This window comes from Camelina sativa, chromosome 11, assembly GCF_000633955.1.
Source record: "Camelina sativa cultivar DH55 chromosome 11, Cs, whole genome shotgun sequence".
NCBI lineage: Eukaryota > Viridiplantae > Streptophyta > Magnoliopsida > Brassicales > Brassicaceae > Camelina > Camelina sativa.
The window spans coordinates 31787184-31859272 of NC_025695.1; the positions used below are offsets into that span (position 1 = coordinate 31787184).

The 72089-nt window shown below is 34.9% G+C and overlaps 4 protein-coding genes, 1 long non-coding RNA gene and 1 pseudogene across 5 annotated transcripts; 3 read left to right on the forward strand and 3 right to left on the reverse strand.

The window, feature by feature from the left end:
* LOC104724888 lies at positions 3381 to 24188 on the forward strand (annotated as a pseudogene).
* Positions 29263 to 31116, forward strand: LOC104724889. The gene is made up of 4 exons (XM_010443454.2): positions 29263 to 29383; positions 29499 to 29772; positions 30174 to 30353; positions 30429 to 31116. Exons 2-4 carry the CDS (start codon positions 29509 to 29511, stop codon positions 31044 to 31046), a joined length of 1062 nt encoding a protein of 353 aa, XP_010441756.1. The 5' UTR covers positions 29263 to 29383; positions 29499 to 29508; the 3' UTR covers positions 31047 to 31116.
* Positions 36823 to 37269, reverse strand: LOC104724890. The gene is made up of 2 exons (XR_757793.1): positions 37118 to 37269; positions 36823 to 37036 (listed from the first exon to the last, which is right to left on the reverse strand). It is a non-coding gene; the product is annotated as an uncharacterized LOC104724890 (long non-coding RNA).
* Positions 39783 to 43042, reverse strand: LOC104724891 (beta-amylase 8-like). Its single transcript, XM_010443455.2, has 10 exons — positions 42541 to 43042; positions 42156 to 42383; positions 41978 to 42058; positions 41670 to 41873; positions 41384 to 41578; positions 41097 to 41261; positions 40740 to 41000; positions 40443 to 40655; positions 40136 to 40355; positions 39783 to 40037 (listed from the first exon to the last, which is right to left on the reverse strand). Exons 1-10 carry the CDS (start codon positions 43000 to 43002, stop codon positions 40021 to 40023), a joined length of 2046 nt encoding a protein of 681 aa, XP_010441757.1. The 5' UTR covers positions 43003 to 43042; the 3' UTR covers positions 39783 to 40020.
* LOC104724892 lies at positions 44118 to 46889 on the forward strand. The gene is made up of 6 exons (XM_010443457.2): positions 44118 to 44780; positions 44858 to 45772; positions 45855 to 46055; positions 46157 to 46305; positions 46410 to 46520; positions 46593 to 46889. The coding sequence occupies exons 1-6, from the start codon at positions 44574 to 44576 to the stop codon at positions 46651 to 46653; spliced, it is 1644 nt and encodes a 547-aa protein (XP_010441759.1). The 5' UTR covers positions 44118 to 44573; the 3' UTR covers positions 46654 to 46889.
* LOC104771742 (pectin acetylesterase 11) lies at positions 47065 to 50944 on the reverse strand. The gene is made up of 13 exons (XM_010443458.2): positions 50818 to 50944; positions 49532 to 49644; positions 49151 to 49233; positions 48920 to 49049; positions 48737 to 48816; positions 48571 to 48657; positions 48349 to 48473; positions 48188 to 48248; positions 48050 to 48103; positions 47895 to 47972; positions 47692 to 47797; positions 47415 to 47560; positions 47065 to 47311 (listed from the first exon to the last, which is right to left on the reverse strand). The coding sequence occupies exons 2-13, from the start codon at positions 49641 to 49643 to the stop codon at positions 47198 to 47200; spliced, it is 1176 nt and encodes a 391-aa protein (XP_010441760.1). The 5' UTR covers position 49644; positions 50818 to 50944; the 3' UTR covers positions 47065 to 47197.

Here is a 72089-nt window from a genome sequence, read left to right on the forward strand (position 1 = left end):
AGCATCAAATAAGTTGAGTTCCAGCGTGTGACAACATCTAATGGTAAACTACCTCTACATACCTTTCCTGTTTCACACCTAATTTCAAATGATCCTACTGAAGGATGACCTCACATAGTTGACTGCATTCCTTATGGAAACAATACTAGGATTTGCCTTCTTCAAACCGTCGCCGACAATTAGATACAGTATGTATGCACAACAACGCATGTGTAGAAATTCACCATCTCTTACAAGTGCTTCTCCTCCTCTCAGCCTTAACGCATCTCTGAAAATGTCCAAGGCCTTGTCATTATTCTTTTCATTATCAACAATCACTGTAAAAAGTTCAATCCCCAATTCTTCTATGCAATCCATCAATTGACCTGCGATGGTATCTCCTCTGTGATCAGTGACAACCTTAAAACTAAGGATCCTCTTCTGCATTTCCCATTGAGCATTAATCCAGTGTGTTGTGATCACCATATAGTTGGAGGAGGTTGTAGGAGAAGTCTATATATATGTAGTCAGAGAAACCCTTGTTTTCTCCACAACAAACAGATTCTTCAAAGCTGATTTCTCTTCCAAATAGAGTGCAACAATGTCTCTCGTACACGTCCTTCTTGAAATTGTCTTGTAAAGAGGTAAGACATTGAAACAGAAGCGTTTCCAACCCTCAGATTCCACAAATGAAAATGGCAATTCATAGACAACAACCATTTCATTAACTGCTCTCCTAAACATCAACAGATCAAACTTGATAACCTTCAGATTCCCATTACTATCACCACTTAGCACCTTCTGTTTTTCCTTCTCATCAAAATCCTTGTACTGCTTGCATCTAGCTAAGTAGCCTATCATCGGACTAGTCCCAGCTGTTTTTGAATCACAAACAATCTCTGTAGCACATTACTTATAGAAGCTCTTACCAGCAATATCATCTTTTTCCAGAAAATGCTGCCATATCGGTGCTCTTTAGCATACTTCTTTCGTGGTCTTGGTAGTTTAGCAGAAGCAGTGACAGGTGCTTTACGAGTCTTACCAGTTTGAACATCTTCAGCTTACTTAGGTTGAAGCGGCGGCTCCATGTCATTGTTCTCTTCAGTCATCTACAAAACATACACAAAATTCAGATTAACACAAGTACACACATATATAACACTCAGATTCTGCGGACTATAAACTAAGTACGAACAATAAACTGATTTGGAAGTTCAAACAAACACAACCCAAGGACCATAAACAAAGAACAAACTCCATAACAACAATCAACAACTTCTGGTTTTCAAGTCTAAACCCTAACCCTAAAATTCGAAATCAAAAATTATCCAAACAGAGGAAGGAAATAAAGAATGGTGAAGTGAAGTAGTGAATAAAGAGAAGAAGAAGAGCTTACTTTCAAAAATTCAAAAACCAAACCTTAACCCTTATATTTTACAATCGACAAACAAACACAACACAAGGACCATAAACAAAGGACAAACCCCATAACAAAAATCGACAACCTCTACTTTTGAAGTCTAAACCATAACTCTAAAATTTCCTCGATTTGGGAAATTTTAGGGTTAAGGTTTAGACTTCGAAATCAAAGATTATCCAAACAGAGGAAGGAAATAAAGAATGGTAGAGCAAAGTAGCGATTAAAGAGAAAGAAGAAGAGCTTACTTTCAGAAATTTATTAGCTTCTTTGGTTTCACAAGAGGAGACAAACTTCTTCGGTTTCGTAAGAAGAGGCAAATCCAAAGAAGAAAATAAATGAATAGGGTAAATGACTTATTAATTATTATATCCTTATATATGGTTGCAAAATCTTGGGTTAGACAAAAACCGATCGGTCCAATTACCGAACCGATCCGAACCGACATCCGAAATCTCTAAATAATATGGCCGATCGGTTTGTCTCTTTCTAATCTCTTGGTGCTGATAGCTGAAACATTCTGTTCTCTCAGGTCGGTTTAATCGGATTTCATTGTTTGCCTAGGACTAGAAATAATAATGATAATAATCAATAACTCCTATTCCATCATACTTGAAATGCGACAGTTGGTAAGATTTCATTTCTTCAGCTTATAAATGTTACAATTTATATCTAAATTTTAGGACATTTATACAAGAATAATGTCTTGGGAGTATTGGAAAATGTAAAAAGCAAGCAATTACGAAGCTTAATGTGAAAATATAATAAAATAAAATAACGGAGCATGTTTCATATAAATATAGTAGTATAGTAACTAGTAAGCTGTTTGACAAACAAAAAAGTAACTAGTGTTAAATTCGGGTTTGTTAAGGGCTTCCAACTGAAAACCAATTGGCAATGAGTGGAGAGGCTCTAACACTTTATATATTCAAGTCCCTTCACATCTATCAGATGTAGGATCTTTTTTCCACACGTCTCCTCGAGATGATGACTTTTCTAGCCATTAATCTCGACAGAATCCATCACGCCCTCTTGAGATAATGTTCTCTTTTTTAGCTATCTCGGCGGAATTGGACCTTCCTTTAGGGCATCAATTAAAAGGGTGATCGAGCCTCTATCCAGACCAGACTAATTAACGGGCCAACGTGTATAGGCTCTGATATCATGTTAAATTCGGGTTTATTATGGACTTACAACTCAAAACTAATTGGCAATGAGTAGAAAAACTCTAATACTTTATATATTCAAGTCCCTTCACATCTATCAAATGTGGGATCTTTTCTCCACAACTAGTAAGCTCTTTTGAAACTTGCACTTCCGCCAACGTTTCAATTGTGAACAACGTATCCAAAACAATTAGGCTCCACAAAACAATAAACGTGACTGTCGGCTCAGTAATAAACTTCCTGTACACTAAAACAGGTTCAACAAGATGTTAGTCTATACTTCTTTTTATTATTATTTTTCTTGATAAAAACATTATTGTGTACTTTTCAACAATCAGGAAACGGTCAACTACACAAATAGCGTTACGTAAATCCAAAACTTGTATTGTACTCAATCTTCCCCCACCCGTCTTATTATATATCTGAGAAGCTTTTGTACGCCTTAGGCCATCTGCAACGCAGCATTTTTTACATTAATCTTGGGTATAAAAAAATAAAAAAAACTCAAACAGTAAGAACAAGCGGATGAACGGTTTTGAGCAAGATCTGGTCTTGAGCATTAATCTTGACTTATATATATATTTTTCTCTCTTTCTCTCTTATCTCATTATAATATTATTACCTAATTATAATATCATTATAATTACTTTAAGATCAGAGCAATTGACCTCTAAAATATTCATTGTTGTGATAATTAATAGAATTGTTGCTTACCTTTATATATACTTAACTATTCTATGGGACCGTTCCATACAAAAGCGGGTGGCAAAATTTAAATCAACTTTTTATTCTCACCTTTTGATGTTCCAAACCAATATATGGACATTGAGAACAACAACAACGAGGAGGAGGAAGTTAAGCACACCGTTTATATTTGTTACGACAACAATGATTCATCAGTCTCCTCCTTCATCGACTACCTAAGAGCTAGTTTCAACCGCCATGGGATCTATGAGCTTGACGACGAGAGCGATATTTTCTCCGACCTAATTAGGGTTATTGTTGTGGTTTTTTCGAGGAATTACACGTTCTCTGTGCCGGAGAATCTCGTGAATCATCTTAACAACAAAGACCTTGTGGTAGTTTCGGTGCTCCATGGTGTCACGGTATCATCCGTGACACAGCAGATTGCGGTGGTCGAGCCGTGGTCTCGTGTTCTACTAGAATCAGCTGTGTTGCCAGGACACGTTCAAAATGACGATCAAAGGTAGGAACTACATTAATTGGGTTATATCTAAAACAAAGAAAAAGAAAAAAAAAGTTTAGCACATTATTTTCTCACACCGATATCAGCTTTACTAATCAATCTTTTGCGAGAAGCTATTTGCTAAATCAAAGATAAATTGCAGTTGGGGATTTGTTTCTCGTATTATTCTAGTAACTTTTAGAAAAATTTACTAGATGATGCTACATATATAAATTATAATGATACTTGCTGATCTGACCAAAATGTTATGTATCAACATGTTTAGAAACTATTTATCTATTTTGTATGTTTACGTATGGCGACAACTTTGGGAGAGATAGTTTCCTCGCAAGTCTTCCTCGCAATATGTTTTCTAATAGTGTCTGTCGTGTTTTTGTTTACCAACTTTTCTCTATCGTGTTTTAAAACATTGTTAATATTTAATCTATTATAATTGCGAAAGATCCAGAAAGCCTAAAATATATCTCCTAACCGGGACCTTTTTTTGTTTATAGACTATTTATATTAAGTTATATATTAGTATTAAAAAATCAAAAGTCAGAAATGAGATATAAGTATATAAGTAATAGTTTCTTCCTAAATAACTTTCTTTCTAATAACTAGAACACCAGAGCCATGCACATAAAATCATATTAATTAGTTTTCTATAGATTATCTTTTCCAGTAATCAAGTTCGTTTTTATAATAATTATATTTCATATATTTATTCAACATATGTATACATTTCTTTTGAAAGATTCCATGCACTATTACTTTTTACATAATTGACGAGGCTATGTGGAATCATTAGTTAATATCTTTTTTTTTTTTTTTTTTTTGTGAATCCCAATTTGTGGAAGAAATCGCGAGGGATGTCTTTGAGAAGCTTTATCCAACGGAAGAGCTTGGGATTCACAGGCGGCAAGTTGACATTGAAAACTTGCTATGCAAGCAGTCATGGGGCCTCCGCACTCTAGGCATTTTTGGTGAGTCTGGCATTGGAAAGACAACTCTAGCTAGAGCCGTGTTTCGAAAAATGTCCGGTGGCTATGATGCTTCTTGCTACATCAAAGATTTTCACAAAGAATATAGTGAAAAGAGACTTGGACCAGTTTTGTCTGAAGAATACTTGGGTGAGACTCCAGTGGAAAAGTTTGACCTAAATCCTTCTCCTTCAGAGCCAAGCCACCGTCGAAAAAGAGTTCTTATTTCTCTAGATGATGTGCGAAATGCTAAAGACGCCGAATCTTTTCTTGGTGGTGGATTTGGTCCAGGAAGCTTGATTATTATAATCTCAAGATATAAAGAAGTACTTGAGCAGTTCGGTGTTAATGAGATTTATGAGGTTCAAGGTCTAAACCAAGAAGATAGCATGAAGCTATATACAAGGTGTGCCTTTGGAAAAGATGTGACCGAGCAGAATCTTTTAGAGTTTTCAATGAAAGAGATTAAATGTGCTAATGGAAACCCATTAACTATTCGCGCACAGGCCTTAAAGAGAAAAACGGAACGTGCATCACTGAGCATTCACGATGTATGGTACTCATGCGACGACCTCGAGCATAATACATCAATGTGGACTATTCCCAACGAAGAAGACGATGAACCTCAAGAATGGTATCCATGTTATGAAACTGAGCTTCCGTCGCCTGAAAATGTTGTCTTGGTACATTTGATGATGAGAGATTTTAGACATTTTATCGAATCTACAAGACACTTCGTCAAGTTAGTTAAGACTAGAATCATTATAAATAGGAGTTACATCATGTGCATAGTGGTGTCTTTTATTTTTGGTTGGCTTTGGAACTTTTTTGGGAAATGGGAGAGTTTGGGGTTTCCAGGACAAACCTTGATTTACTTAGTTCTTGTTTACGGTTATCTCTCTGCTTTACTTAATCTTTGAATGTATATGTACGTTTCATTGATATAATGTAAATGAAACCGTTCATATTCTCAATCTTGTTTAAATTGAAACGTAAATGCTTGTTTCACTTTGCTTAGACTGTTTAAGTCAATCAATTAATACAATGCAAGAGCCTAGCTCACTAGGCTTTCCCTCTCTGTATCTCTGCAGTAACCGACGCCACTTTCGTATAGATGATATCAATTTATGTATTGTCTCTACTCATCAAAGATATGTATCCATCCTCCAAATGTATGAAATATAAGGATGAATATGACATCGCTATGAAGATAACTGAGATAACAATGTAAGGAAATGAGACAAATCAACAGGTCGTAGAAGCTAACTCCAATCTCATAGCACAATTTTGAAGAAAGAAATAAGTACTCTGTTTCTCAACACTATTCTTCACGTTTTCAATATTTGTTATTCATAAATGTTCAGCAATTGTGTATTAACCAGATATTGAATTTGACTTCTATAGTCATTTGTCATTGTTATCGCTTAAAGTTGGCAGCTTATGTTATTCACTCTCTAAGAAACGCTTGAGCATATGCTGATTGGATCTTTAAGTCTATTTAGGGTTGGAAAGAATTTACTCTTTCTTCTCAATATTCGGCTCTAAAGTTTCTTAAACACACTTAGTTTGTATAAAGAACAATCCTCTTTGTTATGTTAAGAAAATAATTCAAAACTAAACAACTCACAAACTCTTTTTGTGTTTCGATATCGTTTGATACAACCCATCAAACGTATTTATAGGGAACTTAACTTAGCTTTTTATTCCTATTTTGATAATGGAAAACTACTCTTTTCCTAATCCTAAATAGAACTTTTCCTTTTCTCTTAACCCAACTTGGTTAAGGAAATTTTTAGGCTGAACCTTCTAAAAGCTTATCCAACAATCACCCCCTTAAGCTTCGAGTCCTTCTTCGAGAGGTCTTGAACGCCGATCAAACTCCTCATTGTCTTGAACTGAATCCTTGCTAGGTCTTTTGTTAGTATGTCTGCACACTGATCTTCTCCTCGTACAAACTCCACTTCGATTTGCTCATTTTCAACACACTCTCTGATGAAGTGATAACGCTTGTTGATGTGTTTGCTTCTTCCCTGGAAAATAAGATTCTTAGATAGCTCTATGGCTGACTTGTTGTCAATGTATATGGTTGTCTTCTTACAATTCTGTCCCATAACTTCACTCACCAAGTCTTGTAGCCATATAGCTTATTTCGCTGCTTCTGTTGCGGCCATAAACTCGGCTTCGCAGCTAGACAATGCGACTGTTCTCAGCTTCTGTGAACACCATGTAATTGGTGTTTCTCCAAGATAGAACACATGGCCCGCCGTTCTCTTCCCATCATCAGGATCCGTGTTACGGCTGCTATCATTGTAGCCAACTATCGTTTGTGAACTTCCACGCTTGAATATGAGACCATATGATAGTGTTCCTTGCAAATATCTCAAAATTTGCTTCAATGCTGCCACATGTGACTCTCTTGGATCTTGCGAGATATGGTCTTGTGTGTAGGAGATACCTTAAGCAGCCGATCCTCCGACGATACATGGTAGCGTCTTCTACCGGTTCTCCTTGTGTCTTAGACAATTTTAACCCAAACTCCATTGGAATATGTGTCAGATTACATTGATCTAATCCTGCTTCCTTGAGGATCCTTCGTACATATGCTTCTTGTTTTAACTCGATGCCGCTTCAATGCCAAGGTAGTAGGTGAGTATTCCTAAGTCTGACATCTCGAACTTAGACTCCATACTAGCTTTGAACTCTTGAATTACTCCCAATGAGTTCCCTATGACAAAAAGATCGTCAACGTATACAAATACAAGAAGAAACTTATCCCTGTCTGCCTTTCGATACACGACACTCTCCTTGTAGCACTTTTTGAAGTTCAAACCTCTCAAGATTTGATCAACCTTTGTGTTCCAGGCTCGTGGAGCCTGTCTTAACCCATACAAAGCTTTGAAAAGTTTAAAAATCTTATGTTCTTCTCCCTTCTTTTCAGAGCCTTCTGGTTGAGACACATAGACGTCTTCGTTTAGCTCTCCGTGCAAAAACGCCGTCTTGACATCGAGGTAGTGGATTTCCCATCCGCGAGAAGCAGCAATTCCCATAAGTAGCCTTATTATCTCGACTCGAGCTACCGGTGCAAATACTTCGTCAAAATCAATCCCTGATTGTTGCACATAACCTTTTGCAACTAACCGTCCCTTATATTTGTTGATGGAACCATCTGCATTCCTCTTAATCTTAAAAATCCATTTAAGATCAATGACCTTGACACCTTGCGGTTTTTCAACTAAGAACCAAGTCTTGTTCTTGTTAATTGATTTTATTTCTTCCACACATGCGTTTGTCCACACCATCAGTTCCTTTGCTTCTTGATAGTTCACAGGCTCATCATTGAGTGAGAGAAGAAGCTTCTCACATTCTGTATTAGCAAGGAGAAGGTAATCATTAAGATAGTTTGGTCGGTTTACTTGACGAACCAATCGTCGAAGTTGAGGATAGCCGACTTCTTCTTGCTGGACTTGTGCATTATTCTCCTCGCCCAAGTCATTCTCATCTTCTTCTTGCTCAGAGTCACTCAATTCATTGCTTTCACTTTCTTCCTTTTCTGGTTCATGTACTACTTCCTGTCCTACATTGCCAATGACTGCAGGTCCTTCTCCGGTATCAACAATTTCACCCCATCGTAGTTGGAACATACTTGGATCTCTCATAGATCCTTGTTCTGTCTTATTCCAGCTCCAACCCATACTTTCATCAAACACAACGCGGCTGACAACAACCTTCCGTGTTGTTGGATCATAAAGCCGATATGCCTTGGATCCTGGCTCAATCCCAAGGTGTACTAATGGTTTTGATCTGTCATCAAGCTTCTTCAGGTTTGTAACTTGACTCTTCGAGTATGCCAAACAACCAAAAACTTTTAAATGCTCAATGCTTGGCTTTGCTCCTCTTAGTCACTCATATGGAGTCATATTCTCAAGCGCTCTTGTTGGTATCTGATTGATCAGATCAGTAGCATGGCGAACCGCTTCTCCCCAAAGATAATTTAGTACCTTCATAGCCTTAAGAGTGCTTCTTGTCATCTCCATCAGAGTCCTGTTTATTCTTTCCACAACACCACTCTGTTGCGGTGTGTAAGGGGCTGTGAGTTGTCTCTTGATACCACTTGTATCACAAAACTCATTGAATTATCCTGAAGTGAACTCTCCTCCTGTTCTTAGAGTTAAGATAGAACTCCTAATCTCTTTCTCTACCAAGCTCTTAAACAACTTGAACTTCGCAAAAGCTTCACTCTTCTCCTTTAACAAGATAGTCCACATATATCTTGAAAAGTCATCTATAATGATACACATATTTGTTATTAGCCAAGGTTGAAGGTGTGATAAGACCACATAAGTCGGCATGTAGAAGCTCCAATGGCTTTGAAGCTCAAAACAGTGAGGCCTTGGGGAAGCATAGTCCCCATTGTCCAGGTACCATAAATCTTCATCTTTGGTCTCATAGTTTTTCGGAATGACTTTCTCTTCATTCAAAAACACGACCTCATGCAAATAAAGAGCTGCATCCGCATCCTCTATCTCAATTTTATTTGTTTCACCATGTTGTTGTTGTCGATCTGGACATGTATAAGCATAGTGTCCTAGCTTATCACACCGATAACAAACCACCTTCGACCGATCCTTCTTATCCTTTGAATCGTTCTGATCTACTTGATTTGTTGTTTGTCGTTCTTGTGAGTAGCCTCTGTCTCTGCCTCTTCCTCGTCCTCTGTTTCCTCTGCCACCTCTGCCTCGTCCTCTACCTCTCGAACCCTAAGTGTTTTGCGAGTTTGCAAATAACAGCTTACCCTAAGTATCTTCGTGATCCTCCTCATTAAGAATCTGCTCTTTATAGGCCTTGAGTCTCCCTATGATCTCCATGAAGCTTGTTTTCTGTAAATCCAAAACTTGTTCAAGAGATGTTATAATCTGAATGAACTTGTTCCTTGGTAGACTATTGAGAAACTTCTTCACAAGTTTTGCTTCCACAATTGTCTGTCCAAGAGAAGCCGTTTTTGATGCAATCTCTGATAGCTCGCTTGAAAAGCTATCTATTGTGTCCGAATCCTTCATCTTGATTCTCTCAAATTCAGACATAAGAGTCTGAAGCCTTGCTTCCTTGACACGATCTGCACCATGATGACGAGATTGGATGGCATTCCATATCCCTTTAGGAGAGTTTGTTCACCGACTTGTAATATAAGAGCCTCCAGGATAGCTTGAAACAATAATCCTGTCGCGATATTGTTTAGATCAGGATCCACTGATCTTGGTTCGATTGTATCCCATACATGATAGATCTTGAACAAGATTTTCATCCTCATTGACCACACCGTGTAGTTAGAGGGAGTTAGCATGGGACATTGAATCGATGGTGGAGTAAACTCCTTCGGCCGTGCTGAGCTTTCGTCTGCAATAACTCGGGGACGACGGCTGTACGTACGTATGATCTTCGTCTTGGTTCTTCACAGGTCACAGGTTCCAGGTTCCTAAATAACCTAGCGCTCTGATACCAAATAAAGTTTCTTAAACACACTTAGTTTTGTATAAAGAATAACTCTCTTTATTATGTTTAGAAAATAACTCAAAACTAAACAACTCACAAACTCTCTTTGTGTTTCGATATCGTTTGATACAACCCATCAAACATATTTATAGGGAACTTAACTTAGCTTTCTATTCCTATTTTGATAATGGAAAACTACTCTTTTCCTAATCCTAAATAGAACTTTTCCTTTTCTCTTAACCCAACTTGGTTAAGGAAATTCTTAGGCTGAACCTTATAGAAGCTTACACAACAGGCTCTATCTTTCAAGTCTAGATTTATCTCAGCGATACCTAAAATTTGATGATTGTGAATCAAGGAACAAAGTTACCCTCTAGAAAATTAATTACATATAAACTTATCACCATCACACAAAAATTAATTAAAAAAAATTAAGTTGCTTCATCCAATTGCAGCTTATTTTTGGGCAGAAGTTTAAAAACAATTGTAAAAAAGAAGAACATGTTAAGCCTTCGACGTCTGTTCTTACGCTTTCTCCAGTGGTGAATCCACCAATCAAATTTGAATCAAACATTGAGGCTGAGGTGTCTCCTCTGTGCACAAATTTGCTATTGCTTCTACTGTAAATGTTTGCTTCATATGGGCTTATTTGGCCTGAACAAGAAACTGGGCCCTTATTGGTGTGTAGCCCATACATAATCCGGGTTGTGTAGTCTGCAAGGGTAAACCGACATAAGCTCTAGGGTTTCACTATAAAAGGGAAACTATGGTTGAAGAAACAATACATGTGCTAACACAGACATAGAAGAAGCTGGTGGTACCTTGGTGGCGGCTGTAGGACACATCGCAGGGCAGATGCAGAGACACAGGGCGTAGTGCAGAGAGCATTTTCAGGGCGTCGTAGTTGGAGCTTGAAGCTGTGCGTAGAACCATGATAAATGAGCAAAAGCTTGGCTGGGGTTGAAGGGCTGAGAGCCGGGCATAACCTTGTCTAGGCTTAAGGTGTCTTCAGGACACTCTGATGAGAGACGAAGGTGGAGATGCTTCTTTGGGTTTCTGGAGGTGTTTTAGTGTTATACATGGAGGGAAAAGCTGAACCAGAAACAAAGAGAGGGGAAGAAGAAAAGCTAGATCTATTATGTATTTTCTTCTTTAGGTTTCTTTGTAGTTGCTCTCTACGCTTGAATATGAAACACTGTGTGTAAACCTTGAGTGATTGATAGTGGATGTTTGTGGGTGAAGGTTCCCACACGAGATGTACCCTCTGCATGAGGGGAACTCGTTAAATCTCTGTGTTATGTTTATGTTATGTTATTGATCTGTGAAGTAGACGAGGAGTAGGGGCAGAGTCGCGGTATGCGGTTTATTACAGAGGTGAATCGTGGTCTGCGATTCTCAACAAGTGGTATCAGAGCTCGGGCTCAGGATTTCACAGACTCAGACATGGCGTTGTAAACACACAATGAGGATCCATAGACTGTTGTAGAAGACTCAAAGGTTAAATCAATTATGGGGTTGGTTTAAGGTGGAGTTATCTGCAGTGTTTGATTCAGGTTCATGGCTGTGAAAGGTGAATCAAAGCATCATCCAAAAGGCTCAAACTTGTCAAATTAGGAATTCAGTTTCCGCTGCGATCACAGGGTAATTGTGATGTTCTGTTTTGAAGCTTCTGAATACTCAAAACTGTTTTAGTATAGGGAATCTAGACACTAGGAGAACACAAGGATGTAGACGTCTTCAACAATTGAAAAGTCAGTTTTTGGTTGTTGAAATTCTATGTAGTGGTGTTTGGGAATTGGTTGAAGGTACAACTATAGGAGTCATGGATTTACTAAGGGACGCCTTCAGAGGCGAATCTGTGTGTAAGAGGGTTGTTAGGTCAACAAGTTGTGTCGAAGATTCAGATGAGTATGAAGATGGACTAGGCAATTTATGTTGAAGTTGTCAGAATTGAGAGATATTGGGTGAATGGTTAAGTCTCAGGAATGGATCAAGTTGTCAGAGATTTGAAAGGACTACAATCTAGGTAGGTTTACAGAGAATGAGAATGCAGAGAGTACCAATAGTCATAGTTGCAGTCAGTGAGATTTTCTTTGTCAAGGTGGAGTTTGCTGTTCAAGGTGACTTAAAATCTCTAGAAGACTGTTGTAGACGTTGCGGGACTGTGCAAGAGTTCGCAAGTAAGTGCAAGAATCTACAAGGCTGGCGCAAGGTGACTGGGGTTAGGTTTTGCATTGAGAAGAGAATCAGAAAATATATATTTTTTTAATTTGCCTGTTTGCATCTACAGAGATGATCTGGTGGATGAATTTTTTGACGGTATCACTTGCAAGAAATTTAAGTGTTTTGTTGGCACTTAATAAGGAAGCATGTGAGTATAAGGAGAAGATTCAAGTAGATCTATGTTGGTTAAAGATGCATGTTATGATAGACAAGACCAGTAGAAGGCTAGTGGGTATAATAGCATCATTAAGTTTCTCAGGAAAGTCACTTACATGGAGGTTAAGTGAGGATTCATCAATGGTGAAAACATGTCAAATTGTATTGATGAATGGTGAGAAAATGTATGATGCTGGTACCAAGTCTCTTCTTGGCAAGGTCTGCAAAAGTGAAGAACTATTGCAGGGTTATGTTACAGCAGGTGTGACTTCAAGGATTATAGATTGAAGCACTAAAGGTTATTACAGGGTGACTAGCAAAGGTTCAAAAGCTGTTGGTCGGACATCCGTTTTAACATGAGGTTGAGCAAGAGTTTGTATTTTCAGATCATACAGGCTGGGTTCATAAGCAGATGGTTAAACAGATGGGATGTAAACTCAATCTCAAGAGTAATGCATTGAGTTGAGATTGTTTACATGATGAATCAGGGATTGTTTCAGGTTTGAAGCATGTATGATTCATGTGTTCTGCATGGGATTCAGGAGAGTTTGGTTCAAGCTCAGTGCACATGAGGAGAATCAAAGGTCGACCAAGTGAATCAAGTTGCAGACAAATACATATGATATACAATCATGATTACAGGTCTGTGGTGTTTATCAGAAACCATGGAAAAGGTTGTGATGATTTGTGATGAGAGGTTGATATATCAGGCTTTACTTATTCTAAAGATTTTCAAGAACAAAGTTCTACAAGTCAGGTGTTACCTGTGGGTGAATCAGAAGTTCTGGTTCTAGGTGGAGCTGTTGTGAGGAACAGGGGAATCAAGTAAAGGTCTTCATAAGTGTTTCTAAGACCAGGAGAAACAAGGTTGAAGAAGATGATTCGTGTAAGGAGCTACACAACCTTGTTGGGACAGCTGAAGAGCATCGTAAGTGATTCAGAGAAGCTGTCAAGAACAAGGGTGAAGTTGTATGGCTTCACAGACTGAAATTTCAGAAAGTTCGAATGTAGTGACAGTCATGAGACAGTCTAAGAATTCGATAGGTGCTGAGAATTTCATAGCAATGTTAGCGGATGGCATTGTAGGACACAAAAGAACAGTCAATGTTGGTTGTGTTCTGTATTGATTATCAATGAATCAAGGTTGTGAGGGTTTCTTCAGATGTCGGATTCAGTGGTCAGAGTTCGTCTACAAGCGGGATTACAATCATAAAGAGAAGAAAGCTTGAGGGAGAGTCGTAAATCTCTTGAAGTTCTAAAGATGAAGTTGAAAATTCCTAAGGTTAACGAAGATACATATCATTGGAAGTTGCAGGTTCTACAAAGAAGGAAAGTTTTGTTTATTCTTCTCAGGAAAGAATCAACACAAAGGGGATTTTGTGAAATGGACCAAATGAAGCAAAATGTGAAGTTTGTTGTAAATGTTTGCTTCATATGGACTTATTTGGTCTGAACTAGAAATTGGGCCCATATTGGTGTGTAGCCCATACATGATCCGGGTTGTGTAGTCTACAAGGGTAAACCGACATAAGCTCTAGGGTTTCACTATAAAAGGGAAATTAGGGTTGAAGAAACAATACATGTGCTAACGCAGACACAGAAGAAGCTGGTGGTACCTTGGTGGCGGTTGTAGGGCACAGCGCAGGGCGCTGTGCAGGGCAGATGCAGAGACGCAGGGCGTAGTGTAGATAGCATGCGCAGGGCGTAGTGTAGATAGCATGCGCAGGGCGTCGTACATGGGGCTTGAAGCTGTGCGCAGAACCATGATATAGGAGTAGAAGCTTGGCTGGGGTCGAAGGGCTGAGAGCTGGGCATAACCTTGTCTAGGTTTAAGGTGTCTTTAGGACACTCTGATGAGAGACGAAGGAGCAGCTGCTTCTTTGGGATTCTGGAGGTGTTTCAGGGTTATACATGAAGGTGAGAGCTGAACCAGAAATAAAGAGAGGGGAAGAAGAAAAGCTAGATCTATTATGTATTTTCTTCGTCAGGTTTCTTTGTAGTTGCTCTCTATGCTTATATATGAAACATTGTGTGTAAAACTTAAGTGATTTATAGTGGATGTTTGTGGGAGAAGCTTCCCACACGAGATGTACCCTCTGCATGAGGGGAACTCGTTAAATCTCTGTGTTATGTTTATGTTATGTTATTGATCTGTGAAGTAGACGAGGAGTAGGGGCAGAGTCGCGGTATGCGGTTCACTACAGAGGTGAATCAGGGTCTGCGATTCTCAACAGCTTCTTATTGTGGATGATGACAAAATAAATTTACCTTTAAACAGAGTGTCTTTAACAATTCTTGAAGGTACCAAAAGATTTACATCCTCTATGATTTTTATGTCCATTTTTGGAGACACAGGGCTTACTCCATTTCTTTGGTTATAATACTTTGCGAGAAATCGGTTGCTTTTTTCAATATCCGTTGTTGAACTGGAGCTTAACCCGTCGTGGATGTAATCGTCGGTAGGTTGAGTTTCATTTGTACACAAGCTAGGAACAGGTTCAGTGGGTGCATAGATTAGACTAAAGCCGTATTTGAGCACCTCACAGTTTGTAACTTTTCATGTCCCATCAGTCACTTCAAATTGAAGAGAAGATTCCAACGGAAAACATCCTTTATTATTTTCCACTCCTCCTCTATAATGTTTCTTGACATGCAACCAACTCGTGTAGCCGATAAATACATGACCAGACTCAATCGTTCTTGGCTCTTCCCTTCCATGTTCAATCCATACTCCCATAATGCAACTAAACTGGATAAGAGATTCAACTTCTTCTTTGAACTTACAGTTACATCTAACTAATAAGCGACTATACTGAGGTTTGTAGTCCGTAAATGAAACTACAACACAAAGAGCTATCCCAATAAGCCCATGTTCACTCCAATGTCGAGGCATTTTAGGCTCTAAAACTGATCCAACAGACCGGTGATTGAATCATGCAGGTACTTGCCACCCATGATAACAAACTCTGATCAAAGCATCGAGAACAAAGCTCTGCAAATTTTGGTATAAACAAAGGATCATAAGTAAGCAGGGAAAGTGTTATTACTCTTTAGGGTAAATGAAGAGAAAACCTCGTCGTAGCGGGATAATGCATTTGACATCACCTGAATTTTCCACTGAGCATAGGATGCAATAATATTTTCTGCATTTTGATCAAGTTTGGTACAATTACTAAAAAGGAATGTAGAGTGTCAATGCTCTGTTTGCGCCAACATAAGAGCTAAGGGGTTCTCAATATTTTCCAATGAAATGCAGCCGTGTGCGGCTAACCATTGAAGATTTGGTGGAAGCATAGGAACATAAACGAGCTTCTTACAATACTTCAAGTCAAGCCATTTTAGATGGAAGAGATCACGGATGCTGCTAGGCAATTTTATGAATTCGTTTTTGCTTAGACATAGACTTCGTAGTGATGATAATCCATAAAATCCGCGTGGCCATTCGCACATATCGCAGTGTGACCATGAAGAAGTTTGGCCTAGATTAACACTAACGCGATGCAAAATACATGCATCTCTTTTATGGCTGTTCCATCTAATAGTAAAGTCTTCAAATGCTTCAAATTCTGTTTAATCTCTGAAAAACTTTTAAGACTTCAACAACCAGAGAGTATTAGTTCTTGAATAGCTTTTAGATGTCCGATACTATCTGGGAGACTCGATAGCTTTTTGCAGTCTTTCAATATCAAAGTGATTAGTCTTTGGAGTTTCCTTGTTGAGGGAAGTCCCTTTATCGATGTGCCATCCAAGTATAATTCTTCTAGATTCTCTGAAATGAAACTGAATTCATTAAGATTTGAGGAGCCGCTAAGGATGGGTGTTTTCAGAGAGACCAAGTTCATTTGTGGAAGAGTCTCGAGGCTCGTGCTGAAGACAATCTCAAAACAAGAAGATTTGTGCTCTTAAAGAGCTTATTAAGCTAGAGATATAAGATAGCTCATTAGGAGCTTTATTGTGCAAAGAAACTAAAGAAAGAGGAAAGAGAGATTAGGTTGTCACCAAGAGCAAACAGTATTAGAATTGATATTTCATAAGATTGAAGAGGGAAGAGTTGTTTTGAGACAACTCTCAAAGTTACATTTCTTAGAGTCATTACACATCTCACTTGGGAAACTCTAGTTATATGGGCTTTAAGACTAGTAATGGATTATACTATTGGGCTTTGTGGCTTGCTCCAAATGGCGTGACAGTCTAGTCGAAATGTCGAACTTGCCCGGTCATAAATCAAATGACCAACTAAATTAAGTTTGATGTTGCTATTATTCAGTTTTACTGTTACAAAACAACCATACCTTTGTGTGTACACAAGGGCGGACCCACGTTGGCGTAAACTGGGGCAGTTGCCACCCAGAGCCGGTCAAAGCTACAAGCTGGTGAAGCATGTGCTTGCGGCCCGGTTTTACATATTTTTGTCAAAAAACTCTTTTAGTTCTATAGGTGGAGGAGTGCTAGGTGGAGGAGTGCTAGATGGCAGGTTTGATTCTCAGACTTGCTAAAAGAGTTAAAACATTTTTTTTGGATATAAATTAAGTCTTTTTTATGTTTTGGGCTTGTGGCCTTCTAATTGTTAGCGACGACTCTGTTGCCACCGTCAAAGTTTTAATAGTTAGTGTTATTTATTACTTTTTCAATTTATGCCCCTGTTAAAAAAAACATCTATGCCCCCACTACTTTACTTTTTTAAATCCAAGTCTCATAAACATATAAATTTTACAAAGCCCAATTCATTTTATTACTATTAGAAGCCCATTTAGTTAAAAAAAAATAAGTATTACAATCCCATTTCGTTTTGTTACACTAAAAACTAAAGGGGTGTTTGCAAAACTAGACCCCTAACTTGAGTCAATTGCAAAACTAACCACCTCCTTTTCTCTCTCCAACATTTGCTACTTTCTTCCAATTAAATCCTTATGTGTTCATTGTATTCACAAAAATGCCATTATTTATGATTTATTTAAATTTTTTGCGAAAATGTTTATTACATCTATATCCTCATCTTCTTCTTTTATTTACGGTTGTGCCACCACCATCAATTTTCCAACAACCATGAACAACCAAATTTGAAGCTCTTAATGCTTCAACAACCCGAATTTGTGAGCTTAAATAACACCCAATGCTCTGAGAACTTCATTTTCTTCCATCTCCTCTCCATTTTAATCCAAGAACATTTGCAAGTGCGTTCATTTTGTTATATGTCGTGATTCTTGGATAGTGATTAAATTGCTGTTGGGTTTCTTCTGTGGTGACTAAAGACGACGTTCTCGGTGCTTGACATTGCGAAACAACCACCGATAAAGTTAATTTCCAGTAGATTTCGTGATTTTTCTTGATTTTTTTGCGAAATTAGACTTCATTTGTTAGTCAAACCGTCATAATATCATGTAAAGTCTACTATGTGGTCAGTTTTGCAAGTAAAAATTTATCGAGTTTCAAGCCCGTAGACTGAAATTTCAGTCTCCTTAATTTCATTTGAAAACAAAAAAATATGGTTCAGACTGCATTATAATCTTAAGGTGTACTTTTAGAACTGACCAAATTCTTGACTTTTTAGTTACGACTGCCGGACGAAGTCTTCTTACCATAATAAAAGAGTAGACTTCTATTTTGGCTATTTTTGGGGTTGACCAAAATATAAAAACATTGACTGGAATATTATTGATTTAAAATAAATTAGTTGACTGCAAAAGAAGTCTACTAATTAAATAAACTAAAATGTTGGTCAACCCCAAAAATGACCACTTCAGACTGCAAACGAAGTCAACGTGTCTCGAGACTTCGTTTGAAGTCTACTTGGGGAAAGTCAAACTTGGTCAATTGCAAAACTAACCACGACGAAGTCTACTTTTTTTAGTTGACAGATAGATGAAGTCTATTGTGTAACTAGAAGTCTACAGCAAATTCAATGGTTTGGTCAATTGAAAAAATAGCCATAGTAGACTGTAATCGAAGTTAACTTGTTGAACTTTCCTTTGAAGTCAACTCGGTTTTATGAATTTAATTACAAAACTGACAAAAAAATTAACAAAGGAAGACCACAAAAGAAGTCAACTAACCTAGTACACTTCGTTTGCGGTCTGCTTTGTTGAATTGTAATTGCAAAAATAGACCACAAAGTAGACTTCGAGTTATTTTCTCTGCGTAGAGGCTTGTTGATGTCTACTCGTTTGACATCAACATGAAGTCGGCAAAATTTGAAAACCAATTTATTGCAAATTGGTGAATAATTTTTAAGATTTTTTTGTTGTATTCTTTGATATATGTTATGTACTTACCTCTGTTTGTTTTTTACATGATTATATATTATACATATGGATAAATCAAGTTTTTGGTTTTCTTAGGCAGTTAGGTCATTAACTTAGACTTATTTTCGAAGTCAACGTGTTGGAGTTCTGTGTGAAGTATGTATAATTGAAAAAGTCTTTAATTGAAAATATATAAAGAATTGTTTTGATTTTTTAGTTCAAAGATGAAACGGCGGCGAAGATGAAGCGGCGGGGCTGAAGAGATAAGCGGAAGAGATAAGAGGAAGAGATTGATGACAAGAATATGAGCAAGACGGAATTAGAGATAATTATAGTTGTTATAATATGAGTAAAATAATAATTATTATAATAATCCCGGTTTTAGAAAACCAATTCCGGTTTATTTGAACCAATACCGAAAAATATAAAGAAACCGATTAAAACCGGATCCCACCTATTAATTACAGACTTTCGCGCTTATCGGCCAATTAAACAAAAAGAAATTACCGCCAACTAACGTCAAATCAATTTAAACCTTGTAATGATTATATCAATGACTTCTCTGGCAGATTTCTGCACGAGAAACTGAACCGTCTGCAAATCAATCAAATCAATTTAATATTTGTAATGATTATGCTGAAGACTTATCAGGAAGACTTCTTCCTCTAAACTGTAATTTAAACTGCAAATCAATCTAATCAACCAAATTAATACATCGTTAACGACGATGAACTCAACATCCGACGCAGCATTAATAAATATCGTTGATGTTACGAAAGAATAACATTTCTACAAACTTCGCAACATGTGATGAGCTTTTTTTTGTGTCTCCTCTAGCTTCTTCAAGATAATTTACAGATAATTAAGGAAACCAAATGATTTCCTTATGTCACCTCAAAGGCTCCTGCTTCGAATGGAAGCCATCACTTTGCATTGAGTTGAATGACAACACCTGGTACAAATCAAGGAAACCAAAGTCAAGGTCAGGTAAAACTAACAGCACGGGTACACGAACCTAACCAAAACCCATTGAAAAAATGACATGAAAATGACTAAACCTACTCAACTATTAGGAAGCTATTATTCTTAGGCTCTTTGTACTCTTAATAGACTAATCTTTTCAGGGACAAAAGTTTCTAAAAATATAGAATTCTACAATTATAAGTATGAAGTGAAGTGATATATAAACTTTCTAAGAATTATCCAAGCGTGAATGATTTCAGTCTCCAACACTACAAGAAAAACTGGCTAAAGCCACAAAATATTTTGTAACTATGCCTTATATGTCATAGCTATTTTGTTTCGTGGCTATTTGCGGAAATATAGCCTCAAAATTGCAACAACAGTGTTTATAGCTAATATCTACGAATTTGCGACAATTTTTTTTTTGTCTAATTATTCTGATTAGACACGAATAACCACAAAATTTGTTGTGGCTATCTCAAATTTTTTATTTAAAAAAATAAAAAATAATTTATTATAATAATTAAATAAATAATAAAATAAAAAAACAAATTAAAATCTCAATTATTTACAAATATATTCTGGGTAATTCTCTTCCACTGTCACTGCTCCACCGCCCCATCACCCCCATCACATATCCTAATGACTCTGCACACAAAATCAGCTTCTTCTCCGTCTCTTCTTCATTCTTCTCTATTGCTGCTCCATCACTTCCATCTCGGCCTTCACCACATCCTGTTTAATCTTCTCATCCACCTGTAAAATTAAAGACAAGAACAAGCTTTGGTAAAAAATCTGACTTCAAGCAATTAAATCATAAAAGTCCAAATAAAAGTTGAAATCAAACTCGAAAAAGAAAGAACTAAGCTTTATCCAACGAACTACCCAATAACAATTCTCAGATCCAAATAAGAAAACCCATGTAGAACCCAAATTCAACCAACATAAAACTAAAAACCTATATTAGGTAGGTAGATATGAAAACAAAACTTTTGGGATTAGATTTGAATATGAATGAAGGCCAGAGCTGGAGGGAGATTCATAGAGTCACATTTGCAGAGCTTCTTCAATGAAAAAAACAAGAGAGAAAAAAGAGTATAGATTGGAGTTGAGACACATCTGTTTTTAGATCTACTTTTTTTTTTTTTTGGAGAGCCGAGATATATTTGAGAGAGAGGCAAGTAAAATAAAAGAGAATCTAGGGTTTTCATATTTATCTTTGTAAGCCATGAAATATTTTGTGGGTATATGTTGCTGAATTTTCGAGAGTAACAATATCAGAATTTTTGAGAGAGAAATTTTGGAGAGAGAGAGAGAGAGAGATCACATAAAAACTAAGGTTGACTTACAGAGAGAAGTATATGTATGGTTAAATACTCCGGTTAGGTTAAAATCAAGAAATCAATACGCATTCGGTTAGGTTCAGATATCGGTTTGATTAAATTATCGGTGAAATTAAGATAATATAATATAAATGGTTGATGGCATAACAAAGTTAACCACCAATAGTCTACGGAGAAGTCTAATTAAGCAAACCCTAAATCAAATAATTTTAGCCTAATCAACTTTTTTTTGTTTAATTTGACTCGTTTATATGTAAAATTATATTATTTTAATGCAGAAAGTCTATGTGGTTATTATTTGATCAATAGGTTTGTCAAATTATTTTTTATAATTTTTTTAAATAAAATTTAAAATATAATTAAGGAGTAGACATAAAATGACGTCTACAAATTGAAATCTTAACAAAATTTAAATTAATGTGGATTACAAATTGACGTCAACAAATTGAAATCTTAACAAAATTTTCGAAATTTAGTTATTAAAAATAATTATCTTGTGTACTTGGATATAAATTCTTAGTTTTTGAAATTCTGATTGGTTTATATATTTTTTCGAAAAATATTTAGTAAATTTCGTCCATAATTTATTGGAGAAAGAAAATATTTTTTTTTTAATTATTTTCTAGATTTTTTATATTTGATCTTTCAACGTTTTTTTAATTAATTAATAAAGCTTAATTAAGTTTTTCTATATTTGATGTTTATATTTGATCGAGATTTAACGTATGGTTACAACTCATATAATTTATAACCTATCAAATAATCAAATAATTAATCTTATAACCCATATTAGGTTGTGTACTTAATAATCAAATAATTAATCCTATTCAGTGTACTTCTATTTTATTATATAGGTGATTATCAATATACATCTTCATCTATCGGTTTCAACTGAAAAATATCGAGTGCATCGATAAGCAAAATTATTCACTGTATTCCTCGGATTAGCTTTTTACTTACTTTTCAACGGTCAAATGTTGATTATAAAATTAAGTAAAAAGTCAAATCTTATTATTAATTTTTTTAAAAAGGTAAGTCCAATGAACAGAAGAAACCCCGCTGAAAACTAAATTTGAAATGATCACATAACCATGCATGTGTTTAAAATTTGCAGCGACTCAGAGTTAGTAGAAATGATTGTTGCGGATGTGCGTGAGAAGATGGATCCAGCGGGTACTGTCGGGATCTACTCGAGGTTGCTCGATATGGAAAACTTGCTTTGCAAGCAATCTCATGCCATCCATCGCCTCGGGATCTGGGGTATGCCCGGTATAGGCAAGACTGCCATTGCTCTTGCGGCTTACCACCAGATGTCTCACGAGTTTGTTACTTCTTGCTTAGTTGAAGACAAGACAGAACCGACACTAAAGCAAGCCGATTTGTCGAAGGTCTACGAGGGAAGAGAGTTCTTGTTGTTCTTGATGATGTGCGCAGTGCGATGGGCGCAGTGCGATGGGCGCAGAGTCTTTCCTTGGTGGATTTGGTTTTATTGTTCCTGGAAGCGTGATAATCATAACATCCCGAGATAAACAAGTTCTTTACCAGTGTGAGGTGAATGATGTATACGAAGTTCCGAGGTTGAACATTATGGAGGCTCTACGGCTATTCTCCCCATCCGCGTTCGGGGAAGAAGAACCAAGCGATGATAAACTAATGGAGTTGTCAAACAAGGTCGTTGAATATAATAATGGAAACCCTAAAGCTCTGTGCTTCTACGGCACTGAGCTGAAGCACAAGGAACGAGATAAATTAGAGGAGACTTTCCAAGAGATCAAGCAATCCCCACCAAAGGAGATTATGAATTTGTTCAAGAGCAGCTGTGATGCGCTTAGCGACAATGAGAGGAGCATCTTCTTGGACATTGCTTGTTTCTTTAATGGTGAAAAAGTGGATCAAGTCATGCCAATACTTGAAGGTTGTGGTTTCTTTCCACACGTTGGAATCGACCGTCTAGTCGAACAGTCTCTACTGACGATATCAAAGAATAAGAAACTGAAGATACACAATTTGATCCAGGACATTGCTCAAGAAATCGTCAACCGAGAAACAAAACAGATTGGAAGGCGCAGCAGACTCTGGGATCGTTCAAGCATCAAATCATTACTAGACTACAATGAGTTTAAGGAACTACTGAATTACTGATCATATATGTTAATAGTATTTTTAGATAAGGGTGGCTAGTTGGACAATTAGGCCTAAGAATCCAGAAATTCGAGGAATTGTTACTAGCCGGACCAAATTAAAATCCACTTTGGTTTGAAAGTGTCTAATTTTGGTATATATTGTCTGGTCCAAATCGGTTTGTTTAAACCTCGGAAACATTCGGATCCTCATGTGTTTATTTTTTCCTAGGCCACTCAAGTTATTGAAGGGATATTTCTTGACACAAAAAACTTAACCGTTGATGTTAACCCTATGGCGTTTGAGAATATGTATAACCTTAAGACTGTTGAAGATTTACAGTTCAAGCTCTGAAACTGCTCAAGAGTTCCGTCTCCCTAAAGGACTTCATTCTTTGCCTGATGAGCTCAGGCTACTTCACTGGGAAAGATATCCATTACCATTGTTGCCTCAAGATTTCAATCCTAGCCACCTTGTTGAAATCAATATGCCTTATAGTCAGCTTCGGAATCTCGGGCTAGTAACCAAGGTTAGGCTAAATTCCAAGAATCCTCTGTGTTTTGTTCTTACACTACGTTAGTCTTTATGGGTTTACTCATTATGTGTCTTTGTTGGACAGAGTCTAGCAAAGTTGAGGATAATAAATCTTAGCCACTCTCAGCAACTTGTTGAAGTTAAAGAACTCTCAGAAGCTAGTAGCCTTGAGCGAATTGATTTTCAAGGCTGCTCAAGTTTGGAGAACATCCCAAACACTGGTCGGCTAAAGAATCTTAAGTTTATGAATCTCTCTGGTTGCACAAGAATAAAACATATAGAGATAGTAGAGAAAATAAAAGGATTGAATCAAGAAGGCGGCTTAAGAGAAACGAGACCTGGATCAATGGTGTTTGATCTCCACGTTATTGAAGCTGGAACCTGAAGATAACAAATCAGAACTATTTACTACATTGACGAGTACTGAGCTGCTCAGAATTTCAAGCTTCATCCCAGATGTGTCTGAAGGAAGTAAAGGATTTTTAATTTAAACAAAAACAGTCACTGCAAAAATACGCTACATAGAGATTCAAACTCAGATCAGGGTCTAGTGGCATTTGACTGAAACCAAGGGAAATACATTTGTTCAATATTTGGCTTTGGTCCATTCAGATTGTCAATCTTGCTCTGTTTTGTTTCCGTGGAGGAGAAGCTATTAATTCTTGCTATATCGAGTACTATTAACAGCTAAATTCCCAACGATCAAAATGATTTAGTGAATTCCTCATTAATATAACATATCGGACGAAAGATTAAACATATAGTTAAGCCTCGCCTCCGAATCGATAAGCCAATTTTGCGGGAAATCTTGCACGTTAAGCAATCCGTTGTTCTCTGTTCAAAATAAGCTCTTTTTGTTGCTCATATACTTCCTCTAGAAGTGATAAATGTCAATACACATTGGGATGCTGGCCAACAGAAATTAAATCAGTACCCGAAGGACCATGTTTCTTTAGAACCAAGATGCAAAGCCTGTAGTTTATAGTATAACCTCGACAAAGAAAGAACACAATCAAAAAGATAATATTAAAAAATTGATTGATTGTCAAGTAAGATAAGAAAACACAATGTTTTTGGGCAACATGTAACGAAAACTTGGAGGAACCTTGACCGCACCCAAAAGAATCTAAATGGCTTCTTTCGCTATAGTGATGTCAGAGACGCTACTTATCGAATTCCAGGTTTGCCTTTTAAAAATTTGCAGCAATGATGGTTCTTTTACTTCTAAGGGCAGTAATGATCACTTGGGCTGTGAAAACTGCCATGGGATTTAAAGTTGTTCATGAATTTCAATTTCTGCGGATGAATGAAAAGGTTCCTCCAAGTTTAGATGGTGCCACTTCCGCTGCTCAGCGCTGCATGTACAAACGTAAATAGTCAATTTTTGTATACACCATGTTTTAACCTAACGTGAACAATAAGCAACTCAAAGCAATGAATACTCTCAGAAGTCAGAGTGCAGACTTTGTAAGGATTCTTCTCCAAATATAATTTGAGCATAATGATCTAATGGATTACGATGCATAATTTAAATTGACGAACCCTACAAAAATCAAAATTCCTTCAATAGTTTGGCTAGGATTAGTTGAACTTTATAAAACTATTTTAATTGAATACTCCTAAGACATTTACACTTTTACTTAAACTTAGAATATATAAAAGATATGTTCAACTCTAGTCTGAACTCCGGTATTCTACTAGTCTCATAGTTTATTTCTAATTTTAGCATCTAAATGTTCTTGGAAGACATTATATTCCGATTTTGAAACTCTTTTTCTAATTATGAGAGAGAATTTTCATCTTATTATTCCAACTTACTCATCACTAATATTTCCGAAATATATTAGAAAATATACTTTGTTGTAAAACAAAAAAAAAAAGAAATATATGATAAAAGATTAAAAAATCGAATACTAACTTTAAAACTTGGATTTAACTTTTAAAATTTGGACAATTTCACGATCAAGACTATGCATGATGCGATCAACAAAAACCAAAGGTTTCAGACAAAATCGTTGAGTGAGTTTTAGGTTAGAACTGAATGAGTTTATAGAATGTCTAGATGAGATTAACGAAGTGGTTGGATTAAAAACAATTAAGATAATTGATCGTTGAATTTGGAAAGTTTAGTTGCCATCTTCGTACAGTACATCCTTTGTAAATTAGTAATAATATTGTAATACTTATTTACTGTGAGATTTATTTAAATAGTTTTATGACTTAGAATTTTACATTAACATTCTAAAAACAGTTGGAAAGATTTGATCTAAATAAATAAATGTTTAGGATACTTGAACATTTCCATATGTAGAAAAATTTTTTTTTGATGATAAATAAATAGATGAATTCAGATATGAAATAATACACATAAATTTAAATGAATGATTAATGATTTTAGTTATTGCATTTGGACAACCTATTATGAGACTATCCAAATGACGTTTTATGAAAAAGAGTATTTTATTTTTTTGTGATTCTTGCTATTACTATTATATACAAATCTATATAAAAGGTAAGAATGTTTTTCCATTTCTTTTTTATTTTTTTATAACCAAGGAAAATATAAAAAAAATTATTTAATATTAAATAGTACTGGTTTAATTTTACTCTTACGTAGTGAGTGAAGACAATATACACTACTAAAAAGATTCCAATTAAGAATGCTTATTTAATATATATTAATATTAATAATCAAGTATATACTGAAAAGATTCCAATTAGTTTGGTCGTTGTTAATTAATTACAAAAATGAAACGACAAAACGGCAAAGTTTAAGAAATGGCATACAATTATCGCTTAGTTATCCTCTTCCAGTGGAGGCTAACTCGGTTTCTCTATCTATAAAATCATTGGTATTCAATAAAAAAAGAAGGTTAGGTTGATGGTTTATATGAGATTGAATGAATCTGTATGATATTAATTTTTGAAATTGGTATCAACATGGGCTTTTATAGTGCATCAAAATAAATGTTACAAAAATTTCTGGAATGGTTTAGTACTCAGTATAGTAATACGCATGATCACAGCCGGCGCTGAACTTTTGTGGGTGGGAAGGTCAAATAGACCTTATTTTTATAACTACTTTAAAAAAAATTGATTAACAAAGAATAAGAGGGGCTGGGATTCAAACCTGGAAGAAGGCATTAAAAACCAACTACTTTTACCAACAAACCAAGAGAACTTCTCAGAAAAAGGTCGATTAATAATTACTAGTGGAACATCTAATTTGAAATGACATTATGATGAATGCTCTCTAAATGTGGATGTAGAAGAAAGAGGGTGAAGTTTGATGATAAAATTGCTAGGGAGAAGTTTAGTAGAGTGATTATACGAAATAATCTTCCTTTTCTTGTGGTTGAATATGAGGAGCTTAGAGATTATCATAGTTTTTTAAACCTAGATTATAAGTGTTATACTAGAAACACGGCTGCAGCTGATGTTGTCAAAACTTGGGAAAAATAAAAACTGAGATGAAGATCTGAGCTGGAAAAAATACCTAGTAGGATATGTCTGACTCCTGATTGTTGGACTACTGTTTATGGAGATGGATATATAGTTGTGACTGCACACTATATTAATCCAAAATGGATATTGCGTAGCAAAATTCTGTCGTTTTATGATATACTTCTTCTTCACACTGGTGATGCTTTAGCTAGTAAGATTCATAAATGCTTAAAAGAGTGGGGGATAAAGAAAAATGTGTTTAGTTTGACTCTGGATAATGCTACAGCTAATGGAACATTGTAAGACATATTAAAGGATAGACTTAATTTAGATAATGATTTGCTATGTAAAGGAGAATTTTTTCATGTGAGATGTTGTGCACACGTCTTAAATCTTATTGTCCAAGATGGTTTATTTGTTATTATTGGTGCATTGACTATAAGATTAGAGAAAGTATAAAGTATTTAAAAGGCTCAAAGTCTAGACGTATAGCATTTGGAGAATGCGTAAAGCATGATGGTGAAGTTCTTTTGTCTTTGGATGTTCGACATCGATGGAATTCAACTTACATAATGCTAGAGAAAGTTTTAAAGTATGAGCGTGCTTTAAATAGGTTTAAAATGTTTGACAAACACTACAAACATTGTCCCTCTATTCAAGATTGGAAGAGAGCAAAAGCCATGGATATTCTTAGCATTCCGATAACCACTGTAACTGTTGAGTCTTCCTTCAGTATTGGAGCTCATTTGATTAAGAAATACAGAAGCCGTCTTCTTCCAAGTAACGTGCAAGCTTTGTTATGCACCCGTTTTTGGATACATGATTACAAGGTGGATGGAGAAGGTAAACAATACTATACTTTATCAATTTGCTTTACTTGGATTAGTTTATATTACTGATATATTCTCTTACAATTTGTAGATGACAATGGCAAGATAATTAGTATTTGATCAGATCCAAATTTTGTGGGAGAACATTCTGTTGATACTTCCTTCCCTACAAGACCATAGATTTGAAACCACCACCATTCAGAGGTTCTCTAGTCTTTCTTTTGTTTGAGTTTAGAATGTTGTTGTCTTGTCTTTCTCTTGTCATTTTGTTGACTTAGAATGTTTGAGTTTTGTTTCATGTGTAGAGCTTGATTTCAGATGGAGATGGTGAGAAAACATTGAGGGAAACAATGGTGTCAAAGACATCTTAGAAGAAGATTTTAGAAGACAACTTAAGACAATGATGTTATTTTTTGGATTATTACTTTTTAAATTTTTTGGTTTTCAAAATCTAAATAGAGACATATATCATGTTTATCAATAACAGTTTATGTATAAAATTATACAAGCTTTGATGATTTTTGTAAAATTATATATAGTCTGATGATGATACAAAGTGGATCAACTCATTTAACCAATTAACCATTAAGCTAAATGGGTTGTGGTTTGATCCAAACCATTTGCTAAATGAGTTGGGTTGAATCATTATCCATTAAATACTAAAACTCAATTATTATGAGTTGATTTAGTTTGGTTTAACCAATTTGACACCCCTAACAAAACTAATTGCAACAAAATTAGGAACTTCAAAGTAAAATGTAATGAGCCAAACTCCAACCGGAAAACACAAGTATGAAGCTTTCTTCTTTATCGGAACTATCCAGCGAGTTCTTGAGATGGGTTTACATCTTATCGTAAGACTCTCGCTGGGAGGGTTTGTTATAATGCCATCTGAGCTCATTTCCCTTGTTATTTGGGGCAGAGTGAGAGGAGTGATCTATGTATCAATTCTTACAAAACTCATGTTATTAAATATAGTTTTCTTTTTGTTATCTAATTTTCCAAAATTATTACTGTCACTATTATTATTATATAGTTACCTTAACTTTATATTGCGTTTTTAATATGAATGTATATTAATTTTTGTATTTTTTCTGCCAACTAGAATTTCAAAGCGCTGATCTTTATCCAAAATCCTAACGACTTCAGAAAACACACTCAACGTGTCGTCCATGGCTTTCCTCTCTCTGCCACCTCCTCTGTTTCTTTCCCTATCAATTTTCCTCTCTTCACTATCATACTCTTCCTCAGTCTCTACAATTTCTTCTTTGACTCTGCTGGCTCTTACTCTTGCTCAAAAAAAAAGGTAAGCTCTTAATTTCTTTCATTATGGGATTCTGTCACAGTTTAGATGCCGCTTCAATAAAAATTATAATCATCTTGGTTCATTATGGGATATTTTTTTCCTTTTTTTTTTTTAGTTGAAGAGAAATGGATCTTGGAGGTTTGGTATCTGGATTGGTCTCATCTTCAGTTTATCTTATGACCAGACCTATCTTTCTCTGCATACACGCATGTGTGTTTTGTCTTAGAACAGCTCTTGTTACAACCTTTGTCTCTACTGATATGGTGACTTCCGCAATCTGGTTCAACTTAAGTATGTTGTGGAGAGCTGTGTGGGGCACAATCTGGGGATCTATTCTCCTCTTTACGTTCCCGATTCGCTTCTTCGCTTCTATACCAAGGGAAAGACTGGTTCGTTTCAGTTTCCAAACCTTTTTCTTAAATCTTTGATTGATTTAGAAAAAAAAAAATGGTTATTCACTTTGATTGAACGTAACATGCAAGATTTGGTAATGATCCTAGACATCTATATATGCGAAATTCGATTATATTAGCAATCTTTTGATTGATGATCCTTAAGATTAGGCAAACTTTGATCGTCTCACTACTAATCTTTGATTGATTGTTAATTAAAAAAATTCACATTTGAATGAATCCGCTTCGAGAGTCATGCGAATTTCGATAAGAAAATTGAGGGTTTTGAGTTGTTTTTTTACGGTAGCTTTTTGAGAAGTCCATAAGGATTGCGTACATTCCAATATTGAGCAAGATGTTTTGTATTACTGAAAAATTATGATCCTTTGTATTTACAGCTTGAACAGAGTCTTTATGAGTTGCGGTATGAGCTAGAGAGTCTTGAATGGAATAGAAAAGAAATAGAGGAGACTCTCCGAGAAGCAATAAAAGAATATCGAATCATGGAACGCGACTTAGATGAACTAGAAGATGAACATGATGAAGCCATTTCAAAAATAGAGAAGCTAGAGGCCGAGGTACAAAAACTGCTTTAAATCAACTTGTTGCATAACCAATATATACATATGTTCTAAACATTTGGGTTGTGACAGCTGCAAGAACTAAAGGAAGAAAATCTTCAACTTAAGGAAGGTACTGGAAAAGACTATCATTGGAGCAAGAAAGGTAAAGTTAAACCCAAGGAAGAACCAAGTGAAATCCGTAATATACCGAAACCAAAGAATATCCCTTATGATTTAAAGGGAAAAGCCGAGTTTACATCAGTTAAATCACCTCTTTACCCATTTGCAAAATCGACAATTCCAAAAGACGAAGAATTAACACCAAGAGTCCTTGGTTTAGAGAGGAACATTGCGGTTTCGAGAAGCATATTCAGCGCGATGCTCGCAGTCGTGGTGGGTATAGTAATGTATAAAGCCAAAGAACAAGAACTGTGTACTCCACTCATAGGTGCACTTTTCACCGTGGTTGGTATCTCTTTGATAAGTGTGGTTCAATTTTTCTCTACGGTTACGGATAAACCGGCTTTAGATGCAGTTGCTCTTATGAGTCTCAATTGGTTTATCGTCGGTACTCTTACTTACCCCACTCTACCAAGAGTTGCGCGAATTGTGGTCCCACGAGTCTTTAGCACCGCTGGCTCTGTCTACACTTTGCTCCGTGGTGGCTCAGTCCCCACGCCACCTGAGCTTGTGAACTATGTTGGTTAAGCAAAATCTTTGTAATACTTCATTTTCCTTTCTTTCGTCAATAATGTAAATAATAAAATATTATTAGTCATTTACCGGCCAAAGCGGACTGCACCGGAATAGGTTTAGGATTAGCGACCATACCGGGGGCACGGGACATGTATTCTTGAATTTTTTCATACTTTTTATCCGATTTAACCTTAATGGGTAATAGAAAAAAATTACTCGCACTCGATCTTTAAATAACGGATATTCGAAAAAACAGATATACGAATATCCGTTAAAAAATAGTTAATTTTTGAAATATTTGATTTTTTACTTTTATCTAGAAAAATGAATATTGGATAAAAACTTTTTGTCAATAATCGCAATAATAATTTTATATTCTGAGATTTGAAAAAGAAAAAATTTGTATACAACATATAGTTCTAAAAATTATAAAATTACAAACTTTAAAATAAAAGTAATATATAATTCAATTGGACATGGTATATATCATTTCAGTTAGGCTAAGTTGAACTTAGGCTTTAACTTTAACTCTATAATATATTTATAAATTACTAATAATAATAATAATACAAAATATTAAAGAGTATTAACGGGTCGGATAACAAAACAAATAAAGGGACGAGTAACAAGAGGATATTGAAAACTAAACTAATACTCTATACTCGTCCTTCACTCATGAATAATATAACTATAATACCCTTTACTCGACTCTAAAATTACGGGTACCTTTTTTCGGGACGGATACAAGATAAATAACGGATCGAATACGGATAACGGATATTAGTGCCTAGACCTAAGATGCATCCAAACCAGGATTGATACCAAATCCACGTGGTAGTCACAGATTACGTCACGTGATGGTAGTTAACCTAGTTTTAGGACGCCGGCCGGAAAAAATAATGTAATGTCATGTCATGTGAGTGAGACACGCGTAGATAAATAATTGGTCTGTCGTTTTGATTAAATACTCAGCAAATGGAGGCTAAAGTATTCTCTCGATATTTGATAAAAAGACCCAAAAAAAAAAATCAGAGAAAGTTTTTTTTGCCAGATTTGGTAACTGTTTCTTCTTCTCTTTCATCTTTCTTTTTTTCTCCAATGAGAGAGATGGGTTAAAAAAAGTTATCGGTAGTTTCGGATTCGCTTGGTGCAAGTCGGGAACTGATTGGCTGACACCGACATGTGTCTTGTCGTCATGGTTAGTTTGTCAGCTCCCGCCTTGCATCAACTGAATCGGAGTCCAAGGTGAAAATATAAAGGATCCGAATATTAGATCTGACTCGATCTTAATCTTACGGTAGGATCTTGAAATATTTGTTGAACGTTGCGTGATTCGTTTGATTTATAGTATTGGGTTTTATTCCAAATCCATAATATTTTAGTACTTTTCTCCTCAAAGATTTAGTCTTTTTGTTTTGTTTTGAGGACTTCGGAAATTATAGGATCTAGGGTTTTGGAGCTATATAGATCTTAACATGTTTAATGGGTGATTGAATTTAGATTTCAACAGTTTCTGATGGTTTATGGTTTATGTGGTTTTTGAGCTTTTTTTTTTAGGGTTTAATTATGTTGGTTCTACGGTTGCTACGTTATTGATGATGAGATTTGATTGTGATCAATTCAATTTCTTTATAGGTAAAAAAGGTATATAATTGAATCCGATGTATTAAATTTGTTTGGTAAAGTTTTGTCCTTAAGTTTTTGGTTCGGTTATATAGAAGTTGACCATGCTTGCTTACAATACCGTTCAATTATGTCAAATCGGGTTATATGGGTGATCGGCTGATAATGATGAATTGAATTTGGTTAATGTGTGATCTTAATACAATTAGATTGGGCCGAAGAGAAATGGAGAAAGGTATTCTTGCAGATGCAAATTTCTTCTCTCAATATCCTAATATAAGCTTTTTGTTTGTTGCCTAACCTTATTTCTTATGCATTTTTGTGTTTACTTTTTGATAACGATAGTCAATACTTCTCAATAACAAAGAACAGAGAAAACAGAACAATAACTTTTAATTGATAATAATGAAGCAACGGTAAACGCAAATTCATCTTCTCACTTTGCAAGAGTCTCCAACAGAGATCCGTAAAGCTCGCATGTGTTTGAGTCCGGTCCGATCCAGTCCGAAATATTTTCGAGCCTATATTTTAAAGTACGAATATGATCCTAACAGGGTTACAAGGCTTTTCGGGCTTATCTTACAAATCAATAATTTAGACTTATAAGTCTTAAAAATCATTGTTTAAAGATGAGTGTTTAAAGATGCACAGTAAAACAAATCAATCAAAATTCTAATAACTCATCTTTATTCACTACAACCAACTTAATTTAAAAGGAAAATTTTTAAACTAAATAAAATTTTATACTTTAACCAAATAAAACAATGTATCTTATTATATAAACCATGGTTCTCAAAGTTAGTAACTCACTAGATCGTGACACGTGTTAGTTTTAACGATTAGAGATCAAAATTAAAAATTCACCAGATCGTGACACGTGTCAATTTTAACGATTAAATATCATAGTAATTCATCATATTGTGACACGTGTCAATTTTAACGATCAGAAATCACAATTTTAAAGGTTGGTAAAAGAAAGCGTAAGATAATTGTAATCTTACTATATTTAAAAAAACAACTAAGATAAATATACTCTGTGCCATCCATATCAAAGTTTCACTGTTACAAAAGATTCTCAACCACTACATGGTAAAATAAATAAACTATGTGTCATTCATATTTGGTCGTATAATTATTCTATATAACCTAACATATTAAATTTTATATCTTTGTTTGCACAAAAAAATAAATAAATAAATTTTATGTCTCTATGGTTAGCCAATTTCGGACATTGAGTACTGCAACAAGATTTGTGAAGGAACATGCGAAGAAAACGAAAATCATGAAGAACCGATTAAACGAATTTTTTTATTATATTAAAACTTTAATTTACTATATAAAGTAGGATTTTCAAATTAGCTATTAACATGATCATGACACGTGTCAAGTACACTGATGAGATGTTGACACATGTCAAAAAATATTATTTTTCAAAACAGATAATTAAGAAGATAACATCAAATCTAAATAAAATTTACATATTTATATCTAAAAAAAATTCTAAATCAAAAAAAAAATTAACAAAACTAATCTATTTTCCATTGTACGTTACTTATATTATACATGTTTTCTCAATAAGATTTTGACATGTATAAACAAAAATGTAATTCACTAACCATGTATATTATTAGCTTATTAATAAATAAATAGTGAATAACAAATTTATAAAGAATAACATAAGTTATGTCAAAAGAATTATTATTTTTCAAACATAATAGGACATCTAATTAAGAAAAAAACATTATATCTACATGACATTACATGTTTTTATCGAAATCTTTGATTTTTGATTTTTTTTTTCTTATATAATTTTGTCGATCTATTGCATGGGTTTTTGATTTGTGCGGGTTTTTCAATGGAAGCTATCAGATGCAATAAAATTGAAGTATATAAGCCCGCTAATTTAATCAAGAATGGAGACACTGATGGAGGTTCCAAAAGTGATTCTACAGTTAGTAGCATTATAAGTTCGGAAGATAAGTCGGTGGTTGATGTTTTTGGTCAAAATTTAGATTGTCTTTTCTGAATAATGTTGATGATTCCGGTATTGACAAGAGCTGCTTGATCGAGTAATTGAGAAGCAGTTTCAAATTTGGGAAATTGGAACGGTATACCATTTTAAAATTGGTTTCAAACCGGATTTATGTGGTTTTCTATTGAATTAGGTTCGCAAAACCGTTTAAACCAGATATATAGAGAAATACATGAGAATTTTTTATTCGAGTAAAAATAAGTTGAGAATTTATGATTCGAGAATATTTGAGACGAGATCATAGCTTTAAGTTGTTTTGGTACAATTGGATATTTCTGAAGAGTAAATAGGTCGTTGATCCTTAACGTGATTATGACATATGTCATATTTTGGATTGTACATAAAGTTTTTATTTCGTATATCTGAATCATCTAAGACTTATATATACCATCCTGATTATAATTTTCAACTTTTTATTATTATATTACATTAATTTTTTTTTCAATTTTTTTAACTTTATTGGGTTAGTCATAAAATCATTGTAATCGAGTAGATAATTTTCACCAGTTGTTCATCCAAAATATCTTTGGAGTAAAAAATACTTCATGGTTAAAGAAATTATGTCACAAAACAATTTTAGTAATTATAAGAACTATAATTATGCTAAAATGAAAGTAAAGCAACATAAAATTTGTTTAATTTTTTTAGAAGACATTTTATAGGTGGTGATAAAGAGCATATTTTAACAATATAATAATTTTGGGTGTAAGAACATATTTTTAATGGTAAAACATAGAGTAAAATTATACGTGGTTACTTATTAAATGTTGCTTTGATGAATTTGTTGCATGTAAAATATTTTGTAAATAAGTTGTGAAACATTTTTGAAATTTGACAATAATAATATTTGTAATGATGAGTATTTGACAAAAGTTTTAGTGGGATATAATTTAGCTTTAGATTATTGTAATAATTGTTATAATATATTAAAAATATATAAACATAAATAAATGTATGAAGTAACTTAAATTCTTTATAAATTTACTTTAAGAAATAATTTTTTTTATATATTTTCAAAAAATTGTTTAAGGTTTATGATTTATTTTCATCAACAATTTTTAAACCCGCACATCGTACGGGCCTTATCTAGTAATTCATATAAAGTATCACAGATAAAAATTTTAAAAGTATTAAGCAAGGTTATTAAGTAAATAGACAAACTAGGATTAGAGTTTTAAACTTTATTTACAATAAATCATTAATCAAATATTGCAATCTAATAAAAAATATTAACAAAAAAGTACAAATATATTTGTTAAAGGACTTTTTGGGTTAGTACGAGCCCGGTCGGGCTCCAAATTCTCTTATATTCCAAATGGGCTGAGCCCGAAAAACCCGGTTTTTTATGAACATATATATTTAAACCCGAATCCAGTATTTTTCAGGATCGGACCGGACCAGCCCACGGACTTTAGCCCTAATTGACATACCTACTCATCATACATATTGACAGTTTACCACCGAATAAAAGGACATGTATTGCCTTTTTCATCTTTTCTTTTGTCTTTTAAAGATTTTGTTGGATCTAAAAATATCAAATACAAGAATGAAAAACGGGAAAATGTAGAAAAAATTATGCACTTACCAAATATCTAACTTCTTTTTATTTTTTTTCAAATACATTATGAATTTTTGTTGATTTTCTAAAACGATCACCAACTTCCTAAGTTGATTTTGTCATAAAACATGATTTTGAGTTGTTACACGCAACAATTTGTAACCATATTCTATATATAGGACAAAGTCATGTTCTAAAATACGATATTTACATAGAGAACATTTAAAACCCAATTTATATATATATATACATTTATCATATATTATTGTGTGAAACTAAATAAGCAGAAATAATGAAATGACGTTCAAACCAAACAATACATTGAACATTCCAATTACGTTGAGAATTAGATATACAAGAAATTAGTGATATAGCAACACAGAAAAAATATTATTGCAACAAACCAAGATATCATTAACAAAAAATAGAATTGCAGTAGAGCTCCTATCAATTGCATCTTGTTTGTTTAAATTTTTAGCATACAACTCTCAAATGTAACGTTGATGTACACAATATATATCAAATAATTTTTATAATTTGTTAATATCAATTTATTTATTTGATAAAATATGATATTTTGATAAAATATGATATAAAATTAGCATTTGCAGAAACATATAAAAATATTCTGACGAGGAATACAAGTTAAACGACACTTTTTATCGCAGGTTATATTTTGTAAATCCACCATATGCGGCGAAGCTTCATGATGCAAAACAAGCTGAGGAGTTTTTTCAGGCAATAAACTTCGTGTTGCTTCAACACCCCGAAATGTTACGATAGTCATCACTACAAAACAAACCATATTTTTTCTTATGAATTATAAACATAAACATGTACTTTCATACATATATGAAATGTAAAACTAACCAGATGTAACAATCAAGAAAATAACGAAAGCAAACTTCATTGTTTTTTTCTCCATGTAATTATCTATTACAAAAGTTGATAAGGATATGGTTGGTATCTAAGGCTGATTGAGCTATTGTGGAACTGCTTTTATAGAATGGAGATATGGTATGTTTTGGTCAAACACATGTCAAATTATACATAATAACTCTTATTTGTTAAGGTCAACAAAAATTCGTAATCATTATAGAAAATCAATAAAATTTAAACATTTATTAATCACAAACAAAATTTATGATTTTTCACCACATTTGGTAAGGTCATAACTTTCTTTTGACTTTTTTTTTCTAATTAAAAACCTGAAATTTATCACAGTATTTTGAATTAAAAAAAGAAAAAAAAATGTAACCTTTTGACCAAAGTTAATATATTATTGGTGTAATCTCGGATTTGGCCATTGTAGTCAAAATTATTTCTAAAAATAATTTAGTCAAAAGGTTTAAATGCAACAGTTTAACTATTACTAAATTATGTCGCAGAATGTAATAAAGTTGGTTTCTCAAAATATATTTTCTTTTGGTATGTCAAATTATATTTGCAAATTCCATTCCTCAGAAAAATATATCTGTACAGCATTTAACTTAAGAATCGAACTGAAGCCCCAACATTAAGTTATTTTCTCGTTTTTTTTGCATATTTTTAATAATTAATATTCAATATAAAAAATTTAGAGTAAAAATAACGATGTTAAAATGGTTAAACCCACTCCATTTAAACCAATTCCAATTAAACACACCCCATTTAAGTATAAACCTATGTTGCATGGAAACTCTTTTTCAGGTCCAATTCCTGCTTCCGAAACATTTCAAAAACGGAAACTCGTGGAAACGCAGAAATAAACCACGAACACACGATTCCTAAAAATCTCTGTTTGGAAACACGATGGAAACTCTTTTTCCGTTTTGGAAATACGACATAAATTTTTTTTAGCTTAAAAATTAATAAATAAAATAATTTGAAAATATATATCCATAAGACATAAGTATATATTATTACTAGTGTTTTAATTCAACTATTTAATATTTTTGTTTTGAATTTGTGTTGTTTCAAATATTCCTTTTGATATAGGTTTTATGTTTGGTATTTTATTATTTATTATATGTATATATATATATATATATATATATACAGATACATTTCCAAAACGTTTCTATTTCTTAATTTTAGAAAAAATCGTTTTCTGTTTCTGAAACGTTTCACTTCTACGAATTTGTTTCCGTTTCCATGCAACCTAGGTATAAACCCATTTAAATCCATGTAAATTTGAAACCTATTTAACCATACCCATTTAAACCCATCAAACCTATTTAAGTATATAATTTTAGTGATAATATGCAATTTTGTGGTTTTGCAATGGCGGGAAAATGTGTCTTTGCAAAAATATTTTTTTAATGACAAAAAAATTTGGATTTTTGGTTTTGGTGGGAAAACATGGTTTTGATTTTTGAGAAAAAAAACATTTTGATAACAAAATACAATTTATGGTTTTGGCAGGAAAACTCGAGTTTACAGTTTTATTAAATAGGGTTAAACGGGTTCACTTTAATTCGACATACCCATTTAATAAATGGGTCTTGCATGCCCATATTAACATCCCTAAGAGCATCTTCAATGATCCTCTATTTTTTTCTTTATAATAGATATCCTCTATAATACGGGTGAGTTTTACTTCAACCCACCTCTATTCTCACCTCTAAAATAGAGTGCTATTTTTTCCTCTATTTATAGAGAAACTCTATTTTTTCCTACAAAGGGTTCCTCTATATATAGAAGAAAAATTAGCAATCTCTATTTTAGAGATGAGAATAGAGGTGGGTTGGAGTAAAACTCACCTCTATTATAGAGGAAAAAAATAAGGAAAATCATTGGAGATGGTCTAAGTAAATCGCTAGGCGCTAGTCGGGCGGTCGGGGTGGCCTAGCGCCTAATGAGAAAATCGGAGATTAATCGGGGACTAGTTTTAGGGTTATTTTATTAAATTAATAATAAAATAAAAATATGTAGTACTAAATATATGTATAATTATATTTATGTTAAAATAAAAATATCAAATAAAATATAAACTATAATATTGTCTTTAAAATTTTGGTAAACACAGAAAAACATAATTTTAAAAGAAATTTATGATTTTCATTAAAAGTTTGTACATTAGTTATTGTAAAATATCATAAATTTTTAATTTAAATGTCTAAATAACAAAAAAATACATATTTGATTTATATTTGGCTCTAAAAATAATTATTATATACAAAATAAGGCTTGGGAAAAAAATACAAAATTAAGCAAGAAGTAATCGGATTAGAAGGATTATAATCAAATTAAACAGATATAATTGGATAATCGATGCTAGACGGGGATTATTCATTAATCGAGGTGGAGAAGGTGGGCCTAAGGATTTTACGGGGCGTAATCGATGCTAGGCGGAGATTTTTAAAACAGGGAGTAAAACCAAAGGTCATCTTAAAATGCCTTACAAATTACTGGCTACTAGTAATGATTATTTATCACCAAAATAAAATCAAACCAGTACAATAAATAGTACATGTATGCTCTACGGAGAGGATCTAGAATATTTTCTTTATCAGACTCGCATGTAGAAGAATTGTATAAGTGAAGTAATAATGGATGAGAAATTTGCAAAAAAGGAAATATGTTAATTAGTAAGTTCGTCTTTAACTAGTGAAGTGTTAGTTAGGGGTCTACTGCAGATAAAAAAGTTCTCTCTTCTTAAATATGGGCCCTGAGGACGATTAACACAAAAAAACAGATTATGAAGTTTTAAACAAAAGACACTTTTAGTTATAGAATCCAAAGGCCATGCAGCTCCTAGTGATCTGTTTTGTGTTCCAATTTCCAAACACTGTTTATCTATGTACGTCGCCTGCAAAGAAACAAGTAGAGTTGACAGAGTTGTAAAGAACAAAGGATTATACAATCGAGCTTAGGGGAAAGCACAATCGAGTGTGCGGGTAAACTCACCGTGCATGCGTTTTATGAAGTAGTCCAAATCTGGAAAGCACGTAGATCCTTGAACCAGAGGAGATGGTTGACGATACGTGAAGAAGGAGAAGTGATAGCTATCTGGATGGTTTCTTGGTTTTGCTATATCGATTAATCTCACACAACCTTCTCTATCGAAACAAGTAATTGCATTCTCTCCTCCAATAAGAAGTTGCTTATCCCAAGCTGCATTAATCACCTGCCACCAATAACAAAACTTAGGCTAAAGATTACATTTGCAGAGAAACAATAAAAAGCTACAGTCATCAATCATAAGTGTCATTACCTGCCAACTTAAACCTTCTGGATCAGCTAATGCTTCTTCATGCTCATTGGGAGACATTTGTGGTCCAGGGCACACAAATTTCAAAGTCACAGAATACTTCTTCAAAGTTTCGAAAAGGGGAGAGTACCCATCACGGTTTGAAGGGTTATAGTATCCTGCAGTTAATTCAGCAGCATGACTAGCTGTCTTGTAAGACCAGTAAATCGCCGGTATCTGCATTGTTTTTTTTTTCTGTGTATGAGTCTCATTGTTATAGACATCACTGGTTTTGAAGGATAAGGGACAAAAAGATTATACCTTGACAATAATCTTTGTCTCCTCAAACGCAAGATTTGCAAGAGACAGAACATTCTCAGCATGACCGATAAGCAATTGCGAGTACCAATTTAAGAAGAAGCGGCCGTAGTAGCTGTCATATTCACCTCTCTCTTGGAAGAAGCCAGTTTCATGTGGCTGAGAATTGTATTGACCAGCATTCTCTGGTCCTTTACCCCAGAAAGCGAATCCTCGTGATTTTGCTTCTTTTTGAAGATTTAGTTGTGAATATTTGTCATAACACTGCAGGAGGAAAAATAGTAAACTGATACATTAAATCGTATGCTCAGACTTCATCAGTCATAAGGTAGAAGTAAAGTTCAGCAATCTGACAAATACCTGAAACTCACCAATACCGGGATAAATCCAACCCATCCTTTCTGGGAAAGATGGGTACTTTAGTTCACCAGAAGCTCCAAGACCAATCTCAACTGAAGCAATTAGTCCTTCCACAAACAAGTCATCAAACTCTGACCGGAAGCTTCTCATAAAATCAAAATACACCTAAATAATCAAGTGTTAAACATGAAGAAATAAGAATCTAGACTGTACAAAGAAGAGGAAATTAGACATAATAAACAAAAAAATGCTTAACAAATTTGAATCAATGAGTGTTCCTTAAGTACCTCTATACCAGTTCGTCCATGCAATACCCGTTCCTTGTCAATGCTCCAATTTAAACACTCGAAACTTCTTCTTCCTTCACGATCAGTGAAAAATATGTCTGGATTGTCTTTCCCAATCTCTAACACCCACTGTGGCAACGAGATAATCACATTTCCAGATACATTCCCTCCATATTCATGAAACGCCATCACCACCTTCAAATAAACCATATGCAAATTGCTAAAGATATTATGAAAAGACAGTCCGTTATCGCCATAGTTACAGTTTAACTAAACAATTTCGCACCTGTAGTTTAAGTTTGAAGTCTCTAATAAGGTTAAAGAGCTCCCTATAGCCAGACCATACATATTTCTGAGGATTCCAACCTTCAACTATTCCCCACCAACAATCTATTACCACTCCATCAACATTTAATGACTTCATATAACTTAATTCTTGTCTTACACCATCAGGATCAACCAACTGGCCAAAGTTGTCAATAATCCCAACCTGGAAGACAAAGTATAGAACTTTAGCTCAAGAAAATAAGAACGGCAAACAAAAGTGGTAAACAAACTATGTAAAAACACACAGTTCTATCATCAGAAGCTCACTGGAAGCATGGCGTACACAGGGACATAAAAGCTCTCTGTGAAGTCATTACGCGGCTCTGTGGAGTGAACATCTTGTATAAGCTGAAAAACCAACAAAAACTGTTAGCTAAGAAGAAGTCAAGCTCAAAGTCACTTCCCCTAAAAATGCAATGAATTTAACTTCACTGTTATTATTCACCTGATTAGCTTCCAAGCATCCAACTGAAGTGATAGGACTAGCACCCGAATACCTTCCATTCCCGGGATGATCATTCTCCGCGATAACAACGGAATCAAGAGATACAGGAGAAAGGTTCTCATCTATTCTAAGAACTGAATGCTGTTGACATTCAAGTGCAGCCTTAGCACAGTTCTTCAAAGTACTAGAAGACAGAGGACTCTCAATAGATCTCGTCGGATACTGAACCTATCCAATGGCATAAAACAAACATTGATAACAGAATGAAAAAGCTAATAACTTTGGGAACTTCAACACATATTTGGATCAAATTAATCAGCTTTTCATATAAACCCAAACTGAAAAAAGCTTAAAGAGTCATATCAAAGTTTTGAAATTTTCGAACCACATGGTTTGGTTGATGTGATTGTCGGTAAGTAGTACCGTCGGCGTCAACACTCCAACCAGCTTCACGAGCCAAAGCAGCGATCACATCGTTCATATCAGCTCGAGCAGGTAACGGGAAATTACCGTACTGTCTCAATCCAGCGAGCATTCTACTTGTGATTGCTCGTCTATGTCTTTCTCTAAGCTTCGTTCTCTCTTTCTCCTTCTCTCTTTCTCTCTTCCCTTTCCCTCTCTCTCCTCCGCCGCTGCTTCCTTCTCCACCGCCGATTCCGCCGATGTTTCCGTTGTGTACATCGCTTTCCGTTGGAACTATTGATGCTGCTGCAGCCGTGGCGGCGAATCCGCGGGGACGGCGAGTCTGTGGATGGTTGAGGTTTCGGTTGGGGAATTGATCCGGGTTCGACGGAATTGGGTCGAGATTCGGATCTTGCGAACCGGTGGTGTTGTTCAGAGTGTGCATTTTTGGTGTCGTGAAGTTTTGCTCGCTTCTCTCTGATGTTTCCAATTTGAGATTTNGATTTTTTTTTTTTTTTTTTTTTTTTTTTTTGTTGTAACTTTATGGATTTACAAATGAAGGTCTGTAATTATGATTAATTACGTTAGAGGTCTCTCACTAATAAAATTACCAATCTACACAGAACCACATAAAGTGAACATCTGTAATAGTACTCCATGTCTTTACGCATTTTGATATATTCGTTTTTTAATGGTTTTATTAGTTTCGTAACATTTTTAAGATGTAACACGTAAATTCGATTTAATTTTGGTAAATTTTAATACTTTTAAGTTTTGGTTAGATTTTAATTTTTTTTTTTTGTCATTTGAATGTTTATTAATAATGACTGTATTGTACAAATTTATGTTGGCGGAGACAAAAAAAAAATTGGAGTTTATAAACCCAAAGAATAAAAAACGACAGATACTAGAAGGTTAAAGAATACAAAAATGAAAAAACTGATAGAAAACATACCAAACCTATCAAGGAAATCTATTTTCAAGAAGTTCTTTTGCTAATACTAATCGAAAATGCCTACGGACAACCATTAATAATTAAATCTTCCTATAAAGATGTTAAATTGACCAAAAGTAAGAGAACTCCTATGCTAATCTTGATAACCTAACAAGATAGAACTATTCATAATCATAGTTTCCTCACATTTTCTTCACTATAGGATTATACGGCGACATTGTACACAATGCGATACTTCACGTCTAGATAAATGCAAAACCATAAAAGTAGATATGGATCATATATAAAAATACGAAAGACAACAACAAACAATTTTTTTACAATATATGATCAAATATACGATCGATATCTACTATTACATATTTACATTACAACAATTTTTTTTTCGAATACCATTTTTTGTGTTCTACCTTAGTGGTTCACAGTGTGTGTGTTTGTTTGTTTTTGACCGTTTCAAAATAAAATTCAATTATAGTCCATAATGAAGTCCTCCTATTAATGATTGCAAGTAGATTAAAAAAATTTGAACTCAAACTGTTATAATAATTTGAAAAGAAAGAAAGAAAGAAAAGTAAAGAGAAAAAAAAAAAAGAAATGAGAGTTTTTGGTTAATTGTTCCCTCTCGTTCGAACATCAAAAACACACTCTTCCCGTAAAAGTCTCTCTCTCTCTATCGCAGATAGGTAGGTGCTTTGTCTCCTTCTTCGATAACTCCGATCACCTAAAAACTCTTTCCTTTTGTTCAAAGCATCTCTCTTTGATTAAAAGATACCACACATATGACATAACTTAGTTCCTACATTAATTTTGAGGGTATTCTTGCAATTTTTTTACCCCTTCTCCATCGAGTTTCAGATCTGGGATTCAATAATTAGGGCTTTTGATTCTGCATTGTCAATGTCGAATTCGTCAATGTTAAGATCTGAGTATAAATTTTCGATCTTTTGAGGGTTTCGATTGTGTGGGTTATTAGATAGAACAAGATTGGGATAAGAACTTGTGGGTCGTGTGGCAATGATGTGATTTTAGCATAAAAGTGTTTGCTTCTTTTTGAGAAGAAGATGGGATCTGGGCGGAGCAAATCATGTCGAGGCTCGTCTGTGGTGAGAGGAGATGATGATATCGACGTGGCTCAACCTCCTCCGTCTTCTAGTGGTGGTGGTGGGAGCAGGAGAAGATCAAAGAGTCTTTTTTGTGGTCTTCACTCTTCTTGTCTTGCTTCATCTTCTACTTCCCACGACAGTGACGATGATAATAATGCTGACCAGGTCTGGTTTTGATTATTTAATGTAATTTCAATTGCTTTATGAAATTAGGTCATTTCATGAGTCTTTGATTTCTTCAGGTGTGTAATGGATGGATGAGGAAGAGTCATGGAAGTGTTTCACGGCGTAGAATGGAAGCAAGGAATCAAAGAGATGATTCAGATTGCTATGATAAAGAATTGACAGATGAGAAGAAATCTGAAAACGAAAGAATTGAGCTTGATGATGAGTGTGGTGTTGAAGAGGAAGAAGAAGAAGAAGAAGCTAGTGTAAGCAATGTACAGATGAGAAATGTTAGTGGTTCCATTCCAGAATCATCTACTCCAGGTCGTGTCTTTTCGCATTTCAAATTCATTCCTGGTAACATAAGCTCTAGACTTAGCAGAGCTTCAAGCTCAAGATCCTTCAACACTACTTATCCTGTATCTTCTTCGTATCGTCGAGAAGGAGGTATTACTTCACCTTCCGAATCTGCTGTTAGGCTCAATGATAGAGTCGAGTCTCCGAGGATTCCTGTGATTGACAATGTAGTTAGGGATATTGATGCCATGAGATTTGGGGAAGATGGTAGCTTACTACGGTCTCCAGGAGTAGTTAATGGTATGGACACTACCTATGCTGGTCTTCTTGATAGAAGACATGTTGTTCGAGAACCTTCCATTGAGCGGAATGTTAGATTTAGCAGAACTCTAAGTGTTGGAAGACTCCGTGACAGAGTTCTTCGCCGATCTTCACTCTCTGATTTCACATTCCGTGCTTCTCCACATCAGGGAGAAGAAGATACTGATCTCTTCTCTGCTGGAACCGCAGCAGCAGAGGATACTCCTGTAACTTCAACGTCTATACTAAATCGTTCTGCTTCTACAATTCGAAGGACTTTATTTGGCCTTCAAGATCACGAGACACCAGCTCCTCTTGTGAGAGAAGGGAGGTATCAAGGTTTATTAGAACACAGATCAGATTTCCTTGAAAGGAGGAGGAGAATAAGATCGCAGGTTTGAAACTCGTCGATTATCTCTTCCTTAATGTGTCTGATCAACTGAAGAACTAAACTAACCGATATAACTGATTCCACAGGTTCGCGCTCTTCAAAGATTAGGAAGCCGGTTTGAGAATGTCACAAGCCATCATGATAGATCTTGTGTCTTATCAGGTGAAGATCAAGCAGGTCGTCGTTGCACATGCCGTGCCGGTACTACCACACCAGTTACTACGGATGAAACAAATGCAAGAGCTAGCATCTCAAGGATAGTATTGCTAGCTGAAGCTCTCTTCGAGGTAAATACATGTCAATCATTGAGGTTCCCATTAACAGCTTTTTGCCACTCTATTAATCTTTCTCCTGTATCCTAAGGGTTTCAAGTGTATTTTCATTTTAGGTACTTGATGAAATTCATCAGCAATCTGTTGTCTTATCCTCTCAACAACCATCAGTATCATCTATAGGATCTGTTCCTGCACCTAATGACGTTGTGGATTTATTACCGACAAAACTTTATACTAAGTCACAAAGCGAGGATCCGTCACAGTAATGCCTTCTAAATTCTCATAGTTTTATTGTTCTATTGTGGTCCTCAAAAGTGCAGACCTAATGGTCAAACATGTTTTGTCTTGTCCCATTGTAATGTTTAGATGTTACATATGCCTTGTGGAGTATGAAGAAGCAGACACTATAAGGACACTTCCTTGTCGTCATGAATTCCACAAAACCTGTGTGGATAAATGGCTCAAGGAGATTCACAGGTATGATGAATGTGAACTTTTCGCTTTTTCGGTGTTCGAGATGATTCTGATGATGCTTTTACGGTGATGCAGAGTATGTCCGTTATGTCGAGGAGATATTTGTAGACATGATCCATCATCTCAACAACATTGATAACAAACAGTCTTACATACATGATGCTTAAAGATTCTGATTCTACTAGAGACCAAGAACAGTCATGGGTTTTTTTGTCTGCAGCTGTATCAAAAATGTTGTGTTTTGCTCGTTGTTTGTAGCTTTACAGTGGAAAGACAAATTCATACTTTTGAAACATGTAAACATATGAACCAAATTGATCCACACATGTAAACTCAGTAAATCCATTGATGATGTTGTACGTTTCATGAGCATCTTTTTTTTGTTTTACTATTGTAATTTATGTCAATGTGGTCACAAGCTAGAAGCTAATATGTTCCCAAACACTTGAACCCTTACCTCGTAAGATTTAATTCTTTACTAAAAAGGTTTTAAAAAACTGCAAAGACATTCAAAAAAAGATTGATGATATAAAATTAGCTTACATGATTGTAGAAGTATTATATTGCAAATAATTCATTTTATTCGAATGTAATAAAAATTGTATTTTTAAATTTCAAGAACAATATTCCAAAGATGAATAAATTTTTTCAATTTTAAAACATCAGTGTATAATAAAATTCTAGTCTTCAGTAGATACTGCAGGACAAGTAGGGTTGCAATTCAGCGATGAACAATCTATGTTCTGAAACGTACTCCTCTCGTAGAACCAATCTCCAACTGCCTTAGCCATTTTCTGAAACAACAAATCCAAAAAATAATGAACAAATAGAAAGATTTATTCTCAAGCTAAATATTCTTCAATAGTATTATTTTGTAAAATAGAATCAAATGATTACCGTATTGGCGACAGTGGGACCTTTATCGCCGGACCAAGTGGCAGCACTTCCACCTTGGCAATGAGCATGGCACGAGTCTAAGAACAATCCGCTTGTTGTTGCTGCTCGAACAGGTGCCAACGCAGCCAACACTTGGTCTCTATATCCTGAGATTTCATTTAAAACCAACAATCGGTTTAGTCAAGAAGACATTAGAACATAGTATTTATTTATTTATTTTTTTTTGGACAAATAAAACATAGTATTTGTTTATTAATTCCGGTTAGACAAAATATACCTTGAACAGTTTGAAGCTGAGCGGCCGTACACTTCTTGAGATCAAGCTTGCAAGTCTTCCACGCTTTGCTTTTATCAACAGAGGTTGGCGCCAAAACGTTCTTGATCTGTCAAGAAAAAAAAATACAAATCCAAATTAATTCTTGATCTCTCTCGGGTCAATAATTCTGCGAAAGAAAATGAATAGCAAGAACAAAATCTAACCTGCCAAGAATCGAAGGCAGCATTGATGACGAAAAGTGGTGTTTGCAAGGCCTTTGCAACGTATTGAGGGAAGAAACACTATAAAAAAAATCAAACATAGCGTTAATATAATATAACGCGCGATCACAAAAAAATGCCTTTGTCAGTAGATTTACCAATTCGGGCTTCATGGTTGAGGTGCAAGAAGCAGGCAGACTCTTTGCAGATCCCTGTATATAGTGATCAAAATTAGCTGTGGGATACATCTAATATACCTAGAGAAAACATGGTCGTAAAAGAGATATATATCTTACGTGGGTCGCTACAACTTTGCCGTAATACGATTGGATGTAAGATCCTCCACTGATATCCTTACTGTTAACCACAAGATTAATAAATGTGTTATTTTGTTTTCTAGTATGCTATTTGAATATGCAATTTTATAAGCGACTCTTTAGAGATTATTGAATGTTACCCGTGGATGAAGTAACCGGCATCAGAAACACATTTGACCTTAGCTGTTTTAGGGAGGATGGACTTGAATTGGTCGCAATGTAAAATCGCAGCCAATGCTCCGGCTGAACAACCCGAAAGTATTGCCTGAAAATTCATGTCACCAAACATTATTAATTCCAACAGCTCAAAATTCAGAAACTAAAATGGATATACATTTTTTGAAATTATGATTTTTTCATACGTTTTGAGCGTTGTTCATTCCCTTAGCCATAAGATCATCGATCACTGCACGCCATACCCTAGCACCGCGGAAGAACAGCTTATTTGCCTGAAAATATTCATGTTCTAATCTTCAAAATTTGGAACTTCAACTAATAGTTCCGTAAGGTAATGGTCTAATGAATTACCGGATCAACAGCTTCAATATCGCCAGTGAAAGATGAACCATCGCAATATCGAACTTTGATTCTATTCCAATTGTAAAAATCTACAAAAATACCCAAATCCAACTCAGTCTCATTGCATAAAAAACATGACAAAACAAACCATTGATTCGTTGAACAAAATGGTAAGAAAGAAGAATTATGAACCTGGATTGGTGCTTTGCTTGCCGCCCAAGATACCAGAGAATCCAAAGTCTTTGTTCATAAGCTTAGAAGAACCCTTCATAGTACTTTTACGTTGTACGCATGTAGCTATATCAGTGCACCATCCTCCTCCCTAAAATTCAAATTAAATATATATATTAATTTCATTATATTTTGCACATAATTTTGGATAATATATATATTTAGTCAAAGGAAAAATAATAGTAAACTAACTTCCATATGAACGATCCAATTGTTCACTCCTGAGCCAGATCCCTTATCGAAATGGTACGCCGGTGCACTACCATCCAAACACACTAGAAAAGATAGAGTAATTAGTTTTTTTTGTCTTCTGTGAAACATAGTATTTACTATTTAGTTATAACAACATAGTTTTATCTACTAAATTGATTTTTTTTAACAAGTCCGCTAGTTAAATTTGGTATGACTTTGCTCCGAAACAAATTAGTAATAAACAAATGTCTGGTTCGAAAATTTTATTATCTTGAAAAAAAAGGAAATAAAGTTTTTTTTATAGAAAAAATTAGATTTTATTCGGACAAAAATGGAAATTATTTTCAGTGACTTTGGGTCGAGAGGAATATTATTGCTTACCAGCTCCTTTGGCCACCGCGGATTCAAGATATGTGATGGGCACAGCTCTAGCTCCGATCACAACCACGGCTAGCACTAAAACACTTGACCACAATTGCTTGAGCCTCGTCATTCTGTAACAAAATAAAATAAATAAGTGAAAAATTAGGTAGAATAATGTAATCCGCAGTAAACATATTGGCTAAAATCCCAAATAATGTAGAGGGGTGGCCTCTAGCAAAAGCTTGAGATAAAAGAGATGTGATAGGATCTTATTCGTACATTTGTAATCTATCTATTTTTGTACAGAAAAAAAATAAGAAACGAAAAGTCGTCAACAAATGGTGTTAAAATAAGGTTTAACTTTGGTTGTTTCTGAATGCACAAAACAGTGTCTCAAAATAATAATTTATTCAATGAAGATTGAATATCACCATTGGTTCATAGGGAGACCAAAAAAGTCGGGGAACAAAAATGACCAGTCCATGTGTGTAGTTAGCTGTACGTAGTAGTATCACTATTTACCTCGATGGTTGTAGTCCACCGAAAGATAATACTATATATTATCAATTTATCATTACTATTTATTAGTCAGGCCTCTAGACACGAACTATTAAATGGATTACTTGCAATATTTAATTAGTAATCTCACGTCCCTATATTTACTTATTAGAACATTTGTATTGAATGCAATTTAGATGGTAGCTCCATGAACCTGTAAACGAATTGAAATATACGAGTATTCGAAAATACCCTTCTCGACCAAACTTAAAAACAGTTAAAGTGACCGCAATTGTCGCCGTCGGGAGGGGCAAAATGAGAATCATGAACATAATGAGTTATACCATTTATATGATTTTAAATTTAAATATAATTTGGTTACAACCAAAAATTGAAAGATGTTTGTAGTACGATATTTGGACCGCCAAATAATTTGGAACAAAAAAAAAAAATCACTTCTTGGACCCAAAAATTTGACAATAAATAGGATTGAAACAATGAACTGCAAGATCTTTCGCATATAAGACGACCTTCAATGTTTTTATAATATTTGGGTAAATCCCATAAACTTACTCACATTTAACAAGTAAGAAGCTCAATAAACATGGAGCAATTTCGAAAACATATCTAAAAAGCTATGGTTGGCTAAGAAAATCTCAGTTTTGCTCAACATAAAAAAACTTAGTTCTTCGTAGATCAACATGGAAAATTTTCTCATCCAAAAGAGAAAATGGAAAGACTGAAAAGCATATATCTAAAAAATTTCTGATAGAAACTTCAATTTTATTGTAAACAAGAAGCTTTACCTTGATAAATTAGCTCTTGAGATTCTTCTTATTCACGTAGAGGAAACAAAAGGTTTTTTCTTTTGGTGAATGTAAAATGTGTAAAAAGAGAGGAGTCTTCGAGAGTAAGGTTTTAGAAGTTGAAAGAAAGCCATTGATGTCTTCTCTGTTATATAGATGGATACAGATAATACCACACATTGAAAGAAAAAAACTTTTCATATTTCTTTTCTTTTTTTCATTAAATAAATATAAAGTTTTTTTTGTTTCTTTCGTGTATTCGCCAGGTCACGAGACATTCAGCGTTAAAGAGTCTCAAGAAACCAACCTTCGTAGTTCGTACTATATGACTATTCAGAATCTTTTAAATTTTGTTTTAATTAATAGTAGTACCAGTTAGCACATTTAATTTTTGTAATATAATTTTATAATATAAATATAGATTATGAATGCAATTTATAAATGGTTCAACATGTTGTAAATTGTATGTATTTTTATTTTTGGGGTTTTATTGTAAATTGTTGTCTAGATTAATTTGGAAATATTTATTTATATCTATTAAAAATAGTCTATGGTAATTATACGGTAATACCGTGGAATACTAGAAAACAATGGACGTTTGATCTTCTTGTAGATGGTCGTTTCTCTACATCACAAATCACAATCTATCCACGTATGGAGAGGAAAAACACATGCAACCACCTACATCTACATCTTTGGTTGGATCAACCAGATCATCTCTTCCATCGACAAAGCAATTCGTTATCGTATGCTCTTTAAAGTGATTTGACTGCAAGTATGACAATTTGCTCTCTTTGACACAAGATGATGGGTGCTGAGGAGCTCTTTTTTTTTNTTTTTTTTTTTTTTTTTTTAATTAACTCTCATTTATGAAATTTTTTTAATTAACTCTCATTTATGAAATTTTTTAAATTCTAAATCAAGTTATTTCACGGAATATTCGTATACATTGAACTTGAACTATTTTTCATAAGAAAAATTTGTTTGTTGCCTAATAAATTATACAAAAAGTACAGAAATGATATCATTAAACATAAAATAAATGATTTAACTGAAGCACCATCGTTTATTTTGTTCTTTACATCATATCCGAAATCCAAATAATCGAGAATATCTAGTAACATCTTGTTAGACCATTTACCTATTTATTTATTCACTGTTCTACCAACCTATCATTTTACCGTTTTGTGGATAACCAACCAAAACAAAAATATGTAACAAAAAAAAACGACGATATACAAACTGAACATGAATTATTATTTTCTTTGTTAGGTTACGACTACGAGACTCGTCGTAACTGTCATTTTCAACGTAGCACTATTAGGTAAGGTATACACGAGTATATGACCTATTATCGAAATCAAAAACTTATATGTCTGGACGGAATCTACGAAACTATTGTACATTTGTACTAACGTCCATATCAGTTCTGCTGAGATGATTTTATTATCTTCAAAATTTAAAATTTGAAACTACATTACATTTAATTTATTTCTGCAAAAGGGAAATAATTCGCCACGTGTAGTGTCGTGTCGGTCCTCCAAATGCACCGAACCAAGTTAATGCGGAATGCCAAAAGTTTATGACCTAATGGTAATTTACTTATATTATTCTGACTTTTTTTGTTTGTCTTCCTCATCTTCATATTGTATTCCAATAACTTGATTAAATGAATCATTAGTTTTAAAACTTTCACCTAAACGGATTTAGATCCCTTCATTATATTATTAAAACAAGTTGGTCGATATTATGGTCCAAGTCAAATCATAGAATAGCTTGTTGTAACTATAATAATCCTTGAACTGGCGGGGGGCAGTTTATTCTTTTTTCTGGTCCGAGGTCTTGGAATTAAAATGCGATTATTAACTTATTTTATTCTATTTAATAATGTACGTTCCAAACAGAAATTTATATTTATTAAAAGAAATCAATTACTTTTTTTTCACTGAAATCATAGTTGTGCTCCTTTCAATATTTTTTAGCTGTTGTTTTATAATAGTTAATGCTCGGTAAAAATATCTATTTTATCTTAATTGTTTTAATGTATTAATCAATAAAAGTTTGATAAATATATTCCCAAAAAAATAGCAAGTTTAATTATTTTGTAAATTTGTATGAAAAAATCGTAAATGACAAGTAATTTAAAACAGGAAGAATAATAAATTGATAATTAATTATCAACAAAATTAATACTAAGGTTTTACTAGTTAATAGAATATCCGAATAAAAATCGTTAAAAAATTCTGAGTGGTACTAAGAGAGTTGTGTACAGTATATTCTTTGTAGACTTGTTAATTATAATCATATGTTATATGTAATTAGATATGAAATAAATCATAATTATGTGTAATAGTTATATCAGAAATATATAATGATAATGTAGTAGATAATAAAACAAAAGCAAATTTTGAATCATAAATAATCTCATTTTGTTTACATAGTAAACGCATTTTATAGACGTCAAAAACAGTTTCATATTGTAGGTGATATAATGAATTGTTTGATGATAAATTTATGATAAAAGAAAATAAAAATTAATTGTTTTAGTTTGGCTGAATAATTTCTGATGGTACCAATTAGATCCTACAAGTTTATAGGTCTATTCGTATTTATTTTAATCCCTTTAGTAGACTACTGCAATAAAAGAAGAAAAATATCTCATATAGAATAATGTCTAGATGTGAAGTGACATTAATACAGTAGCAGAAGGTAAGTCCATTTGTAGAAAACACTATTACATCATGAATTGAGTCCCACTTTCTACGAATATAGGAATTTGGCTAATGAACAGCGAGTTGATTGATGATAAGCGATGGTTGTGGCCCAAAAAAAAAAGAAAAAAGAATAATGTCTAGGTGATAGGTCTATTTACTATAGTTCGTAGTATGAATTTTGATGTACTAGTATATCTAACTAATAAAAAGGAAATGAATTTTGGAAACATCATTTACTAATGATGTAAGAGTGAGTAGGGTCAGTGCCGTGGGACTAGGAAAATGGGATAAGGAAGTGGCCCGGAAGATCTCTGTTACCCACAACTTGCAATTTCAAAATGTTTGTTTTTCTCTAAGGAAAGATTAAATAATTATTTTATGTTTCTTACACCCAAAAACGCGTTTTAATAATATAGCCATGAATGAATGATACAGTTAGCATATGGGTTTTGACTTTTGAGTTATCACGACTTTGTTACATTTATTATTTGAATAATAATATCACATGATATTTCTATTTAAATAATCAGAATATGTGACCAGAACATGTATACTTATCTATATTTTGTGTACCATTTAAATTCTAAATTTTTTTTATTGTATTTTACTGATAAATAATGATTATGTATAATTAATTCTTGTAAACATGAATTTCAATATAGTGGCAAAAGGTTATTCTTATTTCTCAAAATTTGTAGTTCCTTGTTTGTTAAACTAAACTGTTGGGCATGGATTTCACCCTATCTTAACAGGCTTTCCATTTGGTTTATTTATGAAACAGTCAACACAGTTTCTGGAAGCGTTGACCGACCAGACAAAATCACTTAGACCGACGAAGCTTCTAAAAGGACCTGTCGGAAAGTCCAGCCCGTTAAACAACGGTCCGAACAAAGACGACTGCCATTCATACACTAAGGCGGTACCACATCGATCTCGAGACATGGATGTGAAACGTCCCATCAACTATAAATAGAGGACTTCCAAGTGAACAAAGAGGACATCTGGAAGAGGAATCTGGAAAAGGATAGATTCTAGTTCTAAGTGCTAATAGTCTTATTGCGAGAGTACAATATTGTAATTAGTCGATCGGTTTTTCACAGGAAATATTGTAATTCGCCGATCTTTGACAATCTCAATAAAAATCTTTTGTTTCGCCTTTTTCTCTTATTATTTTTGATCTAGTGCACTCACACGTTCAACATAAACAACAATGTTTTTAATTCAGTTATTTAACGAATTTTAACTAAGGTACAAAATGATATGCTGGATTTTAGCATGAGAATATTATAAATAAAAAGAATTCTATTAAAAATAGAAATTACCAATTTTTTTTTGGTTACAAAAAGGACTTTACATTAATTTTATTTACAAAAAATGAGGTTTGAATTTTGTATTTTGTGAAGTTGTATGAAGTAAGAAATATAATGTATAGTAGAGAATTACAATCTATCACAAATTTTGTGTCAACAAAAGATCAGTAGTTTTCAATATTTATCCTAAATTCATAATTTTTTTTCTATTATTCGATTAGAACATTTATTATATAACTTTTGTGACCAGTAATAATTGATTTGGTTCCGTTATATAATAGGATGTTTTTAATTTTTTTTTTTTAAAGTATAAAATATTAGTTTTTATACAATTTTTAGATTAAATTTCTATGAATTTTGTTTATAATTGATTGAACTTTTTAAAGTAAACATTTTTTAATCTACATATTTTTAGCTAAAAAATTTTATATTTTGTAACAGAAAATTATCATTTAAAAATCATCTATTAGTGCAAAGAAAAAAAAGCAACAAAATGAAAATCATCATCGACTTAGGTGTTTATTTAACGTAAAAGAAAAAAATTATAAGACAATGAATGTTGGAGATCCTATTTGCGTGTTTCTATTTTTCTTAAATCATCATCGATTTTTTGGGACGATGCCTGTCAACCTTTACTTGACAATTGACAAACACACACTAGCATACATATTTGTCTAATTCATTTATTAACTATACAATTTCACATTTTCATTAGACATTGATGTAATTTTTTTAATAATAAATATATAAAAATTAACATAATCATTATGATGATGGTAAGATCGGTTAAGTAAATTTTTGTTAGAGACTGATGTAAATTTTTTTAATAATAAATCCATAAAAATTAACATAATCATAATGTAACGGTAAGATCGGTTAAGTAAAAAACTAAAGCGAACGCAAAAATGATAACAATTTTAAATCAGTTAAAGAGATGAACAAAAGACAATAAATTTGCATATCAAAATTATGAGAACGCACGATTAACAATTTTGTTTATTTATGAGCACATTAAAATATCATATCGTTGAATTGCATGGTTATTTTTCAACATGGTATTCTGAAACTAGTATATATATTGTAGTCTTAAACAAAGTTTAATGAAATTCTTCATTGTCACAATAATCCAAAATTTATATCATTACACAACTACAAGTCTACAACTTTTTTTTAAAAAATTTCTACTATATATATATATAAAAGTTTTTCTTAGAAGGCTTAAAAACCGAAGCCGGCCGCAAACCCAAAAACAACAAAAAACAGCAAATATAACTTATACATGCTAGAACAAAAAACTAGGAAACCACCTACAAATGGCTAAAGGGAGCCCGAGATTGTAAAGAAAACTCACATGTTCTTAAAAACGCTAAATCAGATAGCCAATATGGATATTTCAGGCTGCACAGCAAGCTGAGTCCTCGCAAGAGGACCAAGAAAAACTCTAATAATCAGTTGGATATCTTATTAAAAGTAGGAGATCTAGTATTAGTTAACAGAGTGAATCCTAAGGTTTCTTTTATTCTAAATGAAAGAATGGAGGTTTGATAGATGAGTTTGGTGATCAAAGATACATTCTTGCAAGAATGAGATCAACCACAAACAATTGTTTGTGGAAGCTGAGATCAACCACAAAAGTGAAAACGTAAATTGAATAGGAGGCCACAACCTAGCTCTGGAAGTGAAGAATCTTCACCTCAAAACTGAAACCACATTCGAAGGTGATCCCGAAACTCCTCCTTATCATTGCCTAACACACATATTGAGATCCAACTTCTCAATCAATCCCTTGTGTGCAATCTGGTTCCAACAACCATCCATCATATAAATGCATGTTTTGGCACACGATCCTTAAACCAGACTGATTTATGCCAAGTAACTAGAACACCAACAAGATGTAAGGGCAACCATACGTTTTTTGCCATCTATAACTTGTTCGAAGGAGCATGATGGATCGACTTCCAATCATGTTTTCTACATCCGGCAGAACACTTTTAATCACAACTAGGAATTATACCGTGCGGGTTTATTTCACATTTAGTTGCATCAAAACTATTGAGTTATAGTAAGGGTCTTCGCTATATTTCAACCCCTACTTATCCCATTCTCAACATTCCAACCCAAACTTTCCAACTCTTCATAAAACAATACAAACTTTATTTATTCTTTACAAAACAACATGTACTTTTTGAGACATTAATAATCATACACCTCTAATCAAAACAAAGATTTACAATTAGTAAACCCAATTAAACCACTTAATCGTGTTTACTGTTCCACGTTTGACTTCATCGCGGTTTGACTCGATTAAAGACTAGCTATACAACGTCATTTAGAGACTCTAAACATAAGAAACAAAAATCAATTTGGGGATTTAGGGTTCTCCCAGAATCGACATCTCAAATTCTGAAATCATGAGGTACTCTTCAGTGTCAAACAGTTCAGCTAATCGAGAAGCTCCTTGTGGTGTTGCTTGAAATTCTGTAAAGAGATGTGTGAAAGAACTTGGAACCAAAAACAGAGCTAGAGGATGAGGGAAGCTGAGCATTCTTCCTTGTTGCATGAAAGAGACTAGCCTACTACTGAAGCTTGCAAAACGTAACGAAGGATAAACCGTGATGCCAAATAAGTTGGGCTATCACCGCGGTGAAGTCAAACATGGAACAATAAATGCGATTTAGTGGTTTAATCAGGTTTACTAATCGTAAATCTTTGTTTTTTGCATAGTTATACTTTTTTCATGTTTTTTCTCATTTTTTTTTTTTTATTTTTTCACTTTTTCATTTTTTTCTGTAGTTTTTGTTTTTTTAATATAGATATGTTTAATTAGAATTTATGTAATGTGTTTGACTACATTTTGTTTGTAAATTTTGTTATTGAGGCATGGTTATTTGGTTTTATATAATGTTATTTTTGTGATTATTGAGTGATCAACTAAGTCAAAAACAGACATATATATCACAACAATATACTGAGTTATGAGAATCACTTACCTGCTAACAGTGCTTCACATCCTTAAGCACTTTGATGATCAGTCTCGTTGCCTATTAAAACAGCTTCATGTTTGTAGGCATTTTGACTCTCCTTGCAACCACAACTGGATGTTGGGCAATAGGACGCTGATAGTCGAGAATTCGAACAGCAAGTAGCTCTGTGATCAAATCACATTGTGAATGTGACCATGCACAAGCTTTGCAGAAAAAAACAGCACCTTGTGTATCATGTTCTACACTTTCAAACCTCTGCTTCACTCTAGATAACCTTCATTATTGCATCTAAACCAGTTTCTTTGAACGATTCTATACAGAGTCTTGTTGCCCTTAACTAATCAGATGAGCTAAGCACATATCACTTCTCTAATTCGTTATCTGTAAGGAACTCAAACATATGATCATCTGTTAACTCAACTATCATCAGTCTCACATGTCTAATACCAGCCTAGCCATTTACTCCGCCACAATCAAACAGAGAGTTGATTGTACATGTGAGACTCCAAATGCATAGTTCCTCACAAGAACATTCACTATCTTGATCAAACCCTGACAGCTGACAGATTCGCCCACAAAACTCATATACCTTTGGTTATGTAAGGCTTAATCTCAGACACAATTTTCAGCAGCCCAGCAGCTTCAAACATCCTCTTACATCATCATTGGAACCAAACAAAAATGTTAGTTCTTCAATGGATGTATCTCGATCCTAAAACAGGGTATCACACACCTCAGTTTTCATTGTAGATAACATGTCTCATCACAATCATATGCACCTATAGATCATCATGGGTGAGATGATCTCATGTCACTCTTTTGTTGACTCCATGGCCTTGAAGTATCAACACACTTCTACAGATTCTCTCTTAACTCAAGAAGATGTCTTCTTGGTGATACAGACGATACTGCACACGTCAAACAGCTGTTGGGACATAGACACTTGCTTCGTAGCACAATCCATCTTCTGGTAACAGTCCCTTGCATCAAAACTTTGATCAAACATGAAACTCAAATGAACAACCACCTATTGTACATACATGAAATAACAACTTGCAAGCACAGTTTTCTGTCTATGAACACTCATCAGCCTCCGGAACACGTAGCTCCACTCCTTCGTATATAGAACTGACACTATAGTCATTTATCGATACAAACTGAGTATCAGTCTTTTGAATCGTCCTCAGACGCATGATGGCTTAACAACAATTCTCTAAAGCACTTTCACCACTTGAACCAGGTTGTGAGTTTCAGTAACAACTACTTCCAATTTTTCAGTATTCATGGGACACTTATTTTCACCTAAATAATTAGATGAACACGCAACTCTCTGATCCTACTTCCATCACTCAAGAAGTCAGACCCTTGATTCATTGCTGCTCTCTAGAGTTTACCTCTTAGAGAGTCATGATCATTTCTATGAGCTGAAACAAATGAGCTTAAACCGGAAAAACTTAACACATACATCAGTGCACACTTGTTGAAAACATACAAACATTTCTCATCAACAATATTTACAATCAGCCTCGTGTTTCAGTAATCAATCATATGAATTTAACTACAAAACATTGATTTTATAACACATTTTTTCTTTTCAGCTTTTTATACACAACTTCGAACATCCAAACATAGTTAAACACATAAAATGAGGGAACCGGAAAAGCAATAGACCATTAAGAGCACTCTAATATTAATTTTTACTTCTTAAAGCAAAATATTTTCATACCTTGAGTTCCGTTCCGTGATGTGTGTCAACTACTTGTTAGGGACTTCACTAGAAACTACCACAACCTTTTGTGAATCTTCAAGAAACAGCTCTGTGATATGTGGCTAGTTTGTCGCTCTGGCATGCCTTTGATTCTCATGGTTCACCATCAACGTGAAATAGGCAGCTGGAATTTCCTTTGGAGAGTGCATTGACAGGAGTGTATCAAGTCTTTTTTTTTTTTTTTGACTTTGCATGATACACTACCTTAGAGCTTAGATCCAATAGACATGAACGATCTTCTGCTGAATCTCCTGATTTCTATCAGCGATATCACTTGACTTCTCAACCGCATATATTTTTGCATTCCCTTGTTATTATTCTTCAGGGCTCTGTTGCAGACATACCAACCACATTACTCTGTTTATTTTTAAATTACAAATAGCTGATACTTCTTTCAGAATGAAATGCATTATAATGCCACTCCTCAACTCTTTGACCTCCTCCTTCAAGAAAACGTTTTACAAGATCCCCAATATGAATTGGCATGACAGGCAGCTGTTTTCCACTGAATCTTTGTTAGATAGAGTGTTGATCTTTTATACATTCTAGGAATTCTATGGCCTATTCTGATGCATGTCCCTGTATCTGATCAACACAACTCACCAAACATATTAGATCTCACAAACACCAATGACTTTTCTCAGAATTATGTGTTGATCCAAGTCTAATAGTTTTGTAAACAAATCAGCAATTTGCAAATCAGTGCTCTAATATTCTATTACTATTAGTTTCTCCACAACTACTCTATGAATAAACTGATATTCAGGGTCCTGTACATGATCTACAACAATATTAGCAAACAAACAATTATCACACAAAATTGAAGCATGGTCTAAGAATGTACCATACGCTGTTCTCAATTGTTTGATCTTCATCAGGTGATTGAAATAGGTTCTCAAGGCATTAACCTCATATTCAACAATTGAACAAGGTACCTTAACAAGCTTCTGAACGTAACAAAAAAATCAGCTTTGTTCCCAGAAGGCAATAGCCACCAGATCCTTCACGGTGATTCAGAAAGCGGTATCTCTTCAAGTTTCTGCTAGTTCCCTTCGTCAATATCAACCCTATGTTGCATGTGCCTTTGAAATACTTGACAATCCTTTCCGCTTGCATGTGTGATACTTTACAATTATCACTAAAATACACACAGCTTGCAAGTACATAACAGATGTCTGGTTTGCTAGTACAACACATCTTCAGACGACTGATCAGCCCACCGTACCAGTACAATTTATACAATCTCTTGAATCATCTTCTAAAATAGAACATTTCGAACTCTCATAGGTGTGGCTTCATCTTCACTTCTTTGTTACTCACATGCACTGATCAAACCTTTGGCATACTTGCATTGGCATATGAATACCTCAAAACCTTACAGTTGCTAGTAAACAGTCTTCTGAAGAAGTCATTCCTAGCAATCCCACTAACAACCATCTGATACAACATGAAGTTATGCACACAGAAAATCCCTATCAGGTTTCTGATTACCTCGTGTTAAAGTGAAGGTGTTGCGTCTAGCAAGCTCTCCTTAGAGCTTTGTACAACCACTCATGCCTTGTTCTCCACAACTTGTCCACGTTGGTCTCTTCTGTTTTTGTAGACCCACAAACAATTAAGTTTGTTAAGCACAATGATTTTATCAGCCAAAGTCTGACCTACAACGACGTCTATAGACCTAGTAGCCACCTCTGTAGCTATGCCTGTCTGAGATAAATCACATTGTTGCAGTACATTTGCAAAGCTTTGACTTGCCACGCCATTAACTGCACCCAAACAACTTTGTTTAGTAGCAGCAGACAACAACTCTGCCCTCCTGAATCCTTCCAGCAGCTTCTTGATGGATGTTCTCATAGTTTCTTGACTGCTGCAGCTTACACTTAACAACAACTAGTTAATGCACTCCTTCTGAGATCATGTCTCTAGGCATCATACAACACTGCTTATTGAACAATTTTGCTTGTGGATTGGACGACTTCCATATATAACACCTATTATCAGAGCGCTGACCTTCGACTCGAATATTGTGGCACTCATCAACTGCCTGACATCATTTCTCAGTGAAGGTAACATCTAAACCCTCATCACACAACCGACCGCTGCTAATTAGATTGGTTTTTAGACCATCGACAAGGTAGACAAATTCCAGAGTGGGCTGATCTTTACAACGAGATATACCTTTGCCCCCTGATTTTACCTTCAGCTTCATCTCCAAAAGTGACCATGTCAGCTAAGCCTTCTTCAAAGTTGTGTAACCTTCCTTGATTCACAGTCATGTGCCTTGAACAACCACTATCAAAGAACCAGTGCTTCAACACAACAGTCTGTTGATCATCAACAGTGTGCGCAACATAACAATTCATGTCACACTTCTTGATGTTTACTCGCCTGTATCTTCGAACATCTTTGTGACACTCCTTCAAATGCGTGATTGGTATAGTACAATCCAGACACTTGAAACAGGCAGCTTTGTGGAAGTTCTGACTTGCATAGTAACATCGACATGTTCTTTTGTTAAGATCTTCGACACTCCACAGTCTTGCCCCAACTTCTAATCTTGTCCTTTCATTCATTGGTTTGAGATGTAAACTATTGTTAATTGTGGTACTCGAAGATACACTATAACAATACATATAATTCTTCTTAAAGAAGACCTGATTGCTTCTTCTTCCAACCTTGTGGAACTTCTTCTAGCGTATGAGTTGACTTACACGATTCTTAAATCTGTAACAATCAACCTAAATATGACCAATCACACCACAATACAAACAATGACGTAGTTTCCCTCTCAGGTTGTTAACAACAATCATTTGTTTAGATTTCTGCAGGTTGAACTCAGACACCCGTTTGACCACATCACCTCCGTTTTGCAGCACTTTTGTTCCATGACCTTTGTGAGTGATCAGCCCCCTGTACAGATCTTTTGCTCCTTTACTCAGCCTCTTGTTATTATTTAGCTGATCCTCAAGACGTTGTCTCAACAAAGACGAAATGACTTTCTCCTCAGACAACAATTTCTCAAGAGTAAAGACTCTACAAAGCAGCTCTTCCTTCTTCTGCAGAATCAGATCCTTAGACAGAGTGATGACTTGTTTCTCAACAGATAAGCCAACCACATCATCCTTGGGCTTCAAAACAGGCTTCTGATTCTCATCATCTTCTTTGGCTGAATCAATATCACTCCATGTCAGATAAGATTTCGTATGAGCACAACCTTAACGGTTGTAACACTTCAGCGCGCTTCTTCTTTCAAGTGTAGAACATTCTGATTGGAAGTGTCCATTACCTTGATATTCAGAACTCTGAGATTCTTTCTTTGCATCATATCTGGATGATGAAGATTGATGCTGACGTTGTATATCCTTCAGCCTTCTGAACTGCTTCTTGATTAGTAATTCCTTATTACCTTGAACAGACGTATGAGTTTCTACAGTCTTCAGAGTGAATGATTCCTCATCCTTCTGATCGTTCTTTCTCATCTACAGTTCATCTGTCTGAACTAATTTCACACACTGATCAACCTTCCGTTCATCAGAACTTAAAGCACCTTTACCATCAGATTTGTGAGAAAGATATCCATATGATAAGTTTCTAAGAAATTCCTTGACAAACCTTTTATCCTTGTATACCTTCTTCAGCACTACAACTTCCTGACAAGGGGAGCTTAGTTGACTGTTGAAATGACAGAATGTTGATACATCAAATTTTTCCTTCTTCACTCTTCTGGATTCCTCAAAGAAGACTTCCAAACAATCCCAAGCTTCTTTCGCCGACATACACTCTTGCACCATCGCGAACAGATCCATCAGTAAGCAGCTGAAAATAGTAGATAGCGCTTCAGCGTTCTGTTTTCTCTTTAACTTCTCCTCAGCCGTCCATAACTTATAGGGCTTTATTACAGTTTCTCCACTCATGTTCGTAAGTGTTGGAAGTGACCATCCATCTTCAACAGTGAACCAGGCTTCCATATCACAACTCTGAATCATCTCTCTGATTTGTGCTTTCCAATTATCATAATGCTCAGCGTCAAGCATCAGCGGATTGTTCTCATCAAAGAACTGTTGTGGATTCTCCATACCTCATCTCAAGACCTCACCTGTTGAAAAGATAAAAAAATCTTTTATGAGGCGTGTGCTCTGATACCAATTGTTAAGGTATAGAGACACACAACACAATGATTTACATTTGAAACGCGCCAAGCCAACGCTTTTCTATTCAATCTTATTAACAAAATTTATCTCTTACAATGATACAATTTTGTCTCGGCCCTTACTCAACCTATTCTACCCAATAGGATTGATTCCGACTAAGAATGAATCTAAGCCTCTCTCTTTTCTATCTAAACACACACTTGTGTAGATCTAAGAGAATAAAAAAACCCTCTCTCTTTTCTATCTAAACTCTCACCAGTGTAGATCTAAGAGAAAGTGTTGTTATAAGCTTGAAGTAGCTTAAAGATCAAGCTAAGTATATTTAGGAGGATCTAAATATACATATCAAATTTGTTAGTTTTACTTTCTTTAGGAGTTATCTAAAGTTAGTTATCCAAAAGTGTTTTGGAAATATAGTTTATATATAAGGAGGTGCTAAGGTGTAGCACAACTTATGAGATTTGAGAGATTAAGGTTTTGAGTTATTTTCCTTAATAATAAGAAGAGTTTTTTTTTCTTTTGATCTTTGAGTTCTACTTTGTGAGATTCTAGATTTGGTAGCAGAGCAAGGTTTTTGCTTGATCACCATCGTTAGAGACAATAAACGTTAAGAAGGAGAAATAAAGAGATGAGTGACGACGAGAAAGACGAGACGATCGAGATCAAGGATGCCGCACCTNAAAGGCACAACATTGACTGTGATGAAGTTTTTGCCCCTGTCGCGCGTATGGAGACGATCTGTTTTATTATTGCTCTAGCAGCTTCAAGGGGTTGGGAAATACATCATTTGGATGTAAAAACCGCATTTCTCCATGGAGAATTGAAATAAGAATTCTATGTCACCCAACACAAAGGATTTGTAAGCTTGGAATAATAAGCTTCACAAAATCCTTACAGAATTGAAGTTCCATAGATGCCTAAAGGAGCCATCGTTGTATCAAAAGAAAGAAGCAGAACACTTCCTCCTCGTGGCTGTGTATGTAGATGATCTACTTATCACCGGTTCATCTCTGAAATTGATACTTGAGTTTAAAAGGGAGATGGCAGCAACGTTTGAGATGAGAGACTTGGGTAAGTTGAACTTTTATCTTGGGATTGAAGTACATCAGTTTGGAGGAGGTATTGTTTTAAAGTAAGAGAGATATGCAAAGAAGATTTTACTAGAAATCGGAATGAGAGATTGTAATCTTTGTCATGACCCGATGGAACAAAATCTGCAACTGTCGAAGTCTCCAAAAGAAAAAAATATCGATGCACAAAGCTACAGAAGAACCATCGGTTGTATATGTTACTTGCTTCACACACGACCAGACTTATCCTATAGTGTTGGAGTCTTGAGCAGATATTACATGAGCCTAAAGAATCACATGGAGTAGCGCTAAAACAGGTCCTGAGGTATTTGAGAGGAACAACTTCGTATGGTCTTGTCTTTGCACGATCGAATGATGCAAAGCTAGTGGGATACAGTGACAGCTCGCACAATGTCGATGAGGATGATGGTAGGAGTACAACAGGCCATATCTTCTATTTTGATGAGTTTCCAATCACTTGGTGTACACAAAAACAAGAAACTTTAGCTCTTTCATCTTGTGAGGCTGAGTTCATGGCAGCCACAAAAGCAGCAAAACAAGCTATTTGGCTTCAAGAATTGTTTGCCAAGATAACAGGAAAAGAAAGTGAGAAGGTCACTATCCGGATTGATAACAAGTCAGTAATCAAGTTAACCAAATATCCGGTGTTCCATGGTCGAAGCAAACATATACACAAGAGATACCACTTTATACGTGAGTTTGTTGGGAATGAACAAGTGGAGGTTGAGTTTATTCCAGGAGATGAACAAAAGGCTGATATATTGACTAAAGCACTTGGAAGAATTAAGTTCAAGGAAATGAGGAGCTTCATTGGAGTTCAAGATGTGAGTAAGTATGACTTCAAGCTTAAGGGGGAAAATGTTGTTATATGCTTGAAGTAGCTTAAAGATCAAGCAAAGTATATTTATGAGGATCTAAATATACATATCAAATTTGTTAGTTTTACTTTCTTTAGGAGTTATCTAAAGTTAGTTATCCAAAAGTGTTTTGGAAATATAGTTTATATATAAGGAGGTGCTAAGGTGTAGCACAACTTATGAGATTTGAGAGATTAAGGTTTTGAGTTATTTTCCTTAATAATAACAAGAGTTTTTTTTTCTTTTGATCTTTGAGTTCTACTTTGTGAGATTCTAGATTTGGTAGCAGAGCAAGGTTTTTGCTTGATCACCATCGTTAGAGACAATAAACGTTAAGAAGGAGAAATAAAGAGATGAGTGACGACGAGAAAGACGAGACGATCGAGATCAAGGATGCCGCACCTTCCTCTGTTAAGTGTCCTATGCTAAACTCTGTCAATTACACAGTTTGGGCTATGCGAATGAGGATAGCTCTCAAAGTTAACAAGGTATGGGAAACAATCGATCCGGGGAACAAAGATGAGGAGAAAAATAATATAGTGATTGCTCTGTTATTTCAATCCATACCAGAATCATTGATACTACAAGTTGGAGAACATGGTACTTCGAAAGGTGTTTAGGATGCAATACAGGCGAGACACGTTGGTGCTGAAAGAGTAAAGGAAGTTAGATTACAAACACTTATGACCGAGCTCGATAAGCTTAAGATGAAGGAAGGAGACACAATTGATGTTTTCTCTGGTAAACTCTCTAAAATCTCATCAAAATCTGCAGCTCTTGGAGAGAGGATTGATGAATCAAAACTAGTGAATAAATTTCTTAAAACTCTGTCGTGAAAGAAGTTTATACACATTGTTGCATCTCTTGAACAAGTCCTCGACCTTAATACAACAACTTTTGAAGATATCGTCAGAAGATTAAAGGCATACGAAGAAAGAATAAATGAAGAAGAAGAAGAAGATAACAATAGTTCAAATTTTCACTGAAATTAAGAAGATCATGGCAAACTCATGTATGCAAACATGAATCCTCGACAAGAGTTCTTTGGGAATAACAGAGGAAGAGGAGGACGATCTTATTGGCGAGGAAGAGGTCGTGGCCGTTTCGGTTACAGCCAGAACAGTTCATACAAACGGGAACATGATAAAGAGAGAGAAGCAATGATAACGCGTTATCGATGTGATAAACATGGCCACTATGCCTCGAATTTTCCTGAAAGGCTGCTCAAGCTTCAAGAAGTAGTTGACAAAGAGGAAGAAGACACACATGAAGCTGATAAATTGATAATGCATGAGGTGGTTCATCTGAATGAGCAAAAGGTGAAACCGAAAGGCTTTGAAGTAAGTGTAGACACCAAAAATGTGTGGTATCTTGATAATGGTGCGAGCAACCATATGAGTAGGAATCAAATGTTTTTTTTGGATCTTGATGAAAGTGTGACAGGATTGGTGAAATTCGGAGATGATTCTCGTACAAACATTAAAGGAAAAGGTTCTACTCGGTTCGTGTTCAAGAATGGTGTGAAAAAGATCTTACACAATGTGTATTATATATCGGAGTTAAAAAGCAACATAATAAGCCTTTGTCAAGCTACTGAAGCAGGGTGTGAAGTCAGAATGAAAGATGACTTATTGATGTTGTATGATCATCTAGGACAACCGATGGTGAAGACGACAAGATCCATAAACCGTCTGTATAAGGTTATTTGGGATGTCGATGACACTAAGTATTTGTTGCAGCTGACAACTGAGACATAATCATCAAAGTGGCATGCCCGTTTGGGTCATGTCAACTTGCAGACTATGAAGATGATGATCAACCACGAGCTAGTGAGAGGTATACCAAAAATCACAGTGGAAAAGGAGATTTGTGCGTCATGTCTCGCTGGAAAACATACAAGGAAAAATTTTCCTCAAGCAACTACCTACCGAGCCACTCAATGTCTTGAACTCATTCATGGTGATTTTTGCGGTCCGATCACTCCAGCCACTCCTGCAAATAAGAGGTATGTTTTTGTGATCATTCATGATTACTCAAGATACATGTGGACGATTTTACTAAAAGAATAGAGTGAAGCCTTCGAGAAATTCCAAAGTTTTAAGAACACTTGTTGAACAAGAAACAAGGGCTGTGATAAAAACGTTTCAAACGGACAGAGGTGGAGGGTTTGTATCTCATGAGTTTCAAGCATATTGTGATAAGTATGGAATCAAGAGACATCTAACGACACCATACTCTCCTCAACAAAGTAGAGTTTTTAAGAGACGTAACAGAATTCTCTTAGAGATGACAAGGAGCATTTTGAAACACATGGATGTACCAAACTACCTGTGGGGAGAGGCAGTACGACACGCTACTTACTTGATCAACAGGATATCAACAAGATCATTGCCCAAGTCCACGCCTTATGAGATGTTTAAAGACAAGAACCCAAACCTCGATCATTTGAGAGTGTTTGGTTGTGTCAGATATACAAGAACAGAGGCTATTAGGAGAAGAAAACTTGATGACATGACGAGAGCATTAGTACATCTGGGGATAGAGTCGGGCTCCAAGGCATATCACTTATATGATCCTTCAAGAAAAAGGATAATCGTGAGTCGAGATGTAGTTTTTGATGAAGAAAGAAGCTGGAGATGGAACCAGGTTCAGAGAGAGAGACAGGTAAAGACTCTGGAATGTTTGTTATTCATTTGGGAGAATTTGGTAATAAAGGCATCAGAGAAATCAGAGAAACAGAGGAAGTTGATTCTCACACTCGAGATATGAGTGAGAATGTGGTGATTGATGAAGAAAATGAGGTGGATGAAGAGAACTCTGACATAGAAAATAGAGAAGATGAAGATCATAACATTGCTGAAACAGAGCAGGAACCGCAACCCCAACTAAGGAGATCCACACGAGCTAGTGTAAAACCAGCTTACTTAAATGATTATGTTCACATTGTAGAATATGAAGGTGAACGTCTCTTATTGACAATGAATGAGGAACCATGGAACTTCGATGAAGCTAGAGAGTTAAAGGTGTGGATAGAAGCATGTGAAGATGAGATTTTGTCTATCGAGAAGAATAAGACATGGAACTTGGTGGATCTTCCTGTTGGAGTTAAGCCTATAGGACTAAAGTGGGTCTTCAAATAAAGCGCAACTCCGATGGAAGCGTCAACAAGTACAAGGCACGCTTGGTGGTAAAGAGATACGTTCAAAGGCACAACATTGACTGTGATGAAGTTTTTGCCCCTGTCGCGCGTATGGAGACGATCTGTTTTATTATTGCTCTAGCAGCTTCAAGGGGTTGGGAAATACATCATTTGGATGTAAAAACCGCATTTCTCCATGGAGAATTGAAATAAGAATTCTATGTCACCCAACACAAAGGATTTGTAAGCTTGGAATAATAAGCTTCACAAAATCCTTACAGAATTGAAGTTCCATAGATGCCTAAAGGAGCCATCGTTGTATCAAAAGAAAGAAGCAGAACACTTCCTCCTCGTGGCTGTGTATGTAGATGATCTACTTATCACCGGTTCATCTCTGAAATTGATACTTGAGTTTAAAAGGGAGATGGCAGCAACGTTTGAGATGAGAGACTTGGGTAAGTTGAACTTTTATCTTGGGATTGAAGTACATCAGTTTGGAGGAGGTATTGTTTTAAAGTAAGAGAGATATGCAAAGAAGATTTTACTAGAAATCGGAATGAGAGATTGTAATCTTTGTCATGACCCGATGGAACAAAATCTGCAACTGTCGAAGTCTCCAAAAGAAAAAAATATCGATGCACAAAGCTACAGAAGAACCATCGGTTGTATATGTTACTTGCTTCACACACGACCAGACTTATCCTATAGTGTTGGAGTCTTGAGCAGATATTACATGAGCCTAAAGAATCACATGGAGTAGCGCTAAAACAGGTCCTGAGGTATTTGAGAGGAACAACTTCGTATGGTCTTGTCTTTGCACGATCGAATGATGCAAAGCTAGTGGGATACAGTGACAGCTCGCACAATGTCGATGAGGATGATGGTAGGAGTACAACAGGCCATATCTTCTATTTTGATGAGTTTCCAATCACTTGGTGTACACAAAAACAAGAAACTTTAGCTCTTTCATCTTGTGAGGCTGAGTTCATGGCAGCCACAAAAGCAGCAAAACAAGCTATTTGGCTTCAAGAATTGTTTGCCAAGATAACAGGAAAAGAAAGTGAGAAGGTCACTATCCGGATTGATAACAAGTCAGTAATCAAGTTAACCAAATATCCGGTGTTCCATGGTCGAAGCAAACATATACACAAGAGATACCACTTTATACGTGAGTTTGTTGGGAATGAACAAGTGGAGGTTGAGTTTATTCCAGGAGATGAACAAAAGGCTGATATATTGACTAAAGCACTTGGAAGAATTAAGTTCAAGGAAATGAGGAGCTTCATTGGAGTTCAAGATGTGAGTAAGTATGACTTCAAGCTTAAGGGGGAAAATGTTGTTATATGCTTGAAGTAGCTTAAAGATCAAGCAAAGTATATTTATGAGGATCTAAATATACATATCAAATTTGTTAGTTTTACTTTCTTTAGGAGTTATCTAAAGTTAGTTATCCAAAAGTGTTTTGGAAATATAGTTTATATATAAGGAGGTGCTAAGGTGTAGCACAACTTATGAGATTTGAGAGATTAAGGTTTTGAGTTATTTTCCTTAATAATAAGAAGAGTTTTTTTTTCTTTTGATCTTTGAGTTCTACTTTGTGAGATTCTAGATTTGGTAGCAGAGCAAGGTTTTTGCTTGATCACCATCGTTAGAGACAATAAACGTTAAGAAGGAGAAATAAAGAGATGAGTGACGACGAGAAAGACGAGACGATCGAGATCAAGGATGCCGCACCTTCCTCTGTTAAGTGTCCTATGCTAAACTCTGTCAATTACACAGTTTGGGCTATGCGAATGAGGATAGCTCTCAAAGTTAACAAGGTATGGGAAACAATCGATCCGGGGAACAAAGATGAGGAGAAAAATAATATAGTGATTGCTCTGTTATTTCAATCCATACCAGAATCATTGATACTACAAGTTGGAGAACATGGTACTTCGAAAGGTGTTTAGGATGCAATACAGGCGAGACACGTTGGTGCTGAAAGAGTAAAGGAAGTTAGATTACAAACACTTATGACCGAGCTCGATAAGCTTAAGATGAAGGAAGGAGACACAATTGATGTTTTCTCTGGTAAACTCTCTAAAATCTCATCAAAATCTGCAGCTCTTGGAGAGAGGATTGATGAATCAAAACTAGTGAATAAATTTCTTAAAACTCTGTCGTGAAAGAAGTTTATACACATTGTTGCATCTCTTGAACAAGTCCTCGACCTTAATACAACAACTTTTGAAGATATCGTCAGAAGATTAAAGGCATACGAAGAAAGAATAAATGAAGAAGAAGAAGAAGATAACAATAGTTCAAATTTTCACTGAAATTAAGAAGATCATGGCAAACTCATGTATGCAAACATGAATCCTCGACAAGAGTTCTTTGGGAATAACAGAGGAAGAGGAGGACGATCTTATTGGCGAGGAAGAGGTCGTGGCCGTTTCGGTTACAGCCAGAACAGTTCATACAAACGGGAACATGATAAAGAGAGAGAAGCAATGATAACGCGTTATCGATGTGATAAACATGGCCACTATGCCTCGAATTTTCCTGAAAGGCTGCTCAAGCTTCAAGAAGTAGTTGACAAAGAGGAAGAAGACACACATGAAGCTGATAAATTGATAATGCATGAGGTGGTTCATCTGAATGAGCAAAAGGTGAAACCGAAAGGCTTTGAAGTAAGTGTAGACACCAAAAATGTGTGGTATCTTGATAATGGTGCGAGCAACCATATGAGTAGGAATCAAATGTTTTTTTTGGATCTTGATGAAAGTGTGACAGGATTGGTGAAATTCGGAGATGATTCTCGTACAAACATTAAAGGAAAAGGTTCTACTCGGTTCGTGTTCAAGAATGGTGTGAAAAAGATCTTACACAATGTGTATTATATATCGGAGTTAAAAAGCAACATAATAAGCCTTTGTCAAGCTACTGAAGCAGGGTGTGAAGTCAGAATGAAAGATGACTTATTGATGTTGTATGATCATCTAGGACAACCGATGGTGAAGACGACAAGATCCATAAACCGTCTGTATAAGGTTATTTGGGATGTCGATGACACTAAGTATTTGTTGCAGCTGACAACTGAGACATAATCATCAAAGTGGCATGCCCGTTTGGGTCATGTCAACTTGCAGACTATGAAGATGATGATCAACCACGAGCTAGTGAGAGGTATACCAAAAATCACAGTGGAAAAGGAGATTTGTGCGTCATGTCTCGCTGGAAAACATACAAGGAAAAATTTTCCTCAAGCAACTACCT

Coding starts and splice junctions, on each gene's coding strand:
- LOC104724889 (XM_010443454.2), top strand. CDS start 29,509: ATGGATCTTGGAGGTTTGGTATCTGGATTGGTCTCATCTTCAGTTTAT. Junction 29,773..30,173: donor CTATACCAAGGGAAAGACTG/GTTCGTTTCAGT, acceptor TTGTATTTACAG/CTTGAACAGAGTCTTTATGA. Junction 30,354..30,428: donor TAGAGAAGCTAGAGGCCGAG/GTACAAAAACTG, acceptor GGGTTGTGACAG/CTGCAAGAACTAAAGGAAGA.
- LOC104724891 (XM_010443455.2), bottom strand. CDS start 43,002: ATGCACACTCTGAACAACACCACCGGTTCGCAAGATCCGAATCTCGAC. Junction 41,262..41,383: donor ATGGACGAACTGGTATAGAG/GTACTTAAGGAA, acceptor TTGATTATTTAG/GTGTATTTTGATTTTATGAG. Junction 40,656..40,739: donor AGACAAAGATTATTGTCAAG/GTATAATCTTTT, acceptor AAAACAATGCAG/ATACCGGCGATTTACTGGTC.
- LOC104724892 (XM_010443457.2), top strand. CDS start 44,574: ATGGGATCTGGGCGGAGCAAATCATGTCGAGGCTCGTCTGTGGTGAGA. Junction 44,781..44,857: donor ATGATAATAATGCTGACCAG/GTCTGGTTTTGA, acceptor TGATTTCTTCAG/GTGTGTAATGGATGGATGAG. Junction 46,306..46,409: donor CAAAGCGAGGATCCGTCACA/GTAATGCCTTCT, acceptor TGTAATGTTTAG/ATGTTACATATGCCTTGTGG.
- LOC104771742 (XM_010443458.2), bottom strand. CDS start 49,643: ATGACGAGGCTCAAGCAATTGTGGTCAAGTGTTTTAGTGCTAGCCGTG. Junction 49,050..49,150: donor ATTGGATCGTTCATATGGAA/GTTAGTTTACTA, acceptor TTTGAATTTTAG/GGAGGAGGATGGTGCACTGA. Junction 47,561..47,691: donor TCAGCTTCAAACTGTTCAAG/GTATATTTTGTC, acceptor ATGAAATCTCAG/GATATAGAGACCAAGTGTTG.